This window comes from Monodelphis domestica, chromosome 5 (assembly GCF_027887165.1).
Source record: "Monodelphis domestica isolate mMonDom1 chromosome 5, mMonDom1.pri, whole genome shotgun sequence".
NCBI lineage: Eukaryota > Metazoa > Chordata > Mammalia > Didelphimorphia > Didelphidae > Monodelphis > Monodelphis domestica.
Genome location: NC_077231.1, coordinates 207,486,600 through 207,558,688, shown reverse-complemented (window position 1 = coordinate 207,558,688; position 72,089 = coordinate 207,486,600). Strand labels below are relative to the sequence as shown.

The 72,089-nt window shown below is 40.4% G+C and overlaps 1 protein-coding gene across 1 annotated transcript; it reads left to right on the top strand.

Moving 5' to 3' along the window:
• Positions 1–37,643: 37,643 nt before the first annotated feature.
• Positions 37,644–59,230, top strand: AKR1B1 (aldo-keto reductase family 1 member B). Its single transcript, XM_001373778.5, has 10 exons — positions 37,644–38,217; positions 45,544–45,711; positions 45,922–46,038; positions 47,924–48,001; positions 49,425–49,547; positions 49,939–50,045; positions 51,007–51,088; positions 51,452–51,535; positions 56,019–56,101; positions 58,823–59,230. The coding sequence occupies exons 1-10, from the start codon at positions 38,152–38,154 to the stop codon at positions 58,863–58,865; spliced, it is 951 nt and encodes a 316-aa protein (XP_001373815.4). The 5' UTR covers positions 37,644–38,151; the 3' UTR covers positions 58,866–59,230.
• The last annotated feature ends 12,859 nt before the right edge of the window (positions 59,231–72,089 follow it).

Genomic DNA, 72,089 nt, shown 5'->3' with positions numbered 1-72,089 from the left:
ATCCTTGTTTCACTCCTGATCTTATTGGGAAGGCTTCAAGTTTATCCCCATTGCAGATTATGTTTGCTGATGGTTTTAGGTATATACTGTTTACTATTTTTAGGAAAGGCCCTTCTATGTCTATACTTTCTAGTGTTTTCAATAGGAATGGGTGTTGTATTTTATCAAAGGCTTTTTCTGCGTCTATTGATATAATCATGTGATTCTTGTTGGTTTGCTTGTCGATGTGGTCAATTATGTGGATGGTTTTCCTAATATTGAACCAGACCTGCATCCCTGGTATGAATCCTACATGGTCATAGTGGATAACCCTTGTTGACTTGCTGGAGTCTTTTTGCTAGTATCCTATTTGAGATTTTTGCATCATTATACATTAAGGATATTGGTCTATAGTTTTCTTTCTCTGTTTTTGTCCTGCCTGGTTTTGGAATCAGTACCACATTTGTTGTTGTAGAAGGAATTTGGTAGATCTCCTTTGCTTATTCTGTCAAATAGTTTGTATGACATTGGGATTAGTTGTTCTTTGAATGTCTGATAGAGAAAATAAAATGAATGTTTGATAGAATTCATTTGTGAATCCATCTGGACCTGGGGATTTTTTCTTAGGGAGTTCTTTGATGGCTTGTTCAATTTCTTTTTCTGATATGGGGTTGTTTAGGTAATCTATTTCTTCCTCTGTTATTCTAGGCAATTTATATTTTTGTAAGCATTGTCATCCATATCACCTAGATTGCCATATTTGTTGCCATATAATTGGGCATAATAGTTTTTAATGATTGCCTTAATTTACTCTTCATTAGAGGTGAGGTCTCCCTTTTCATCTTGGATACTGTCAATTTTTCTTCTTTCCTTTTTTTAATTATACTGACCAGTACTTTGTCTATTTTATTTGTTTTTTCAAAGTACCAGATTCTGGTCTTATTTATTAAATCAATAGCTCTTTGACTTTCAATTTTATTAATTTCTCCTTTGATTTTTAGGATCTCTAATTTAGTCTTCATCTGAGGATTTTTAATTTGTTCACTTTTTAGTTTTTTAATTTGCATGCCCAATTCATTGACCTCTGCCCTCCCTAATTTGTTAATATATGAACTCAAGGATATACATTTCCCCATGAGTACTGCTTTGGCTGAATCCTATAGGTTTTGAAAGGATGTCTCATCATTGTCATTTTCTTCAATGAAGTTATTAATTGTTTCTATGATTTGTTCTTTGACTTACTGGTTTTGGAGAATCATATTGTTTAATTTCCAATTAATTTCTTATTTACCTCTCCATGTACCCATATTAATTATCATTTTCATTGCATTGTGATCTGAGAAGGTTGCATTTATTATTTCTGATCTTTTGCACTTGTTTGCAATGCTTTTATGCCCTAATACATAGTCAATTTTTGTGAATGTACCATGTGCTACTGAAAAGAAGGTGTATTCCTTTTTGTCCCTATTTATTTTTCTGCACATGTCTACTAACTCTAATTTTTCCAAGATTTCATTTACTTCTCTTACCTCTTTCTAATTCATTTTTTGGTTTGATCTATCTAGTTCAGATAGAGGAAGGTTCAGGTCTCCCACTAGTATAGTTTTTCTATCTATTTCATTCTTGAGCTCCACTAGTTTCTCCTTGAGAAATTTGGATGCTATGCCATTTGGTGCATCCATGTTGAGTACAGATATTTCCTCATTGTCTATACTGCCTTTTATAAGGATTTAATTACCTTACCTATCACTTTTAAATAGATTTATTTTTACTTTGGATTTGTCAGATATCATGATTGTGACTCCTGCCTTTTTTATCAGTTGATGCCCAATAGATTTGGCTCCATCCTCTTACTTTCACCCTATGCATATCTACCTTCCTCATGTGTGTTTCTTGTAGACAGCATATGGTAGGGTTTTGGATCCTAATCCACTCTGCTATTCACTTGCATTTTATGGGTGAGTTCATTCCATTCACATTCAGAGTTATGATTACTAGCTGTGTATTTCCCAGCATTTTGATTTCTACTCCTGATCCTGCCTTTTCTTCTTTCACGATTTCCTTCTACACCAATGTTTGTTTTTAATCAATCCCCCTAGCTCCCACCCTTATTTTACTTCCCCTTTTACCCCCACCCTTCTTATCCCCTCCTTATTTTCCTTGCAGTCTTTATAAAACTACCCCCCACCCTCTCTCTCCCTTGTACTGCTTCCCTCCCAACCACTCTAATTTGTTACCCTTCTAATCCCCTATAGGGCACAAATCTATTCTCTGCCCCAATGGATTGTATTTTTCTTCCCTCTTTGGGTCAATTTCAATGCACATCAGAGTTGATTATTTCCTATCTCCCTCCTCTTTACCCTTCCAGTGTATTGATGTTCTCCCCCCCTTCCCACCATGAACTTCTTTGTGACATATAAATTTACCCCCTTTTGTTTCTTTTCCCATTTCTTTTAGTATTAACCTTTTTTAGCTCTAGTTGTATATATATATATATATATATATATATATATATGTATATGCATTTATGCATACATATATCTATATACCTATTTATGTCTTCTCCTTTCATCCTAGACTGTTTGTCACTGTTCCCTTCAAGTGTAATTATTCTAGCTGCCTGGGTGATAATAACAATTTTTAAGAGTTACCAATGACCTCTTTTCTTACAGAGATACATATCATTTTAACTTATTGAGACTCTTTAAAAAAATGTTTTTTGTTTACTTTGTTTTTTTCTTTTTTCCCTCTTTTTAAATTACCTTTTGATGATTCTCTTGAATTCTGTGCTTGGGCTTCAAATTTTCTGTTCAGGTCTGGTCTTTTCTTTACAAATTCTTGGAATTCTTCTATTTTGTTGAATGACTATACTTTCCCCTGTAAGAATATAGTCAGTTTTGCTGGGTAGTTGATTCTTGGTTGTAGACCTAGTTCCTTTGCTTTCCAGAATATCATATTCCATGCCTTTCGATCCTTCATTGTGGATGCAGCCAGATCCTGCATTATCCTCACTGTGGTTCTGTGGTATCTGAATGACTTCTTCTTGGCAACTTGTAATATCTTTTCTTTGGTCTGATAGTTCTTGAATTTGGCTATAACATTCCTGGGTCTTGTCAGTTGGGGATTAAGTACAGGAGGTGATCTGTGGATTCTTTCAATCTCCACTTTTCCCTCTTGTTCTAGAATATTGGGGCAGTTTTCTCAGATAATTTCCTGTAGTATTGTGTTCTGGCTTTTTATTTTGTCATGGTCTTCTGGTAGACCAATGATTCTTAAATTGTCTCTCCTTGGACGATTTTCTAAATCCTCTGTTTTGTGATTAAGATGCTTCATATTTTCCTCAAATTTTTCATTCTTTTGGTTTTGTTTTTTAGTGTCCTGCTGCCTTGAGAGGTCACTTAATTCTAGTTGTTGCATTCTGGTTCTTAAAGACTGGATTTCATCCCTGGTTTTTTTGGTCATCCTTCTCCTTCTGCTCTGATTTTATTTGGAGGTCATCTTTCATCCTCTTTGTCTCATCTCTCATCTCCTTTGCCTCATTTTCAAGCTGATTGATTTTGGCTTTCAAGACTCTATTTTCTGTTTCCAGATGACTTATCTTAGTTTTAAATTCTTTCCCCAATTGTCTTCAGCCTCTCTTAATTGTGCTTTGAATTGCATTTTGAGTTCTTCTAAAGCCTGTATCCAATTTGCTAGGATTTCTGTTTTATTGCTTGCCTCCTCCTCTGCCCTTGGTTCGTTGCCTGTACAGAAGCTGTCAATTGTAATTTCTTTCTTCTTTTTCTGTTGTTTGCTCATATTTACCCCTTCTTTGCTCCTCACATTTGTCTGTGCTCTTGCTCCTCTCATTTTTTTGGTTTTGGGGTTTTCTGTCAGTCTCCCCTCTTGGAGCTTTGACAGAGGATCTCTCAGTGCAGTCTGTGGGGGAGGAGTGTTGGAGTTTGAGCTTCCCTGTCCTCTGGAGGCTTTTGATTGGATTAAAGTCCAGCAGTCTGTGGGGGAGGGGTGTTGGAGCTTGGACTTCCCTGAGCTCTGAAGACTTTTGATGGGATTATGTTCAGCTGGGTTGGGCTGGATGTGCTCTGAAGCCAAAACCTCCTGGAAGGCTGGAGCAATATGGAGGGTCTCCACTGCTCTGACCAGGCTGCCAGCCTGTGCTCCCTCTCCAGTTCCTTCCCCACTACCTGTGTTCAATGCTCTGAGCCTGGTACATCCCTGTCCCCAAAATATATCCTCCAGACAAGTGCCTTTGCCTGCCCATAGGTTACAGCTGCTGCTGTAGGCTTAGTGCTCTAGGTGTGGGGGGCGGTGGTCCTGGGACTTTCCTTATGCCTTCCCTTTAAATCCGAGTGTTCTCTAATTGTGGCTTGGGGGGGGAGGGTGTGCCTTTTGGTTTGAGACCAGCAGGAGGGTTCTTTGGCTTTGTCTTATTGTTAGGTTTGATTTTCAGTCCCCTAGGAGCATTCAGTTTGTGATTGGTAAGGAAAGGTTTTCAGAGGTCTGAACTTCTGCTGCTTCTAAGCCACCATCTTGACTCCACCCACCTATAGGGAGTTTTAAGAGATGTAGAGCATGAAGAATTCTGAACAAGAATAAGTGATTGTAACTAAACCCAGATTGCCTGAATGATCATCAAAGAATAACAAATCCATCAAAACAAAACAAAACAAAAAATGCCAAAAAAATTAGTAGGGAAAGGATAAGGTCCTTCACAAGAAAAAACAAAACAAACAAAACTCAAAGAAAACTGACAGATATAAAAAAGATAAACAAAAGAAGAAAAAAAGGAGGCTCCAATATAATGAATCATAGACTAAAAGAAAGCTTTTAAGTGGCACCTAATATAAGAGAAATTGAAAACCCAAAGCTAGGAATTTGAAAAGGAACTGATAAAAGAAATCATCTAGAATACTAAAGGAAAGAGAAAAGAGATGTGAAATCATATTTCTTAAAATCAGGAGGCACAAGATTAAACATATGTATATTATGAACCCCTAGGATACCTGCCAATTCTTCATCTATGATCTTTTCCAATAAAGAATAGGAAATACCAGTAGTCATGCTCTTATAGGGTATTGTGAAGACTAGGGGTGAGGGGTGAATATGACAGAGTCACTGTGCCTGTTGTTATTGATGTTGGGTCATGTGATAACAGAAGCTGGACTTGCCTCTAATTTATAAGTCTCCACTAGTCAATAACCAAAAGGGGGAGGAGGGTCAGACATGAATGAGGAGGAGGAAGGAATTCACTTAATCTTTTTTTCCTCTTTAAAAATAATTTATTTATTTTTACTAATCGATTAATTAAGAATATTTTTCCATGGTTGCATGATTCATGATCCCCCTCCTTCCTTCCCCCCTCCTGGAGCTAACAAGCAGTTCCACTGGGCTATACATGTATCATTGTTCAAAACCTATTTTTTATTATTAATATTTGCAATAATCATTTAAAGCCAAAATTCCTAATCATGTATCAATCAAACCACATGATCGTTATATGTTTTTCTTCTGCATGTCTATTCCCACAATTTCTTCTCTGGATGTGGATAGTGTTCTTTCTCATCAGTCCCTCAGAATTGTCCTGGATCATTGCATTGCTGCTAATAGAGAAGTCCATTACATTTGATTGTGCCATAGTATATCAGTCTCTGTGTACAATGTTCTCCTGGTTCTACTCTTTTCTCTCTGCATCAATTTCTGGAGGTCGTTTAAGTTCACATGGAATTCCTCCAGTTCATTATTCCTTTCAGCACAATAATATTCCATCACCATCAGATACCACAATTTGTTCAGCCATTCCCCAATCGAGCATTTTCAATTTTTTCGCCACTATAAAAAGTGCAGCTATAAATATTTTTGTACACATATTTTTTCCTTATTATCTCTTTGGGCTATAAACCCAGCAGTGGTATGCTTGGATCAAAGGGTAGGTATTCTTTTAAAGCCCTTTGAGTATAATTAATTCCAAATTGCCCTCCAGAATGGATGGATCAGTTTACAACTCCATCAGAAATGCATTAGTAGGGGACAGCTGGGTAGTTCAGTGGATTGAGAGCCATGCCTAGATATGGGAGTTCCTAGGTTCAAATCTGACCTCAGACATTTCCCATCTGTGTGACCCTGGGCAAGTCACTTAACACCCATTGCCTAGCCCTTACCACTCTTCTGCCTTAAAACCAACACACAGTATTGATTTCAAGACAGAAGGTAAGGGTTTTTTAAAAAAAAAGAAAGAAATGCATTAGTATCCCAGTTTTGCCACACCCTCTCTAACATTTATTATTTTCCTTTAATGTCATATTGACCAGTCTGCTAGGTGTGAGGTGGTACCTCAGAGTTGTTTTGATTTGCATTTCTCTAATTATGAGAGATTTAGAATGCTTTTTCATGTGCTTATTGATAGTTTTGATTTCTTTAATTGAAAACTGCGTATTCATGTCCCTTGACTGTTTGTCAACTGGGAAATGGCTTGATTTTTTGTACAATTGCCTCAGCTCCTTATAAGAGTACCTACTCTTTTTTTTTTTGTTCCATCAAAAAATGTTCTTTTTTTTCTTGTTTACACTTGGTTTATTCTTTGATTTAATTGATCCAGGTAAGCTTCACTCATGCATAAATGAGGAAACTGAGTCCAGGAAAAAGAAGACTTTCTTTTTACCCCCAAAGGACACATAGTGGCACTCAAGCCTAGAGCTTAGGTCTTTTGATTCTTATTCAGTACTCTGCATAGTATGCTATTAGGTTAGGCCACCCAGCAAAAATCTTTCCAGGGCCAGGAAAAGATGGATAGTTAGATGTTGATGTTAATGTTGATGATGAAGTTGATAGCATTAATAATGTTGTTGTTGATGTTGATGATGATGTTGTTGATGATGAAGATGATGTTGTTGTTGATGATGATGATGTTAATTGATGATGATGTGGATGGTGATGCTGTTTTTGATGCTATTGTTGATGTTGATGATGTTGTTGATGAACATGTTGATGTTGATGTTGATGATGATGATGATGTTGTTGATGTTGATGCTGTTATTGTTGTTGATGATGATGATGATGAACTTCCCACTGTAATGATTAAAATTTTCTTGGATATTGTTTCCAACCTCTTTCATCCTTCCATTGTATTGGTCTTCTTCCCCTCTGCCCCCACCCTGCTCCCACCCATATGCTTCTTTATGAAATATAAAATTACCCCATTTTATTTCTTTTTCCATTTCTCTTACCCTCTTTCCCCCCTACTTTATATATATATATATATGTACATATATATATATATATAATATTTTTGACAGTTCATTCTATACAGTGAAAGACCTGAAGGCATGGAATATGATATTCCAGAAAGTAAGTGAACTGGGTCTACAACCAAGAATCAACTACCCAGCAAAATTGACTATATTCTTGCAGGGGGAAGTATGATCTTTTAATAAATTAGAAGACTTCCAAACATTCCTAAATAAAAGACCTGACTTAAACAGAAAATCTGATGCCCAAACATAGAACTCAAGAGAATCACCAAAAGGTAATTAAGAAAGGGGAAAAAACTTTTTTTAAGGGACAGAATAAGTTCAAATGATTTGTCTTCTTATAAGAAAAGATGATATTGGTAACTCTTTAAAATTGTTATTATTGTCAGAGTAGCTAGAAGAAGTATACTTAGAGGGCACAGTCACTTAGATAATCTTAAAGAGGATGAAGGAAACTGTGGGATATTCTGGGAGGTATATAGCCAGATTTCTTAATTAACCCTAGTTTTTATGCTAGACACAGAATGTTCTTTTTAAAAATGGAATTTGTACTTTTATGGTCCCATCTCTACAGATATTTAAGCACATCACTAGCCATGCAGGTTTTAACTAGTATACCATGTCCAAAACCTAATTTCATCATTCTATGAGAGAACAGAGTACATTATGTATGAAGACAACTTCTTTTTGATCTCCACCTACTTCTGTCTTAGTGGTTCTTCATAGATTATTAATATTTTTTTTCTTTGAGTTTCAAAGAAAGACAGAAAGAACCATTGGTTAAAACAATTATTTAAAGAGAAGCACAGAATTATGGCTTCCTCTTGCTGATTTAGGGGTAGGTTGGAAGCAGGGGTGGATTCTAGCATCTGTAGTTTATTATTAATCTTTGCTAATGGGGTATTTTTTTTCTTTTAAAATTTTATTGACTTGTTTTTAAGAATACCTAAATTTCCCAGCTGGTCCTTCCTTACTCTCATCTTCAAAAGTTATTTCTTATAATAAAGAGTAAAAAAGAAAGAGAAAAGAAAAAAATCCCAGTCCTAACCAATATGTCATAAATTCAGTCTTCTAGGCAGTGTTCTACATCTACAGTCATTTATATCTTTTCTTAAGGATCAAGCTTAGTCACTATTGTCAAATGGCATTCAACTTGTCATCTTGTTGTTTATATTGTGATCATTTGTATTTATAGTTTTTCTGGTTCTGCTTACTACATTTTTCATCAGTTTACATAAATCTTCCCATGCTTCTCTGCATTCCTAATTAATCAGTCAATAAACATTAAATAAATGCCAGATACTGTGCTAAATGTGCTATTTCTTATAGAATAATAAAATATTACATTCATTATATTCATGCACCATAACTTGTCTATCCTTACCCAAAGTCAGGGACATATACTTCATTTTTTATTGTTTTTATTACCAAAAAAAAAGATATACTTTAAATATTTTGGGTATATAGCACTTTTCTTTTTGTCCTTGGTTTCCTTGAAGCATATGCCTAGAAATGGGATCTCTGGGCAAAGAAGGGCAACCTTTCAATAAAAGAAAATCCATAAACCTAATGCTATATTTATTTCACCTGTAAGTCAATTACTTTCTCCCTGAGTATAAATTTAAGCCTAGGAAATACATTAGTTTATTTAAAAAGAAGTCTTCTTTTAACCTGGATGGAGGCAAACAAGCCTCATTCATCAATTGGACACACTGACCCAGGGAAGAACACTGGCCCAGGAAAATGACTTTAGAAAAGTTCCCTTATTTTATCTCCAGGTAGTTATTTACAGTTTAGGTTGAATCCAACTCCAATGGCCTTGGTAGCCCCCACCTCTTGGAATCAGTTCATTTCAAGCTATCTACTCCTATGAAACACTGATTTTCAAGTTGGATCAAATGTTCTAATGCTAATAAAGCTACTATCAGAGTATAACAAGGGAAGCTCTTCATTTAGCCTTTTTCCTCTCTTTTAAAGTTATTTTTGATGATTTTTGCTTTACATTACATTAATTTCTGAATATGTCCCTCCTCCTCTTCTAAATACCTTCTCTTGTTTCAATTTCTTTTAAACAAAGAAGCACAGCTTTACTTTTCTGCTCTTCTTTAAAGACTAAGAAAAAAGCAATAACATAGTTCAATTCTGTGTGTTTGTTACTTTTATGTTAGAAAATCCTTCTTGATACAAAGTACCTGAGAAGGCTTTGGGAATCAATTCTCATTTCCCTGGTTAAGTGTCTGACCCACAAATAACTTAGAATGTCGTTAAGGGTGGCGACCAGTTCCTCACACAAGCATGTAGGCTGTATAATTCAAGTGCCTACTATGTGTCAGGTATTGTGCCAGACGCTAGGCATAGGAAGACCAAAATCAGACAGTCCTTTGCTTCAGAAAGCTTATATCACATTTGAAGCATGAACAATTCTACTTCCATGTTGATAGAAGTAGAGAGACTTGCATCATATACAGAAAGCTCTCCTATTCTCCTGGGAGATCATTGTCTCACTGCTGCTGCTGCTCAGTTAGTGTTGCCTTCAGTTCAGCTCTCCTCCAACAGATGGGGCCGGTCACACCTGCTCAGCTGCTCTCTGGTCTCCAAAGTTTGTCATCCCTCCATCAGTTGCTGTTCATTCCTTTTCCCTGGGGAGCAATTCACTAACTCACCTTAGAATGACAAAGATATGGGTTCAAGTTCTTTTTCAGATGATTGAATCTCTTCTCCTCCCTCATACAAAGATACATCCATTCTAACAAAGAATAAAGAAGAAAAAAGGAATTAAAAAACTGACCATATAATAATTAATTTATTACATTCTGTGTTTCAACTCCACAATCTTACCCTCTAATCCACACCACTGGGAAGACAGGAGGGAAGTATACTCTCAGATTTTTTCTATGAGGTCAAACTCAGTCATTATAATCACATAGCATTCATTTTTAATTTTCATTGTTGATTTTATCCTTTCCATTTATGTTGTTTACAGGCATGTTTATCAGAGGTGTCAAAACTCAGATATAAACAGAGACTGTTAAGTTATACAGAAGACTCTCTGAGGGCACATATTGACTCAGAAAATTACATGTCAACATTATCTATGTTCTGTGGCATTTTTATTTGTTTTGACAAATATTTCCCAATTTAAAATTAAATTATATTTTAAATTATATAAATTTAAAAATTTTGAATTATTTAAAATTATATAAATATTAAAAATTTTTGTTTAATTATATAAATTTTAAATTCTCCGATTCTTAACAGTTGATGAGGCACTACCTGTTCTGCCCTACACTACTGAATCTGTTAGAGAAAAAAAAAACACCTTAATAAGCTAATTAACCACCCTCAGACCTGGGAATTGGTCCAATCATCTGGAATACAATTTGAAATATGTAAGAAAAGTTAATGAATTTCCATATCCTTTGATCCCACCACTAGGTTTTATATCCCCTAAGGAGGTTATAAGAGCAGCAAGGGCTGTTTGAAGTGTTCAAGGAGAACTGGTACTTCTTCGGTTGTGAGGGTTTACTGAATCCTTTTCAGGATTCCTTATCTACTTTTGGTATTCTCCTCTTACCCAACTCTCACCTGTGGCTCCAAGAAGCTGTAGCATGTACAGTAGCCACCCTCCAGTAAAATCATCTTGGCAAATGGGCTAACCAAGATTGACAATAACCTCAAACCTATCAGTGAATTAGAGGGAAGTCTACCCCAAGCAGAATGGACAAATTAGAATAATTTGTTCCAATGGCCATTAAGGGGGCTGAATCTGGCACTGTGGAACACCTAAAGCTTGGTCAAAACATGAAGATGGGAGGAAGCTGGGTAGCTCAGTGTATTGAGAACCAGGCCTAGAGAACAGGAGGTCCTGGGTTCAAATTTGACCTCAGATACTTCCCAGCTATGTGACCCTGGGCAAGTCACTTAACCCCCACTGCCTAGCCCTTACTACTCTTCTGCCTGTGAACTAATAACACAGTATTGATTCCAAGATGGAAGGTAAGGGTTTAAAAAAAATTAAAAACAACAAAAACATGAAGATGCTAAAATAATTTACTGCCTTTTGGCAATTACCACTTGCCTGACTCTTGACTTGCCATGGGACTTAGATGACTCTGGAAGAGATAGTAAGACTGACAATTTGCCTCACCTAAATCCAATTTATGCTCAAAAGACATCACCAGTGACATCATTTTGGACCTCTTTGATGACAAAAGACAGTAATCAACTACATAGCAGGCACTGTGCTAATGCTGGAGATACAAAAGACAAAAGACAGTCCTTGCACTTAAGGATCTCACAGTTTGATGATTATTGCCAAATGATAAATGTTAAAGCTCACCTCCTTTCTGTTAAAAATCAGTAAATTATAAGAGTGGAAAGTAACTTATGTGCTTGTTATCAATTATAGTTTTGCTGAACTTTCTGGGGGTAATGTAGCTCTTTTGGGAAGAAGTTTGTTTTTTTTTTTCACTGATGCAATAAATTTTATTGTTTACACAATGGTAGGTCATAGACCAAATGTAGACAATATGGACAATGACAGCACATTAAAAAAAAACACAAAGAATTCCAGTGGTTCAACATTTTCAAGTTTAACATTTTTAAAGAAAAAAAGACCAGTAACAAAGAAATGCAAATACTTAGATTGATTTTTTAAAAATTATTTTTACAGATCAATGCAATATATCTTATAAAGAACAGTTTGGGTTGAATGCAATGTTTAATTAAAACCAATATTCAAAAACCAAACCATATTTTTTCTATATCTCTCTTCTCTCTTTAATCTCATATTCAGTAACAAAAGTGAAAGCAATTTTAGTACTAAAAATTAAATTTATCTCTTTTTTAACACATCAGTGAACATAGATATTCCAATGAAGGCCAATTGTATACAGAACTATTCCACATATAGAAAATGGTACTTGACAACACTGTTACAATCAAAAGCAATTGATGTCACAATAGGGAAAAAATGCCATTCTAATTTTAGAAAAAAAAATTGCCTTGGTGAAAATGATTATGTAAATATTCGATTTGATTCACATTATATATATAAATCCTCCTACATAAAAAAGTACATTACTGTCAATGAAGTTTGATGTTCACACTCCATCTGATACCTGTACTTGCAAGATAAATAAGTCAATGTTTGGTGGTGGGAGCTATTGTTTTTCGCATAAATCTCTGATAAAGCAGCTCATTTCTTTTTAGTTTTTTATTTTATTTAATTAGATGATTTAGAATAATTTTCCATGGTTACAAGACTCATGTTTCTTCCCTCCCCTCTCCTGAACCCCCTCCCATATATGACACACAATTCTGCTGGGTTTAACATATGCCATTGATCAAGACCCATTTCCTTATTATTAGTATTTGCACTAGAGTGATCTTTCCCAGTCATAGCCCCACAGACCCATGTGACCAAGTGGTTGTTTTTCTTCTGTGTTTCTTTTGTAATATTTATTGGGAAAGGAAATGGGATTGGAAAAATAGGGGATAATGGGAGGTTTGTATGGGGGGTATGGAGGAGTTAAGGGGAGAGAAGGAATATTGCTTGGAGAGTCAAAGGAGCGAGATGCCCCCTGCTGAGAGGAAACAGCAGGGGTCCGATAAGGACTATTTGTCCTAAAATGACTAAACTGAAGTTCAGCTCCCTCTATGACCAGAAAAGATAGTTCACTTATCTGACTGCAAATTCAAATAACATAAAGTTTAATAACCAGTTGGGATTGGAGTTTTTTCTCAGCTTCAGACCTGAGGCCAGGCCCCAGAGGCTGGCGGAGGGTTTTCCCACTTCCGTCTACTCTATATCAGTCCAGTTTTGTATAATTCAGAATCTTAGCAGTAGACAGAAAACAAACAAGAACAGATCTAACCTTCAGAAGTGACTGGGCCTGAATCTTCTGGCTGAACCCAGAAGAGATGGCACACCACACCAGACTGGGCTGAACAAGCTCCTACTTTCGCCAACACCAGGCAGCAAGTCCCACACGTCAGGAAGGAAGTGCTAGTCACAAGACCCAACTGATACTCCCAGTTGCCCCTTCCCCCACAAACTGTCAGTCTTATTTCCTTTCCACACTTTTCCCACAGTTCTTCCTCTGGATATTGATAGTGTTCTTTCTCATATGTCCCTCCAAATAGTTCTGGATCATTGCATTGCTACTAGTAGAGAAGTCCATTACATTTGAATTTAACACAGTGCATCAGTCTCTGTATAATGTTCTCCTGGTTCTGCTCCTTTCACTCTGCATCAATTCCTGGAGGTCCCTCCAGTTCACATGGAATTCTTCCAGTTTATTATTCCTTTGAGCACAATAGTATTCCATCACCAACAGATACCACAATTTGTTCAGCCATTCCCTAATTGGAAGGCATCCCCTCATTTTCCAATGTTTTGCCACCACAAACTGCGTGGCTATGAATATTCTTGTACAAAATTTTTTTCCCTATGATCTCTTTGGGGTATAAACCCAGCAGTGCTATGACTGGAACAAAGGGCAGACAGTCTTTTGTCACCCTTTGGGCATAGTTCCAAATTGCCCTCCAGAATGCTTGAATCATTTCACAACTCCACCAGCAGTGCATTAATGTCCCAACTTTGCCACATCCCCTCCAGCATTCATTACTTTCCATTGCTGTCATGTTAGCTAATCTGCCAAGTGTGTAGCAATACCTCAGAATTGTTTTGATTTGCATCTCTCTGATTATAAAAGATTTAGAATACTTTTTCATGTACTTATTAATAGTTTTGATTTCTTTATCTGAAAATTGCCTATTTATGTCCCTTGCCCATTTATCAATTGGAGAATAGCTTGACTTTTTTTTTGTACAATTGATTTAGCTCTTTATAAATTTGAGTGATTAGACCTTTGTCAGAGGTTTTTGTTATGAAGATTTTTTTCCCAATTTGTTGCTTCCTTTCTAATTTTGGTTGCATTGGTTTTGTTTGTACAAAGACTTTTTAATTTAATGTAATAAAAATTATTTATTTTACATTTTGTGATTTTTTTCTAACTCTTGAAGGTTTTTTTTTAAAAGAATGACTATTCTACTCTCAAAATATACTATTTATTCCATATTAAGCAGTTACTTAAGACACTGAAGGCTGAAAAAAACACTTCTTTTGGAGTTATTGTTAGTAACCCTAATGAAAGAACCACATATTTCAATAGAATTCAATTAGAAAAGTTGCCAGAGTAATACAATCAGTGCATCCTTTACCTGAAGAGAATTGGGAATGTTGGCTTCTTAATTCTCTGCCCCTAAACCAATGGTCTAGGATTTAAATATTCTCCTGAAGGCCAGTCTTAGAATAAAAGGATGAAAACTTTAAAAACTTCATTATGACTCAGAATGCTGATCAGTAAGGAACAGATGAGGTTATAAAATCTGTTTACATATTCCAAGGATCATATAATACGAGTCCTCTCTTTGGAGTAGCAATAGAAGAGGCAGACTAAAATGGAAAGGGAAGAGATGGCAAAGTAGACTGACAATGTTTTGTTAGCAATGGACTGCAGCATAACATCCTAATAAGTAGTGAGGCACTGAAGACAAAAAAAAACATGGAAAAAGATATACCCCAGAGGGAAAGGAGAAAGAAACTGAGACAAGGTTTGTACCTGTGTCTATACAGAGATCTATAGCAGGAAGGTACCTTAGGGTTTGTTTTACCTCATTCTTCCAAAGGTTACAGTCCAGACTTCCTCTTCATTATCCAGTGGTTTCAGTCATTTCTGAATGTTCATGGCTCCATTTGGAGTTTTCTTGACAAAGATGCTGGAGTGGCTTGCCATTTCCTTTTCCAGCTTATTTTATAGATAAAGAAACTGAGGCAAATAGGTTAAGTGATTTCCACAGTAATTAAGTGTCTGAGACCATGTTTGAACTCATGTCTTTCAGATTCCAAGACAGGCATTTTATTCCCTGCTCCATCTAATTGCCCTTATATTTCTTCTACCATGTCCCTAAGTGAGATATCTATGTGTCTATCCTTCTCCTGCTTTTTATCTTCCTTTTATGGTTCCCCCATTGGAATGTAAACCCCTGGAAGTTAGGAACTAGCTTTCTTCTAGTTGTATTTGGATTCCCAGTGCTTAGTACAGTTCTAGTAGCTTTTAAAATGTCAGTATGATCTATTCCTCTATTTGTAGTCATCACAGAATCTGGGAAGGTGGGGCTTAAAGTCTAGCCTCTGTTGAAGATTGAATTTGGAGATGGCTTTGCCCTGGAACTCACTTTCCCATAAGGAAGCCCTAGTCACTCTTTCCATGTCACAGAATCATCCATTAGAGTACCTTGAATATAGTAGGCACTCAATGAAATGTTGGTTGGAAACCAAGCCTCAGCCCTCTTTGCTTCCCAAAGACCCTGGTAGATAAAAAGTGAGATTTGACTCCATTAAATTTCTAGCATAGGTGAAAGAAGAGAAGGAGAAAGAGGAAGAGAAGAAAAAGAAAGAGGGAGAGATAAAGGAGGAGGAAGAAAAAGAGGAAAAGGAAAAGATCTGTTTTTTTTAAACAACCTAATAGGGTAAATAGGTAAAGGAAAGATAATTTAAGAATCACTGTATTCTCTAAAACCTATGACGTATTAAAAAAAAAAGTCTGGACACTATTCAAGAAGTTGTAAATTAAGATTGACTAGATCTATTAGAACCAGAGGGCAAAGTAAACCTCTTGTTGGAGGTATACTATCCAGTGAAGTAGTAAATGTAGAAAATTTAGATTATTTTACTTTTTAAATATAAAATATTGTTCCTCTTCACAGATTATTATCTTATTCTCTATATCCTTATTCCAGAAACTGGAAATGACTAAATGGCTTTGTCATCTTTATTTGAAATTATATTCTACCTTAATAGGAGCTCTAGGTAGAAACTCTAAGCCAACAACCAAGATTTTTATCTTGAAACTAAGTTGATATAATGTCCTATTTTTGGAGTTTTAATTTTTTTTAACCCTTACCTTTTGTCTTAGATTTAATACTGTATATTGGTTCTAAGACAGAAGAGTGATAATGGGAGTTAAGTGACTTGCCCAAGGTTACACAGCTGGGAAGTGTCTGAGTTCAGATTTGAACCCAGGACCTCCTGTCTATTGGCCTGTCTCTAAATCCACTGAGTTATCCAGTTGCCCCCTATTCTTGGAATTTTTAAATGGTGCAAGCACAGGAGAGGCAAGTCCTTCTTTTCTCCCTCTATTCTATTTCACTTGGTGATCTCAGCAGCTTCAACAGATTTAATTACCATTCTTATGCTGATGATTCTCAAAACTATATTTCCTGCCCCAGTCTCTCTGCTGACCTCCAATCTCACTTCTCCAATTGCCTTTCATATAGTTCAATGTCTAGTAGACATCTTAAACTCACTATATTTGAAACAAAACATATTCTCTTTCCCCTAAACTCTCCTCCCAATTTCCCTTCCCTATTACTATTGTAAGAATTGAAAATGATATTTCTACCCAGATATATATTTTATAAAGTTTATTGGAAGGGGTAGACAATCATTCTCATAAATAACTTGACCTCTTGATTCCTAGCCTGCCAGTCTCTTTCCTCCTTCCCTCCACTAAAGTTATTCAGGAAGGGGAGGGGATGAGCTTCATTGACACACTATAGAGGGAAATATCTTCCCAATTCCCTAAATTCACTATCCAGGAATCATCCTGCATCATAGATTACTATCTCCCCCCAAACCTCCCACCTGTTAAAGGAATTTTCTTAATCTTTCCCTCTGTCTCTTTAAGAGGCAAGAGTGCAGGATTTCTAAGTAGAGGAGAACTGACAGGTGCCAGTTAGCCAGAGATGAAGATTCCATTACCTAGATGAGGAAGTTAAGGAAGGGACAATTGGCAGTTAGAGGGTCTTTTGCCTCTGGACCTTAAAGGAGCAGTAGGTAAGTCTGTCTTAGTCTCTGCTACTGAGAGTTTTGACAACCTACAGTTGGGATAGAGAAATGGATTTAAAGAGTTTGTGGGTGATGGATGTCTGTTTAATTAGGAAGATAGGTAGTTAGTGAATCAATTTTAGGTAGCATAGGTTAGATAGTCCTGGTCAGGCTACTCAAGAAGCACCTGTCCTTGAACAGAGTTAGAGCAGGTTTTTAGAAATTTTAGATAGTATTAGGAATTTAGGTATAATCATAGGGTATTAGAATAATAATCTCTTTCCTCCTTTCTATTTTCCATCTGTACTTCTTCTCAAATTAAACTAAGTGTTTTATCAAACTGCTCTCCTCACTTTTTTCAAACTCCTACCATTTAACCCTTACAAGCCATTTGAAAACTATTGCCCAAGGTATGCTGATTTCACCTTTTAAGATAGTAAAATATATTTAAGATAGTCCAATATGTTCCCTTTCCTCCCTTGGCACCACCACTTTGGTACAGCCTTTATCATCTCATGCCTGGACTATTGCAAAAGGATGCTGGTGGGTCCACCTGTCTCAATACTCTCCCCATTCCAATCTATTCATCCACTGAAGTAAATTTCTTAAAATGAATATTTAGCCATGCCACTCCTCTACCCCTATCCAAGAAATTCCAGTGATTTCTACTGCCTCTACTCAAAAATAAAATGGTCTGGCATTCAAAGTCCTTCATAACCTTATCCTCTGCTACAGTTCCAGGCTTCTTACCTTACTTCCCAACACATACTTCTGAATCTAGTGACACTAGCCTTCTAGCTGCTCTACAATAAAGACACTTCATCTATTGGCTCTAGGGATTCTCTCTGGCTATGCCAAAAGCCTAGAATGCTCTCCCTCCTCCACTCCAATCACTGACCTCCCTGTCCTCCTTTAAGCCCAACTAAAATCTCACCTTTTCCAGGAATCCTACACTAATACCTCTTAATTCTAGTGCTTCTCCTCCCTTAATTCCTGTTTATCTTGTAGATAACTTGCTTTTGTACACATGTTTGCATGTTGTCTCCCCATTCCTCTCTACCACTACTGAGTCAATATGGCTTACAGACTTAATTTAAATTTTCAAGTGCTTCAAGTGACTGTTTAGCCCTGCCCTATGTCTTGCTATCCTCAACAAAGATCTCAACAAAAGGAGGGGTAGGCAGAGCCAAAATGGTGGCTTAGTAGCAGCAAAAGCAGAGACCATTATGAAAATTCTTCTAAATCAATCTAAAAAGCACCTCAAAAAGATAGGAGCCCTGAACAATTTGCAGGGATCCAGGAGAAAAAAACACCATTCATAAGCAAAGGATAAACTATGGGAGTGGAAACACCGAGGAAAAGCAACTGCCTGAATACAGAGGTTGAGGGGACATGACAGAGGAGAGACTCTAAATGAACACTCTAATGCAAATGCTATCAACAAAGCAATGGGTTCAAATCAAGAAAACATCTAATGCCCAGTGGACTTACGCGTCCGCTATGGGGGGTGGGGGGGGAGGAAAAGAAAATGATCTATGTCTTTAACGAATAATGCTTGGAAATGATCAAATAAAATATATTTAAAAAAAAAAAGATAGGAGCCAACAAAAGGGAGTATCCAACCCAGTTTCATAGCCTTCTGGAGAGACTATTTATAGCTTCAGTTTAGAATCAGACAGGTTTTTTGGGGGGGGGAGCAAAGATTAAGAAAAAATTATTTCCAAAAAAAATCCCAATTCAAAATCTTAATTTTCTATGTGTGCCTGTTGTCAGAAGGATCTGAGTTCAAATGTGAACTCAGAAACTTACTGTGTGACCCCAGGCAATTCATTTAATCCTGTTGGCCTCCATTTCTTTGTCTATAAAATGAGTTGGAGAAAGAAATGACAAACAACTCCAGTATCTTTGCTAGGAAAATCCTAAATGGGAATCAAGAAAACTTGGGCACTTGGGCATGACTGAAAAGACTGAACAACAAAACGAAGTTTGGAATATATATGCTAGGGATGAATGAGGTATAACATGTCCTAAGGTATTTTTCTATGATCCTACTTCACCCCAAAGAGAGCTACATTGTCCCCCCAAATTAAGCAAAATTGTAACTGATAGCAAGTGTAAATCTTGAAATTTCTCAGACTTGTGAATGTTAAAAATTTCCACTTTGAGGAATCCTCCATTGGAACAAATTCTCTACTGGAAACATTCCCCATTTTGATGTGAGAACTCGCCAGGATCAGAAATGGGAGGATCTCTACTCCACCCGTACTTAAGATGCTTTAGGGGAGAAAACTCCTTGCTATGGGAGGACCTCTACTCCACCCATACTTAAGACTGCTTTAGGGGAGAAAACTCCTTGCTAAACAATGAAAGTACTTGGACCCATGCTTATAATAAGGCAAGGAGTTCTTTGAGCCATGCCTGTTTTTTAGAATTGATACAATGGGATGCTAGGTACCTAAAAGGGTCGGGCAAGTTTTCTCTTAATGAGATTAGTCGACTCAGCTGTGTTTTCTCTGGTTCAGATTTACTGAGGGGATTAGTCGACACAGCAGCATTTTCTCTGGTTCAGACTTACTGAGGAGGTTAGTCGACTTAGCAGGAATTCAGATGGGCTGTCTTTTAGAAAACATCTATGGTGATTGATAGATGTAAGGACTTAGGGGAGGTGACATAGGAGAAAATAAGAAAAAGCAGAATCTCTTGAGGAGAAAATCCTTTTGGAGGATCTCTGATGAGGATCCTTGGAGGCTTGGAGAGGCTTGGAAATCCTTGGAGATAGATTCCTTGGAGATAGATCCTTGGAGATAGATCCTTTTGGAGGAGGCTTTTGAAGGCTTTGAAGGAGATTCTTTTGGAGATCGCTTGAGAAGGAGCTCTTGGAGGAATTCTCTAAGGAGGTCTCTCAAGGGAGGCTGACTCTGGCTGGAACTCCCTCTGGGGAGACTGTCCCTCTGAATCCCTTACTTGGACAATCTTATGGTGAGTGATAACTGACTGGCTTCTCTCTTAAGGCTTAGGACTGGGTTGGCCAGGCCTGCCCTGGGCCGACCTATTATTTTCTCATTAATTCCTTTTCTCTCTCCTTCTCCTTTTCTTTAATTCCTCATTGTATTATTAATTAAATTCTCTATAAAACCCAGTTGACTTGGGCATATTCATAATTTGGGAATATATTCCCTGGCGACCACCTTATATTTGATTTAAAAACCAAGACACTGTAGTGAAACATATTTTCTGCAGTCAAATTTATTCACCCTCTCTTATATCTATCACAATTTATATCTTCCACCATTTTAAGTCACTACAGTTTACAACATCAACCATTTTAATTATAACAGTTTATGGTTCCCACTCTTTTAACTGTTACAGTTTAAGGCCTTCAACTTATTTTAAATCTTACACAAGCATATGTTACCCTCCACTCTTGTAATTTACTGATTGTTGGCAGAAAGGAGGTGGGCTTTAATGTTCAGATAGGATTGAAATGACTGAATAACACTGTCAGAGAAGACAGAGGGGGCATATTATGAAAGATGTTATGATGGGAGAATGGAGAGGACTTAGTCTGGGTTATTCAAAAGAATAGACCTAGGATTAATGCATATAATTTATAAAGCAGCAGATTTTGGTACAATATAAGTACTTTATTACATTCCAATAATGGAATGAGGCCATCTTTAAAAATATGGTCCCTATTATTAGAAATGTGTGAGAACAAGGTAAACAACCATCTTTCAGAGATTTCAAAGAATGTATTCATAGGATCATAGAACTAGAAAGGACCTCAGAGGCCATCTAATCCAACCTCTTCATTTTAGATAAAGTCCAGGGAAGTTAGGTGATTTGTCAGAGATCATTTAGATAATAAACATAAAAAAGAATTTGAATCCACATCTTCTGACTCTAACATTCTTTCCTCAATGCCACTCTGTTTTACCTGAATAGAAAGATAGTAAATTAGGTTTAATGAACTAGAGGATCCTTTCTAACTAAAATTCTCATATCAAACTGATTTACCAAACATCTGATATATTACTAAGTGGCATACTAAATTCTACTAGTCATCTGGAAAGGTTAAGAGCATTTCAAGTCATGTAGACAAGATGGAGAACTAGTCACTTTCTCTGAACCTTACAACCTATCAAACCTCTCCAAAATAAAATTTAACAGCAAAAAATCCTAAATCCTAAATTATCACTTAGCACCCTCTCCACTCTCCACTCTTCCATCCAACCCTCTCAGGCAGGGCTGCCACAGGCCACAGAACTCAGCTCTGCCCAGCTCTCTCTCTCCCTATGTGCCATAGAAAACCAAAAAGCAGACTCTGTCTGGGAATATGGCATGGAAATGCTTTTGTGCAACAATATTTAACCAGAGAACTGTGAATGGCAGCCACAGGACCTCATGGATTCTTATGAGATCTTTAATCTACTGCAGGATATACCTGAATGGTTTAACAGAGAAATAAGAAATGTAAAAGCAAAACTCTTACTTGAAGAGGAGAAATAATTGGCAAAATAGGAGAATATAAATCCACAACGATAAATTCAATGGTCAAGAAGCTTTTATTAAGCACCTACTAAATGATAGACACGTTGTTAAGTGCTTAAAATACAAATAAGACAAAGAAAGATATTCCTACCCTCAAGGAGCTTATTATCTAGTGGGGGAGGAGAGTCATGCTTTATGAAGACAATATCCAAAAGAAAATTAAAAGTGAGAGAGCATCAAAGTAACAAGCTATATAAGTGGAAATTTTGTATCTTTTTAACTATGTCCCCCAGAATTCCTTTTAGTATTCCCAAAATTCCCTTTAATCTCTCCACCACATTTGCGTGGTCATGTTTGTATATAGTTTGGTGTCTCCGCCCTATTCTCTCCCTTCTCTAGCAGCCAGGCTGAGTTTAGGGAGTAGTTTATTTTTACTTTAGTTATTATTAATAAAACTTTTAAAATATAATATTTAGTTATTGAATATTGATTTTAATCTTTGCATTATGGCTTACCATGAAGAGATAGAATTCTCAAATATTTTTAAAATAGAACAGATAAATTTTTTCAAGCCTGCTTTCCTGCCAGCTGCTTGAGCCAGCTGTTGCTGCTGCCACCAACCAGGAAAGTCTGGGAGTGGTTTCTCTTCCCCTTGTGTTCTCTTGGGAAGAGCTGCTCCACTGCTATCTCTGATTCAAGTCTCTGTGAGTCTCTGTGCAGAAGGTGAGATTCCTCAATCCTTTTGACCATCCCTTTCTCCACCCCACGTGGTTTTTCAAACCTGTTAAAAAGTCAAAAGTGGGCCCAATGGCAAGAATCTCTATTGATTTATCCAGGATTTGAGGGCTGTGAACAATCACATTATAAAGAGATACCCTGTAGTCTCCAATGTAAATACTATTATTTCTTCTATTCCTAGCACAGCTACATACTTTTGAGTAGTAGACTTGTGCTCAGTTTTTTTTTTTCCTATACCTATACATGATGATTCCAGGCATATCTTTGCTTTCACCTGAAAGGGGTTACATGGACCTGAGCTCATTTGCCTCAAGGGTTTGTGAAGAGCCCAACTTTGTTTACATAATTCTTAACTGCTGATACAGATGCCAGTAAATTTAAATTCAGCTGTTTAATCCAATATATGGATGATTTCCTCTTAGCTTCACCAAATGCTGAAGCATGCCAAGAGGATAGCAAGCACCTCCTTTTAGAGCTACATAAGAGAGGCCACAAGGTCTCCAAAGACAAAGTTCAGCAGTATCTCCCCAAAGTACAATATTTAGGTTTCATTTTTACTCCTGGATCCTGTTTAATTTCTCCTAGGCATATTGAAAGTATCCAAAAATTAAGTGCTCCTACCACTAAAAAACAATTGAGGGCAATGCTTGGAGCAACAGGATTTTGTCAGCAGTGGATCCCTTGCTATGGAGAAATCACTAAGCCCTTTGTATCACTCACAAAAAACTCAGTCCCTGAACCACTTAAATTTGAAACAGAACACCTAACATCTCTTTCAAATTTAAAACAGGCTATCCTGTCTGCCCCTGCTCTAGGTATCCCAAATATGATAAACCATTTACCTTCTATGTCAATGAATAGAAAGAGGTAGCTTCAGGTGTTCTAACTCAACTTTTGGGACCTGTTCAATGCCCAGTAGCCTATTATTCAGTCCAGCTGTACCCAGTAGCTTCAAGAGAACCACCATGCCTTAGAGTAGTAGCTGCCACAGCTTTACTGGTAACCAAATCTGCTGATCTAGTATTAGGATACCCTCTGACCATAATGTGCCCACACAAAGTCAAGGCATTGTTATTAAGACACAGGCATTTACTGATCAAAGGATTATGAGATATGAGATAACCCTATTGAATAATTAACATATCATTTTAAAACACTGTGGAATTCTTAATCCTGCAACCTTGCTCCCCAATTTGCCAACTTCCAGAGAACCTTTACATGATTGTACATCTTTAGTGTCCATTGCTGATAAACCTCAAAATGATTTACTGGACGCTCCTTTGGATAAGTTGGATTTAATATTATTTGTAGATGGCTCTTCGTTTAAGAGGGATGGCATGCACTATATAGGAGTTGTGGAAGTTACTGAATTTGATACTCTGTGGTCATCTTCCTTACCCTCAAATGTAAGCACACAAGGTGAAGAACTCATAGATTTGAAACATGCCTATATCATTGCAAAGGATAAAAGAGTCACAATTTACACATTACTCCCATTTGGCATATGTCACACTGTTGGCATGCTATGACTTCAGAGAGGATTTTTAACATCAGCTGGAAAATGTATTGCTAATGCAAACCTCATTACTGAACTCCTTTCTGCCATCCAGTTCCCTTAAGCCATAGCTGTCTTTCATTGCTCTGCACACACAAGGGCACTGACCCTGTCTCCATGGTAAATAATCAAGCAGATATAGTAGCCAAATTAGCAGCCTTAGAAGAACCTGAATTAATTTTGCCACTAATAATTACTGATGATTTAGATCTATCCCTTTCCTATAATTACAAGGAAGTTGGAAAATGGAAGCAAAAATTTAAAGCAAAACACATTAATGGAGGATGGGTGTCATCTGAAGGCAAACCCCTGCTCCTTAGAGTTTTCTATAACCAAATTTGTCACTCCATTCATAAACATGGTCATTTTGGCACCCAGGGCATTGTAGACTCTGTTTAAAGAGTATGGATAGTACCTGGAATAACTAAAATTGCCTCCAAAGTATGTACAGATTGTCCTACCTGCTAGGCCTTTAGTTAACACACCTTTGGTGGACATCCTCTCATTTACACCATTTGAGCACTTACTAATTGATTTTATCTCTATGCCAAAAGCTGGACAGCATAAATTTTGTCTGGTCATAGTCAATCAACTGACCAGGTGGCTTGAAGCATTTCCTACTGCTTGTGACACAGCAGCTTTTGTTGCCAAAGTTCTTTTGAAAGAAATTATTCCTCATTTTGGCCTGCCAGTGGGTATTGATTCAGATAAAGGAATTCATTTTACTGATTTGGTCTTATTGCAAATGTATTTATGTTTGGGGATAACTCCTAAATTTTATATGCCATATCATCCCATTCCCAGAGCTCTGTCCAAGTTGAAAGAATGAATAAAGAACTTAAAACTATGAGTGGCAAATTGTGCATGGAGATTCATTTAAAATGGCCCAAAATTCCACCTTTGGTTTTATTTTATCTCAGAAGCATATCCAGAGGTTATTTACACATCTCACCATTTGAGATGCTATTTGGACATCCACCTATTCAGGCACAACCATTTGCCCCTGCTTATTCCTCATTGTTAAGAGGGGATACAATCATTGCCACATATATCAGACAATTACAAACAAACAAAATTGTGAGAACTCCATGACTCTGAAACTGTTGTTCAGGCAGGCCCCATGGACTTCTTGCTTCATGATTTAAACCCAGGTAAAACGTACTGGGTCAACTGAAACTGCTTATGACAGACCATTCAAAGTCCTACTAACTTCACCAACAGTGATTACAATTGGGGAGAGGGACTCATGGATTCATTGTAGCCATGTAAAATGAGTACCTTCTGTTGATAATGAATAAATGCTTGTACTGATTGTATTTGAGTATTGGTTGTAATAAAACTTCTTTATTGCTGGATTTGTACTATTTTGTTGCACTTTATTTGGTTGATCCTTATATTTGAAAATATATTTGAATTGAAAAATTACCCTTTTAGGGCAACACATATAGTACCTCAAAGAAGAAAATCTGTATTAGTGATCTGTATTGACTTGATGTGCCTTTTTGTAATATTTTGTGCCTTTTCTATTTTTTTAAATTTTCTTGAGTATATTTTTTTATCTACCTCATTTACACTCACATTGTTTTATCTACCTCATTTGCATTCACCCTACAGATCATGGCAAGTTAAAGAAAAAAATGAATCTAATTTTTTTAAACTAGCCTCTATACTTTACTTCTGTGATTATGAAATATACATATTTTTAATATTTTTATTTTCTTCCTACATATGCCATAAAGTATTTGATTTTTTCTCTCTCTCATTTTTTGCCTTTGAAGCACATCACCAATATTGAAAAGATTTTTTTTAACAGTTTTGATTTCTGCAATAGAATAACCTAAGATGTCCATTTGCCTAGCATATAAACGTGTACCCCAAAATCTTTGGACTATGACAACCTGCCACTAGTTATTTAAATATTAAATAAATAAATATTAAATATTTCTATGTCTATATGTCTAGAATATGTCTAATCCAGGGAGAAGCAGACCACAAAGGAACATAGAAGTTGACCTGCAAAGTGCTAAATGAGCACAAAAGGTAAAAGAAACCAAATCAATCCTACAGGGATTGATGACATTCTGAGCAAAAAAGAGTGCAATGACTTGACAATGTGTGAGACTTGAGGTTGCAGTTGTTTAACATGTGTTAAATACTGGACTTCCTTGTACCACCACATGCTATATGAAGTGCATAACATAGATTGTTCTGGCTCCATTATCCCAGGAAGTGCTATTTCCCATTTGTTTTGAGATCTAGTCTCCTTTTTTCTATTTTCTTTCATGATGTGACAACTTACTTTAGTCCAGACTGCTAAACTGGGTTAGTGAGTGATTGTTGTTGCACATTTATGGGACATGGATCGCTAAAAGAACCTGTTGTGATTTGTGAATTTTTTTTCTTTTTTCCTTCTTCCCAGAATGTTTTCATTTTTTTAAATATTCTATATTTCACTCAAAGGTTATTTTTTAATTTCTTTGGATTCTTTGATGTTTTTGATAATTGATTCATATGCCTTATGACTCAACCATATATCAGTGTGTGATTCCTATGTATATCCCTGTATCCTTTTCAGGGGGGAATGTTTTATTATCCACCTCATGGGGGACTATGTTTTTGTTGTGAACTTTGGTTTTTATATGAGCCTAATTTAGAATAAGAGACTACCTCCCAGAATCCAGAAGGCTAACCTTTTGGAGAAGGTGCCACAAAGATGCCTGCAGAGATCACATGCTGCACTAGAAGATCCAGAGTGAACTTTGAGATATGGCGAATTTGAACTTTGGCAGGGTTGAATGCATTTATTTTGAATGTATACTTTTATTCCAAAGGGGACTGTCCCCTAATTGGTTTTTTGTCAGTGCATCTAGCAATCATTGGTTTTATTCTCTTTTCCTTTTATCCACAAATTATTGCAATTTAAAAGTTGGTTATGTTTAAAATGATCCCTTTGGGGAGACTGTTCTCCCAAAAGAATCACAGAAGAGAATATATAAGTGGAAATTTTGTATCTTTTGAACTATGTCCCCCAGAATTCCTTTTAGTATTTCCCAAAGTTCCCTTCAATCTCTCCACCACATTTGTGTGGTCACATTTGTATATAGTTCAGTGTTTCCACCCTGTTCTCTCTCTTCTCTCATGACCTGATTGGGCTTAAGTAGTTTATTTTTTACTTTAGTTATTATTAATAAAACTTTTAAAATATAATACTTAGTTATTAAATATTAATTTTAATCTTCACAAAGCTCAAGGTGTTCATGGACTTGCATCTAAGCAGAGCAACTTGTGGGAAGTGAAAAAAATGTCTGGAAATTCTGAGCCCTCTAAAAAAAGAAGAAACAAAAGAGACACCAACTAATAATTAGTAGTACAAATACCAGAAGTCAGAGAGGAAAAAAGAAAAGTCATCCAAATAAAACATGATATGATACAAGCAAAGTATATTGATTTCAAATAAAAGATGCATAGAGAAGACAAGGTTTATAGGTCTTCCAGAAGAACATGACTCAAAAACATAATGCACAAATAATAAAAGAATACCCCTTGTCAAAAAACTGGAAAATGATAGTATGCCCTTTGACTGGGGAATGGTTGAACAGATTGTGGTATCTGATGGTGATGGAATACTATTGTACTGAAAGGAATAATTGAAAGGAATAATGACCTGGAAGAATTCCATGTGAACTGGAAAGACCTCCAGGAATTTATGCAGAGTGAAAAGAGCAGAACCAGAAGAACGTTTGTACACAGAGACTGATACACTGTGGCACAATCAAATGTAATGAACTTCTCTATTAGCAGCAATGCAATGATTCAGGACAATTCTGAGGACTTATAAGAAAGAATGCTATCCACATCCAGAGAAAGAACTGTGGGAGTAGAAACAAGAAAAATATATGATTGGTCACATGGTTCAATGGGGATATGATTAGGGATGTTGACTTTAAAAGATCACTCTCATTGCAAATATTTATAATATGGAAATAGGTCTTGATCAATGATACATGTAAAACCCAGTAGAATTGCTCATTGGCTCCAGGATAGGGTGGGAGGAGGAGAGGAAAAGAACATGAATCATGGAATCATGGAAAAGTATTATAAATTAGTTAATTAAATTAAAAAAAATTAAAGAATATTGCCCTTCTGAAAACAGAAAACAAAGTGCCAATCAAGAAAACCCACAGATTTCCTGAAGAAAAGAAATTCTAATAACAAAAAAATTTCTCTAAGAAAGCAGATAAAAGTAATTTCAAATGCAAAGAAAATTTCTCTTCTGTAGGAATGGAATGGAATATTATTCAATTATTCCAGGAGGAGTGAAATAATAATATCTCAAAGAGCAAAAGAGCTTAAAATGCACCATAAGGCGACATTCATAGTAAACATGAATCAAACTATGAATGACAAAAGATGGACATTCAATATAAAAGACTTACTTGAGGCACACTGGCTAAGAAAATCAGATCTAAACAAATTATTTTCTTCCTAAGCATGCCAGATAGCAAATGCAAGGAAAAATAAACAAATACAGCAATTTTAAAAGGCACAGATAATGAGACAAATTATCTCAGGAAAAAACTGTTAGGAAGAGAAAGACATCTGTGGTATAAACAACAAAATAACAAAAAAAGACCATTTAAAGATTTCTTTCTAAAAGTACACAGGGAGACAAAGTGAAAGTTAAATAGAAATTTTGTTGCAGTGTAGTAAAGAACTGCACAATGTGGGAAAATTTCTATCATTATCATGATTTTTTAATGGAAGATGCTATTATCCTTTCTATCAACTGCAGAAATAGTTTTTTGTTTTTGTTTTTTAACCCTTATCTTCTGTCTTAGATTCAATACCGTATATTGGTTCTAAGGCGAAGAGTGGTAAAGGATAGGCAATGGGGGTCAAGTGACTTGCCCAGGTCACACAGTTGGGATGTGTCTGAGGCCAAATTTGAACCTAAGACCTCCTGTCTCTAGTCCTGGCTCTTAATCCACTGAGCCACCCAGCTGCCCCCAGAAATAGGTATTTTTAAGAGTGAGGCACAGCAGAAAAAGAGGGTCAGGGGACAACATCTACAAGACAGTGTTTAGAAGAGGGAACTTAAAATAGATTTCTTAGAAGCTTTAATTCACAGAAAGAACAAATAAGTTCTTTGAATCCATGAATCCATGAACCCATGAATCAAAGAATCAATGTCTAGAATAGACAGAAAAGAAAAAGAAATAATGATGAGAACTAGGGAAAGAAATGCTTTTTTTTTTTAAGGAAAAAGCATAGAAAAAATAAAAGCAAAACAAATTGAAAGAGAGTAGAGAGGAAATGTATTTTGCTAAGAGGAGAAAAAGAACTAGACTAGCTAAATAATTAGTAAGTAAAGCAAAACTCCAAAAGTTCAGGATGAGTTTACAAAAGGGAAGGAGTAGGGCTTAAGGGGAAAGGGCAGAGAGCCAGTTGCCTTAAAGCAGACAAAAGCTAAAATAACCCAAAGGATAAGTTACAGAGGAAAGAGAAACAAACAAACAAAAAACATTTTTAGGAGGATTTGTTTTATAGAGAGACTTTCAGTTTTGAAGGACAGATATATCAAGATATTCTAGAAGAATCAATTTGCTTTTGTGCACCTCATGTCATTCATTAAATGTTAATCAAATTTCAGTATTCTTGACCGCATCACATCTTAATTTCGTATAAATGTAAGCTATTCAACTGCAAAGAAGCTGTATTGGCAATATTTTAGCCGAGTCATATTGCCTTGAAAAGGCTGAGGGTTTTAACTTCTCCTGGAACAATTCCTTAATTCATAACCAGAGGAACAATAAATTGTCAATTTAGAAATAGTTCACATTCTGTGTTCAACTTACACAAGCCTTTTCACAGTTCTGCAGAAAGCATATTTGAATGAGTGAGGAAGTAAAGCACAAGCAGCCCAAAATTGGACAGAGTGCCTCAGCTGTGGTCCCTCCCTGCAGGTGTAGGGTGGGATCACTGCATCCATCCTTTGAGCTGGGTGTGTGATCCCAACTAGTGTGAGCTTTCTTAGCAGTTGGCTACACCACTGGTTCCCAATGAGATTTACTAAATCAACCAGCCAGATCTACTTCTTTGGAAACACTGTTCAACCAGTTCTCTCTTATTACAGCATATTATATAATTTTGTAATCTTATATTGTTTTCTATTTTTTCTATAATTCTCCAAAATTATATGTTTTACTCTTAATCTTTTCAGATTTAATTTGTGAGAAGATACTTGATTATTTAAAAACAGCATTCTGGTTTGAAAAGCAGGGGCCTGAGGCCAGCTGGGTGCCTCAGTGGATTGAGATTCAGACCTAGAGATGTCTTGGGTTTAAATCTGACTTCAGACATTTCCTGTCTTTATGACCCTGGGCAAATCACTTAATCCCTGTTGCCTAACCCTTACCACTCTTCAACCTTGGAACCAAAATAGAGTATTGATTCTAAGATGGAAGGTACGGGTTTTAAAAAGAAAAGCAGTGGCCTGAACAACAAATGTGGAGAAAAGCAATTTTAAAATGTTATTTATTTAACCATGTCTATGTATTAAATACCTAATATATTGGCAGTTCCTTGAATCAAAAGATTAGCTGATTTTCTAAACAATAATAAGAATTTATTATCATGGAAGTCATTATAGTTCTATAAGTCAAATATTTGCTTCTGTGATACTATTTTTAAAAACTCCAGATTTCCCAATAAATCTCTTCCTGTGCTTTTGAATCCCACTATGATACTTATATTATCTTTCAGACAAACTGGTTTTATGGACTATTCCACACTATATTCTTTCTTTTCCTTAATTAAAAAATTATTATTTGTTGTTGTTATGTCATACTTATTTCTGAACATATCTTTCCTCTCCTCCTTAAGGAGCTATAATAGTCACACCTATAATTTCACATTGCAAGAAAGAAGGGAAAGTGTTGTGTTTTTTTCAATTCTTTTTCTAGGACATGTTTGGTCATTATATATAACCAGAACTCAAGGTACCTACAATCTTTCCTTAGCAATTTGGAGACATTACTTGTCTCAATCAAGAGTAAGTGTTTTGGGCTTAAAAAAAAAAACCAAAAACAAAACAAAAAAAACCTCTTACCTTCTGTCGTAGAATCAATACTGTGTATTGGTTCTAAAGCAAAAGAGTGGTAAGGACTAGGTAATGAGGGTTAAGTGACTTGCCCAAGGTCACATAGCTAGGAAGTATTTGAGGTCAGATTTGAATGAAGGACCTTCTGTCTTCAGCAGCTACTGTTGAAAAATAAGAGATTAAGTACTGGAGGTGGTAGGAATCCACACCATATCTTCTAGTCAAACTACTGGCCTCTTTTCTGGTTCAGCAGGTGTATTTCTTATTTGTTTACTTTCACTTTCCATTGAGATTTTATTGTATTTACCTACCATAAAATTGTATTGGCCAGTAGAAATGTAACATGGTATATTTCTATTTTATTTAATGCTTACAAATAGACAGTAAGTGAGTGTTCCTTATTTTAGAGAGACAAAATGTTTGGTTCAGACTGAACCTGTGGCCTTGGACCAGCACAGCTGGGCAAAGTCAGGGGCAAAGAATATGGTACTGGATCATTACAAACCAGGCAATGAATCAGAATTCAAAATGACCCTGGAAATAAAAGGCAGAAGCTTTAAGGTGAGGATAAAGATAGCCATGTCCCTCCAAAGGGCAAGAGAGGGATTGACTTGTTAAATATAATTCATCAAGGGATGGGTCAGCTGAACATCATTGACTGTGGAGAATTGAGTAATACTAACTAAATTCCTAAAGGGACTCAAGGGGGGCAGTGTGATGAGAGGTTATGGGGGGGCAGGGATGTCTTTTTTGTTTGTTTTATTATTTTTTATTTAGAATATTTTTCCATGGTTCCATGATTTATGATTCTGCTCCCCCTTCCCTCCCTCCTTCCAGAGCTGACAAGCAGTTCCACTGGGTTAAACATGTATCATTGTTCAAAACCTATTTCCATGTTATTCATATTTGCAGTAGAGTGATCTTGTAACGTCAAAACCCTAATCATATCCATATTGAATGACATGATCAATCATATTTTTTTTTTGTTTTTCTACTCCCACAGTTCTTCCTCTGGATGTGGATAGCGTTCTTTTTCATAAGTCCCTCAGAACTGTTCTAGATCATTGCATTGCTGCTAGTAGAGAAGTCCATTACATGTGATTGTGCCACAGTGTATTAGTCAGAGACTGATGTTCTCCTGGTTCTGCTCCTTTCAGTCTGCATCACTTCCTGGAGGTCGTTCCAGTCTCCATGGAATTCCTCCACTTATTCCTTTGAGCACAATAGTATTCCATCACCAACATATACCACAATTTGTTCAGCCATTCCCCAATTGAAGGGCATCCCCTCATTTTCCAATTTTTGGCCACCACAAAGAGCGCAGCTATGAATATTCTTGTACAAGTCTTTTTCCTTATTATCTCTTTGGGGTACAAGCCCAGCAGTGCTATGGCTGGATCAAAGGGCAGAGAGTCTTTTATCGCCCTTTGGGCATAGTTCCAAATTGCCCTCCAGAATGGCTGGATCAATTCACAACTCCACCAGCAATGAATTAATGTCCTGATTTTGCCACATCCCCTCCAACATTTATCACTTTCCATTGCTGCCATATTGACCAGTCTGCTATGTATAAAATGGTGCCTCATTGTTGTTTTAATTTGCATTTCTCTAATCAGGAGGGATTTAGAACACTTTTTTCATGTGCTTATTGATAGTTTTTATTTCATGGTGTGGAAGAAGATAAGACTTTCACTTATTTATTTATTTTTGTAGGAGATGGAATTTTATTTATTTATTTTTATTTTTTCCATTTGAATAAGTTTATTTAGTCAATTTAGAACATTATTCCTTGGTTACAATAATCACATTATTTCCCTCCTTCCCCTCCACCCACTCTTCCCACAGCAAACACAATTTCACTGGGTATTACTTGTGTCCTTGATCAACCTATTTCTATGTTGTTGTTTACACTAGGATGTTCATTTAGAGTCTACATCCCCAACCAAATCCCTTCTACCCATGTATTCAAGCAGTTGTTTTTCTTCGGTGTTTTTACTCCCAAAATGTTTCCTCTGGATGTGGATAGTGTTTTTTCTCATAGGTTCAGGGACATTGCATTTTCACTAATGGAGAAGTCCATTACATTCAATTGTACCAGTGTATCAGTCTCTGTGTACAATGTTTTCCTGGTTCTGCTCCTCTCACTCTGCATCAATTCCTGGAGGTTGTTCCATTGGGGGGGGGGGGGAGGATGTCTTAAGCCAGGTAAAAAGCAACATAGAGATGTATAGTCCAGAAGGGCTGGAGGTGGGACCATCCCAGTGTAGGAAAAGAATAACTTTATTAATTTAATGAATGCATTTATTTGTTAGTTTATTTAATTAAACAAATACAACACTTGTTAAGAAGCATGGCTTTACTTGAAGAAATGCATCTGGAAAAAATCTATGGGATTTTAGTGGATTTCAAATTCAAAATGATTTAATAATGTGCCAGAACAATCAGTAAAAGCTAATATGATCATATGCAGAGTTGAGAGATAGACTATCCAGGACAAGGGGGAGAGAGGAGGGAGGAAGGAGTTGCTGGTTACTTCCACTGTGTTCTGCTGCCATTAGACCATATCTAGAATATTGTGTTCAGTTCTGAATGCTACATTTTTAAAATGACATTGATAAGGAGGCCAAAAAAAGGCAACAAAAGCTTGTGAAGGACTTAGAGATAACATATGAAAGTCAGCTGAGGGAACTGGGCATATTGGGATTGGAGGAGAAAAATTTTTTTAAACTTTTGGAAGACTATTTTCTTGGAAGAGAGATTAGATTTGTTCTGTATGTCCCTAAAGGGCAGAACTAGGAGGAAAGAGTGGAAGATATACAGAGACTAATATAGTCTAAATTTAACCATTAGAAGTATCCAAAACTGGGGGCAGCTGGGTAGCTCAGTGGATTGAGAGCTAGGCCTAGAGATGGGAGGTCCTAGGTTCAAATTTGACCTCAGACACTTCCCAGCTGTGTGACCCTGGGCAAGTCACTTGACCCCCATTGCCTAGCCCTTACCACTCTTCTACCTTGGAGCCAATACACAGTATTGACTCCAAGATGGAAGGTAATGGTTTTTAAAAAATAATAATAATAAAAAAATAAATAAATAAGAAGTATCCAAAAATGAGATGACTCCCTCAGGAGTCAGTGGTTTCTCATTTCAGTTGGAGATGCTCAAGCAAAGGCCAAAAAAACATTCTGGGAGGTAAATTGTGAAATTTCTAGTTCAAGTTGGCCATATTCTAAATTGGCCTTTGATATCTCTACCAACCTTGAAATTCTTCATTTCTACTTTTAAGAAAAGGTAGACCAGGAAGGAAGACAAGACTAGATAAACACAGTTGAAATGATTTATACTCTAATTAATCCAGCAGTTATTATGGGACCTGTCTTATTCTCTTGAGAAGAAACTTAATTTATGATGGGAAATATGGTCTGAGAATTAAGATGGGTGGTGTGTGCACATCATACATTTTTCCTTCTGGGAAGGTCAACTCAGAAAGATAACTTTGATATATGAATAAATTTAAAAAATACATGATGACGATATCAGTATGGGTATTCTTTCACATGGACAGACAGTAGCCATCCTTTGTGCCTTCTCACTTTGTCTGGTTCTTGTTTTAGGGAGGAAGGGTCTGACTTGGGCTGGCACCCTTGGGGGTTCAGGTTCTGTGCCAGAACAAAACAAAGCAGTAAACAACAGGTTATTCCAGAACTTATCTTGGGTAAGATGGGGGCTCCCCTCATCTCTATGTAGATATATATCTGGTCAGTAGAGTAAGGTGTGATGACTTATGAGGTCTGGGGACATCTACCATGTTTGACAGGTCCTGACTCCACAAGGGTAGGTCTTTTTATGCCCTTATGTGATCAGGAAGCCACCAATATGACCAGAAATTACCAGGAAACTTTAATAAGAAAAGTACAACTAGAGCCTTGAACGATGGGCCAATCAAGTTTCAGGGTTAGTTTTGTGACCTTTCAGAACACAAAATGAAACTAACAATCCATGTTATGAGAAGGAATCCTGGTAGAGAGTGGGACACTAATCTATGTTTTCCCATAGTTTCCCGAACAGATAATCTACCTAACATACTGGAGAATTTCCTCTGCTTCTCTTAATATTTTATGGATAAATGGGCTGTCCATTTGTTATTTTCAGTCTCACTACATGACCAACCCACCTCACTTTTTGACCATACACTTTAAAAAAAATGCCACTTCTGACATGCAAGTCATCATAGGTAATTTGCTAGAGTCTATTTATCACCACTTTGAATCTATTCATTCACCCTTGGGTCATCTTCAATATCCCTTAAGAAATATCCCTTGAGAAAACCCAACTCCATTTATTTGGCAAGTGCATAATAAGAGCAGTCTACCTAGCTACAATTTTATTTCCTATCAAGCAGTTAGACTGCCCTTTTACAATCGACAGTATGTAATTTTGTATTTAATTAAGTTGATCCAATTGTCTTAACTGTTTTAACCTGCTGACCGATGGTAATGGAAACACACCTAACAAACCTTTGCCAATACCCTAATTCTATTTGAGAGGCATGGTATGGGGTGGTGGATAGGGAGCTAACTAAACCCTGAGAGACTTGGGTTCAAGACAGCCTCTTATACACACAGGCTGTCACCCCAGGGTAAAAGTTGTATTGTCACCAAGAAACCCCCCCCCCCAAATTGAAATAATATATTGGACTTAAATTGGAAAGAAAAAATAGTTGGATGATATGTTTTTTACAAAAAACCCAGAAACTCATTTAGGTTTGACAGTGGTCAATTTGCATGTCCTTGTAGTTCCAATGTGCCTGTTCATTTGTCCCACTACTTTTCCATTCCCTTCTTTACTGGCTGTTGTTTTAAAGTTTGCCCTAATCCAAATTTAAGTATTTATAATAGAACTAAAGCTCTTTCAATTTTATACTGATTAAACCAGTACTATAGTATTTATATTCAGACTTTGTGATTCTGAGACTATGTTGATGTAAGAAATACTTCTTTCTGTATATTCTTTCTTCCCTGTGTGACCCAGAGCAAGTCCCTTTACCCCCATTGCCTAGCCCTTGCTGCTCTTCTGTTTTAGAATTAATATGAAGGCAAAAGATAAAGAAGGATCTAAGTAGCTCAATGGATAGAGAGCCAGGCCTGGAGGTGGGAGGTCCTGGATATAAATCTGGCCTCAGACACTTCCTAGCTGTGTGACCCTAGACAAGTCCCTTAACCCCCATTGCCTAGCCCTTGCCCTTCTGTCTTAGAGTGGTTAAACAAGAAAAAAGTATAATATTCAAATATTTTTGACAATGGGGATAAAATGTACCAAGAGAACACATGTGAATAAGAAATCAAGAAACAAAGCGCCCAGAGAATCTGTTGCCCCTTTTTAATCTTCTCTCACATGGCTGCTACCTTTGAAAGTATTTTTCTCATAAAATGGAAAATCACTAGAATGAAGTTTGGGAAAGGAGACTTCCTGGAAGGTTAACTGCAGATCAAGTCCCTGATGTTTCCTAGTTAGAGGGCTGAGTAGAAGGTGAAGGAGAGTCAGGGGCTGAGGAGGATGTTGCTGAAGGGCACACCAGGATTTTCTTTGAAGGTTCACTTCTTATACTGACTTCATTCTGTCTGTGTTAAACCTTCTCCATCTACCAATTAGGACTAATAATGTTTTCACTTATCTGCCTCCTGGGAATCTGCTGGAAAACTCACATTAGAATTTGACTACTATGGAGTTGGGCAAATCACTTTGGTTTTCTGGGGTTCAACTATTTCATATGTAAAATGAAGGGTCAGGTTGGAATATTCCTAACTTTTTGAAAGCCTCTTCTAACTGAAAATGGGAGAAGGAAGGAAGAAGAGAAGAAAAGAGAAGAGGAAGAGAGGATAAGAGGGGGGAAGGAAGGAAAGGAAAGAGGGAGGAAGGAAGGAAGAAAAGGGAGGGAAGAAAGGAAGGAGGGAAAAAGGAAGGGAGGAAGGAAGAAAGTATAGAAGGAAGGAGGAAGGGAAGAAAAGGAAAGAGGGAGGGAAAGAAGAAAGGGAAAAAATTAGTCTTATTTTCCCTTTAGAGATGAGAAAAAAGAGGAATTTAATGCCTCAGAGCAGTAATTTATTAATATATATTATGTTACACAATATCATAATTTTAATATATTATTAGATTGTATATTAATTACATTATAATATATAATATAGAATTATAAATATATTAATACATTATTATCTATAATATAGATAACATAAGTTCTTGTTATGATGGGAATTCTCCGGATTCCATTATAAATGACAGAATTCCATAATCTGAGCTGGAAGGCATATGGGAGGCCATATATTCTCAACCTGAGTATAAACAGGAATCCCTACAGAATCCTTGGAAACTCATCCATCAGCACGTGCCAAGGCGCAAGTATTTAGCTGTTAACTGTGTGGCCATGGACAACATCAGTTTCCTAATCTGTCAAATGGAGGTAAAGATAGGGGTCTAGTCTATCTAATAGGGCTGTGTTGAGAATAAAATGATGAAGCAATATGCAGGGTCCTCCCAAAATCTTGGCTCAGGTTTAAACTTTAATCTCCAGCCTTTCGGAACCCTGTCTGTATAAAGCACGATTAAGCCTCATTTTGCCGATGAAGATCCTGAGGCCGCCAGAGCTGAAGTGACGTCTGCCCAGGGTTGCACACAGAGAAAGGAAGTGGCCCAGTGAGAATCTGAATTCCCTTTCTCTAAGATGCCACAGCCCCACACCATCCAGTGAAGGAAGCAGGCCATAAGGTCCAATGGTAGATTATTTCTTTAAAGTTTAGGGCCACCTACCATTTAAAAATAATTTCGTGGGGCAAAAGGGGAGGGATGCACCCAGGGCAACGACGAGCTGCAATTAGCTCCCGCAGTGCGTGCCTACAAATGCAGACCCCAAAGCCGAAGCTGAGAGAAAAGGCTGCAACAATCTCCAAGGCATGCAGATGAGTTCTCTGCCCTGGCCAATCAGAAGCCGGCTGGTCCCTCCCTGCATCATGCAACCAATGGACAGCGATCCCCGCTTTCTCGGCTGTCCTATTTAAGTAGCGACGGGGACACTAACCAGCACGGTGTCCGATTTGCGGGGTCTACGTTTCTTTCACGTTTCTATCGAGGCCATCTCTTTCAAGGCCGTAACATCATGGCGACCTTCCTCGTGCTGAAGAACCAGGCAAAAATGCCCATCGTGGGCCTGGGAACCTGGAAGGTAAAATGCATGCATATGCTGGCAGGTCCGGTCCTTCCCGATAGGCCTCAGAAAGGGGGTGGGGGGCGGGGGGCGGGGGTCATGTATGCTTCCTGCCCGCGCCGGCGGCCCGGCGGAGCCTGCACTTGGGGCCCTAGCAAGTTTTGCATAAATTGTTCCTGACCCTAGGAGAGACGCTGCAACCACCCAGAGGTGGAGGGGGTCCGAGGGGAAGGGGAAAGGGCATAAGCATTCTGCCGTGATCCAGGCGCTGTCTTGAAAATCGCTTTGCAAAAATCATCCTATTTGATCCTCTTAACTACCTTTTTGAGGCAAGTGCTGCTCTGACGCCGCCTTTTTACAGGGTAGGAAACTGAGGTAGGCAGAAATGTGAAGCAACAGTTTGGTAGGACAAGCGGCAAGGAAATGGCTTACTTTCTGTATAGCGTGGGCTTCAGAGAAAACAAAAATTTAAAAGTGGGGCGCTGGAAACGCCCCCCCCCACTCCGTTTTCAAGGCGTATGCCCCCTAAATACTGAACAAAGTGTACTGATTCTACCATTTTCAACGGGGCCGTCCTTTTAGACTTCCCCAGTGCTTTGGGGGGATAGCCTGGAAAATGGAAAATCCCTGGATTGAAGTTCCAAGGGGAGAGTGGGGATACTTCCTGCGTTGTGTTCTGGCTACTCCAGAGCCCTTCCTTGCTGAACTGAATTCTAGAGCCAGGCGTGAGAAGTTTTCTCGTCCCCTAGAGTGATTTGTCTGGAACCAAAAGTTTATCTTCTTCCCTGAGATTACATTCTGCTCTGACCATGGAGTTAAAAGTCTTCCTCCTGCCTCTCGGGAACCTGACACCCCACCCCCACCCAGGCTAGTTAGATTTTGGCATATTAAAGCCCGGGCTTTATTGGAGCTCTACAATCTTAAAAGTTGCCTTCTTGGAGTTAATGTCTTAATGCTGTCACCCAGAGCTGTAGTCCCCCTCTCCCCGATACTTTTTATCATCTCTTCTTGAGCCGGGAACCCTAGTCCATCAGTTTGAGGGGTATAAATAGCATTTATATAGTGATTTAAGATTTACGTTCTCCCTCTCCCTCTCCCTCTCCCTCTCCCTCTCCCTCTCCCTCTCCCTCTCCCTCTCCCTCTCCCTCTCCCTCTCCCTCTCCCTCTCCCTCTCCCCCTCCCCCTCCCCCTCTCCCCCTCCTTAGCTCCTTCTCTCTCCTCTTTCCCCCTTCTCATTCCCTCCCTCTCTCCTCTGTCTCCCCCCCCTCCTTCTTCCCTCCAATGCACCCCCCCCCCCCCCAGCAATGACTTTCTGGTGGGTTGGATATAAAAATGGAAGTTTGTCTCATAGTCTGATTATCTTTCATCTGGAATTACTTTGTACTAAATTTGCTATTGTAAAAAAAAAGCATAAATGTGCACAAAAAAATAAAAATCACGAACAAGAAATGAATAGTCTATTAGGATTCTTGGCATAAAATATTCTTAAATAAAAAGGCCTAACACTGGGGAAATAGATATTATTTGTACGGTAAGAGAGAGACCTTTAATATCACTTGATTGTTACTTAAAATTAATTGTAGTTAGCATAGAACTTTTTTTTCACCCCTGGAAAATTTGGTCCACTAATTTAATGAAAGGGATGCTCCCTCCTTAAAAGTGATTAAGGATCAAAACCCCATTTTTATAAACCAGAAGAGGGGATTAAAAACATAATTAACAAGTAAACAAATCAGTTTATAAGCAAGATTGAGCTCCTTTAAAATTATTTCCATGGGAAACTAGATGGTTCTATGAATTGAGAGCCAGTTCTAGAGGCCAGAGTTCAAATCTGGCCTCAGACACTTCTTAGCTATGAGACCCTGGACAAGTCACTTAACCCTCATTGCCTAACCATTACCACTCTTCTGCCTTGGAACAAATATAGAGTATTGATTCTAAGACAGAAAGTAAGGGTTTTTAAAAAAATTAAAGGAAAAGAAAATTATTCTCAGGGGGGAGCCCAGTGGATTGATACCCAGGCCTAGAGACCTGAAGTCCTGAGTTCAAATCTAGCCTCAGACACTTCTAGTTGTGTGACCCTGGGCAAGTCACTTAACTCCCATTGCCTAGCCCTTACCACTGAAGATAGTGGTGATAGCAAAAGGCCTGGTGTGGACCAAATAAACCTTTGTGGCTTGGAATGGTTTGGCCAGGAGCCAGGGTAGCCTCCCCACCTCATGCATTTATGTTCTTCGGGCTCATGAGCAGCACTTGATACCCATGAATAATTATTACTCATAAAGGCATCCAGTTAACTTAGAGCTCTACCCCTAGTCTTTGGCACTAAATAATCCATTGCTGTGAGATCAATGAAATTGGGATTGATCTTCTCCCTTTAAGCTGTAAGAATTCTGGAATGGTTATCTTGTGTTTTTTGGTTTGCTGAACTGAACAGATTAAAAACCCTCAGGCCTGAAGATTATCTATGGCTTTAGGATAGAGCTAAACCAATAAAATACAAGCACATTTCTTCTGGCTTAATTTTATTTAAGTTCAACCCTGATTCCCTGGAGGGACAGTCCTGGTGGAAGCCAAGGAGCTCTTACCTCTCCCGGGCCCCCAGGGCTTGACTTTCCTTGGTCTGACTTTAAAAGAAAACCTCAATATTTGAAAGCCAACTTTTTGAAGTTGCTTTGAGCAACTGCTCTCCTTGTCAGTTAGCAAGTCACAAATAACAGTCAGACCAAGGCAGCCTTGATTGATTTATTCTGCAGGAAGAGTGACCCCACGCAGGCAGAGGAGGGTCATGGAAGGCGCTAGGGGAGAACTCTGGAATGGCTTGTAAGCAGTGTCAACCCTTGTGAGTGAGCATTTTCGGTTCCTCATTGGCAAAATAGAAGCAATCCTGCCTGGGTTACTCCTGGCACAGGGTTGTTGTGAAGTCCAAGTGAAATTGTGTGGATGGCGTTTCCTAAATTCTTCTTGTCCTATCCAAATAAAGCTGGGCAACGTTGACCACATACCAGAGTGGGATGCCACAGAAGACGCCTCCAACACAGAAGAGTGTCTCAAGTGGGCCCCCCATGCTGCCTTTATAGAGTGTCCTAGACTTAGGCTACAAATATTGTATGATGTCTTTTTTCTTTAATCTTCTCATTTTACAGCAGTAAACACACTGGTAAGGAATCATGATCCATGATTTTGAATGGATTCAGGGTGCAGAGTACTTTAATATGATGTAAATTTTGGGGGGCCCCAATGTTGGAAAACGATTAACATACAAAATTCAATTTATTCAATCTACAGGAGGGATATATATATATATATACATATATATATATATGTAATTTAATTTAGTATTTTGTTGCTTTGTAGTTTTACAGTTGTGTCCAACTCTTGATGATCCCATTTGGGGTTTTCTTAGCAAAGATACTGGGGTTGTTTGCTGTTTCCTTCTCTTGCTCATTTTATAGAAAAGAAAACTGAGGCCAACATGGCAAAGTGACTTACTCAGAGTCACACACAGATAGTGTCCAAGATTTGAATTGAACTTAGGAAGAGGCGTCTTCCTGATTCCAGGTCCGGCACTCTATTTAGCTACCTTTTATGCTGAGTCTTTTATGAGATGGACTTGCAATAACTTCATATATACCACTTCAAACCCCAGGGCTTCTGCAAAAATCCCTTTCAGCTGAAAAATGCTGTGATTTGTAGGATAGCAATAACGCTGCCTGTGCTGCCTTTTCCAAAGAGTCTCAAGGAGAGCATTTTGTAAACCTTCAGTTGCCCTAGATAGCCAGCATTATAGCTCTTTCCTTATGAAGTTAAGACATTTCCCTATAGCATTGAGAAAGGCATAACCTAAAACAAGGCCAATGAAAATTCTCTTGGAAGGATTGTTGTGTATCATGAGAGCCTCCCCTTCTTCATTTTATGTATTTTCATGAGTTTAAATACTAGGAGGTTTGGTCAGCACAGAAAGAGCTTTAAGTGGGGCAGCTAGGTAGCAGTACAGTGGCTAGAGAGCCAGACCTGGGGTTGGGAGGTCCTGGGTTCAAATGTGGCCTCAGACACTTTCTAGTTATGTGACCTTGGGCGAGTCACTATTAACTTGGCTGATACTAACGGATAGTAACACAGAAGGTAAAGGTTATGAAAGAGAAAGGAAAGAAGGAAGAACCAGCTCATTTGTGAACCCTCAAAGTTCCATTCTCTTTGCATTTGGCTGCTTGACATTAGTGCTGTTTCTTGTGGTAAGGATGCTCATGTCTGGGGAGTGCTGGGATAGTCGCCCTTGGATAGGCCACCTAAACTCCCGTGGGCTTCAGTCCTTATTTGTAAAATGAAAGGGTTGAACTTGCTGGCTCCCAGGGCCCCTTTAACACCATCTTCATAATCCTGTGATCATGGTTTGGATTCTTTTAAATTACCAGCCACAGAAGGGGGAGAAGGGAATAAGATTTTAAAAAATAAAAATAAAACCCTTAACTTTTATCTTAGAATCAAGATTATATATTGGTTCCAAGGCAGAAGAACGGTAAGGGCTAGGCAGTGGGGGTTAAGTGACTTGCCCAGGGTCACACAGCTAGGAAGCATCTAAGGCCAGATTTGAACTCATGAAGAAGAAGAATCTTTCCAACTTCAAGCCTGACACTCCACAGTGCCCCCAGGCTCAGCTTTAAGGGACCTGTCCAGGGCCAGCCCTCATAAAGCCACTGAGATAGGATTGGAATGGTGGTCATAGTGTCTCCTGCTTAGTTTCTTCCTTTTCCTGACTCTTCCTCTCAGGTTTCTCTTGCCCAAGTTGTGTGGGTCCTTGGCTTCTGGTCATGTGATTCTGGTCACGTGATTCCAGTCACGCTTTCTTGGGATTTCACTATGCCACAGGTGTGAAACTCACAGGGAAAGGCTTGGCTCTGGACCCAGGCCTGACCTGGGGGGCTAATCCAAAGGAGCCAGCTCTAGGGAGAGAGGAGGTAGGAGGCCACAGGCAACTCCTAGGTCTTACCTGAGAGGTGGTCCCCTACTGATCTACTAGTTGTTGTTTCTGGGTTCTTTTGAATGTATACCACTACTTGGAAGGCTTTGTGAGACATTTCAGCCGACGTCGGGTCCCAGTCTGGCCTCAGAAACTTCATAGCTGTGTGACCCTGGACAAGTCATCCCCCTCCCTCCCAATTGCCTAGCCCTTGCTGTTCTTCTGCCTTGGAACCAATACTCAATATTTATTCTAAGACAGAAGGTAAAGGGTTTTTCTGTTTTTTTTTTCCTCTTAAAAAAGAATAATACTTTTACTTAATTTACTCTAGGAGTAAAACATTCCTTTGTGTTTAGTTTGTGTTTAATTGACTCTTTAAAAGAAGACCTTTCACCTTCCTGGATGATTGTTCTACTTGGAACAAGGCTAATTAAAAGTGTAAATTCTAATCTGGACTGAAGCATTAGTTTGGATGCCAGATCCTCAGATATTACCACCACTTTCCTTCTCCCCTTACACATCTCCAAGAAAGGCAGCTCTTTAGGCAACCTGTTGGGTTAGTTGATGTTGACAAATATTAATTGAATTAGAAAAAAACATTGATTATGCACCTGCTGAATGTAGGACACTGGTATATTTTAGGGTTGTAGAGAAAATTTGTGTGATTTACTAATAACCCAAAGCCAGGAAGTATCACCAGATCTGGAAAAGGTAGACTTCTGGACCAGATTGTAGAAGATGAAATAGTCAAGTTTTAAACTTGGGTCCAAAAATTCAGCTTCACATATGTAAGAAGAAAGGGAATTTACATAGCTGCCCATCTGAGTCATCTGAGACCTGAGGGCTTTAGACACAGGCAGCATTTAAGAGAGACAGAGTGTTCAGTATTATTGGTGCCATAGGCCTGGAAGCCAAAACATTCAGTTAATTCCGAGTGCCAGGTTGGAGAAGAACATTGAGAAGCTGAGATCTCAGAAAGAGATAGCTAAATGGGTTGGAGAATAATCTGAAAGTCAAAAGCTATATGAAAATCAGTGAAAGGGCGATGGCGTTTGGCTCAGTACCTGTAATTCTAGCCTCTCGCCTTGGGATGAATTGATAGGCCTCTGACTTTCTGTTCAGTTAAGTTTTATAGACATCACGTCCTGAGCAAAGCACTGAAGAAAAAGCATTCGACTGAGGGAGACCTGGCTTTGAACCTCTGACTTGCTATAACTGTCTGTGTGACTTTAGACAAATTGTTAAACCTCTGGTCCTAAATCCCACCTCTGTAAAGTAAAGTGAGTTGGCCTGGGTGGCCTCTAAGGTCCTTTTCAAAGAAATACATTTAGGATCCCTTTTTTCTCTAGTTTGGAGGGATTAAGAACTTAACCTGTGAAATAGGTAAAGATTATTAAATATATAATCAAAAATGGATTATGGGGCCAGAAATGTGGCTTGGTGAATAGAGGAGCCAGGCTTGTAGATGGGAGATCCTGAGCTCAAATCTGATCTTAGTCATTTCCTAGCTGTGTGACCCTGGGTAAGTTACTTAACCCCCATTGCCTAGTCCTTCTGACTTGGAACAGTAGGGTTATTTCTATCCTAACACAGTATTGATTCCAAGATGGAAGGTATGGGTTTGGAGGGGAAAAAATGGCTTCTATGACTTGGAAATAATTGACTTTGGCGATCAGAAGATAAGAACAGTCAAGAAAGTGCTCATAGAAGGGGTGGGAATAGGACATGTGTGTTTTTAACCCCTACTTTCTGTCATACTACGTATTGATTCCAAGGCAGAAGAGCAGTAAGGGCTAGGCCATGGGGGTTAAGTGACTGCCCAGGGTCACACAGCTAAGAAGTATCCAAGGACGGATTTGAACCCAGGACTTCCCGTCCCTAGGGCTGGTTCTCAATCCACTGAGCCACCCAGCTGACCCCTTAGGATGTGTTTTAACCCCTTTGGGCCATATTTTTAGGGCTAGGAGGGGCATCTATTTTCTGCCTCTTCTCTTTTACAAAAGAGGAAATTGAGACCTAGGAAAAAATAGAATGACTTAATCCAGAGCCACACCTATAGTGACACTCCAGGTGTTTTATTTATTTTTTAAATACTCTTCTTTTCCATCTTAGAATCAGTACTGTGGATTAGTTCTAAGGCAGAAGAGTAGTAAGGGCTGGGCAATGAGAGTTAATTGGCCCAAAATCACACAGCAAGAAAGTGTCTGAGGCTAGATTTGAACCTTCAGGCCTGACTCCTCTATCCACCGAGCCACCTGGCTGCCCCTGAAAGGCCAGATTCCAGCCTTGGTCTGTGGACCCTTAACGCCAGGCATCCTCCCTCCATCGCAGCGTAGGGTGGGCTCTTCTCTTCCTGACACTCTGTGTTCCTTTTCCCCCTGTAGTCCCCTCCAGGCAAAGTGGCGAGCGCGGTGAAGGCGGCCATCGACATCGGGTACCGCCACATCGACTGCGCCCACGTCTACCAGAATGAGAATGAAGTGGGGGAGGCCATCCAGGAGAAGCTGAAGGAGAAAGCCGTGAGCCGGGAGGACCTGTTTGTTGTCAGCAAGGTACGGCGTGTGCCCGGCGGCCCGGCGCCTCTTCCCCTCCATTCCTCCGGAATTCTTAGCAGTGGCGGGTGCTTCAGGCAGCGTTGGGGGGGCCTTCCAGAGGGGAGAGATGCGGAAGCGGAAGCGGATGTCATGAGGCACATTTCAGAGAGAGAGAGACGGAGGGGGCTTCGCTTTGGATTCACGGAGGGTCTGTCTTCTCCCTTGTAGCTTTGGTGCACGTACCACGAGAAGAGCTTGGTGAAGTCCGCCTGCCAGAAGACGCTGAGTGACCTGAAGCTGGACTACCTGGACCTCTACCTCATCCACTGGCCTACAGGATTTAAGGTACGCCGGCGCTCTCTGGCACCCCCTTAGAGCAGATGGAGATGTGCGGCGCCGTTTCCAAAGGAGCCTAGAACGAGAATGAGGATCGGGGAGGGCTTGTCGGGCCTGGCCCACTCTTCATTGCCCCACAGCGGGTTTTCTTGCCACAGGCGCCAGAGCAAAGGGCCGTTTCCTTCTCCAGCTCACTTTACAGACAAACTGGGGCAAACAGAATTAAGTGACTCGCTCAGGGTCACACAGCCTGGCTCAGCACTCTATCTGCCGCAGCACCTCACTGCCCGGTGAAGGGAAAGTTGTTTTGAATCCTTATTATAGATCCGGAGGAAATCGAGGAGGGCAGAACCACCGTGTCCGAACTCGTACATATCTTTCTGCCCTTAGACTCCCTGGTCCTCTGGACGCCTCCTTCCTGTGCTTAGAGCATGCGCGTCTTACTACAGGACACGCGTGTGGTGGTTTCGATTGGTTGGGGACCTGGTAGTCAGCGGTGATTAGACCTGAGCCTTGGAAGAAGAGTCCGTATTGGCTTGTGGGGGCCCCAGTTATTTGGGTGTCTTTACCTTTCACAAGCCTTCTGAGCTTCTTTGATTCTTGACTCTTCACCCGAGGCCCAGGAAGCCTTTATTTTCTTAGCCCCAGTGTCTTGTAGGCTTTCATAGATTTCATAGACTGGAAGAAGAAGAATTGGGCAGCTCAGTGGATAGTGTCAGGCTTGAAGTCAGGAAAACTCATCTGCCTGAGTTCAGATCCAGCCTCAGACCCTTATTTGCTATGTGATCCTTGGCAAACCCCTTCAGTATCTTTGTCAAGAAAACTCCAAATGGGCTTACAAAGAGTCAACAACAATAATAATAATAACAATGAACATTTATATGGTGCTAAGCATTTTATAATTATTATCTTATTTAATCCTCACAACCACCTCAGGAGGTATGATCTACACCTATTTTACAGTTGAGGAAACTGAGGCAAACAAGTGAAGGGACCTGCCTGGAGCTATGTGCATCTAGTAAGCGTCAGAGGCTAGATTAGAAGTTGGGTCTTCTGGACTACAGATGTGGCACTTAGGCTAGTCTTTTCGTTTTATGGATGAGGACAACCAAAGCCAGAGAAACCTGCCTAACGTTATACATATAGGCTGTGGTAGGGCTGGGATTTGAACCCAAGTCCTCTGGACCCAGTTAGGTGCTCTTTCTTTTCCATTGTGACATACTTATAATCATATTCACAGTCAAACCCTCATTTCTCCTGCATTTTCGCCTGTCCCCCTTACCCACTTTTTTGTTCCTTTTCTTCCTTCCCCCCCACCCCCATACTCTCTGGAAACCACTAGCTGTGCCTTCTCTAGTTCTTGAAAAAATACAGCAATGACTTCTTCTGTTTTAGATCATGACCAGCCACTGCCCATTCGGTGTATCTATTCCTCCATATTCTGAGGGTGCTTGAGAAGTACTTGCTGATAGGCTGCTTTTCCACGGGGATCATTTTTTCCTGAACCCGTCCTTTTTATCACCTTTTGTTTCCTCTTTGTTCGAGGATGGAAGCCTCCTGACTCCCGACCTTGTGTTCCTACCATATTTCACTACCGTTGTCTGAAATGAGCCACTATTCATTGAAAGGCCTTCGCCGGTCTCTACTTGGTTTTCTCATAAGCTCTGCATTTTTCAGCCCGCATTGTCCCCTAGGCTTACCTCTTGATAAGTTGGCAGGAATCCCACCGTTTTCTTTGGTACAAGTACGTGGATTTGTTCCCAAACTACTTGAAAAAAAGAGATGGCTGCTGAGGTTTGGTGTCGTTTTCTTCGTGTTTCTTTCAGGAAAAGGAAAACCTTCTAAGGAAAAAGTATTACTTTTCATTTATACCAGTGTGTCTTATCTATGACAGGCCGGAACTGACTTTTTCCCACTGGATGACAAGGGCAAAGTGATTCCCAGTAACACCAGCTTTTTGGATACGTGGACGGTAAGACCCATCGCTGTTCTGGGGTGGGACTAGGGAATTGTTTGAGGTTTCTGTCACTCCCATCATCTCATTCATTCTTTCAGCTCTATGTTTGATTGGGCTTTGTATGACTCTCCATTCAGTTTTTTGTTTAGAGTTCTATTTCCTTGGCAGAATCTGGTGTGGCTTCATTCATTCAATAAACATGGAGAGTGTTGCATTAAGTGACAGGGGAGAGGCATCTTTTAGAGAGCTTGCTCTGTGTTCACAGGGGAGAGAAGACACAGAGGGAGCTGTAGTATTCAACATTACATGAGACACAACTTCAGAGGTCCAAAATAGAGTTGTGAGGTGTGGAGAGAGAGATGAGGCTTTGGGGAAGAGGCAGCATTTGAGATGGACTGTAAAGGACAGGAGAATTCACACAGAAGGGATGCTCCAAGGCTACAGCATGGCCAGAAGAATGGCCAAGAAAGAATTCTGGCCAGTGGAATGAGTAGCCTTGACTTGGAGGGGAAGAGACTAGCCGGGGTGACCCGTTGGAAGGCTCTCATGCTTGTTGGGGGGATAGTAAGGAGGACGTGTCCTGGGGTGGTGAAACTGTTCAGTCAGGTAGCCAGTCAGCAGATATTCCTCAAGCACCTACTGTGTACGAGGCATTGTGCTCGGTGTCAGGATGCACAAAAAGGCAAAAGACAGTCCCTGCTCTCAGGGAACTTAATAGGTCTTACTAGGGTGGATGGCATGAAAGCAACTCTACAAACGACACGTTTACAGGATACGGTGGAGACAATCAGCAGAAGGAAGGTCTAGCTGTAAGGGGAGTTGGGAAAAGGGATTGATGAGGCCGGACTGGGTATCTAAGACCATGGGAGGAAGGCAGTCCAGGGCAAAAAACATAAACAGCAAGAGTGGTCAATTAGGAAGTCTAAAAATGATATGTAACATTTGTCAATTAAATAATTATCAGGAACTTGGACAGAATAGTTTCAGAAGAGAAATAGAGAGAGAAACTAGTTTGCATAGATGCTGAGGAGAAAGTAGGTATTAGTTATACACAACATTAATGAAAGGAGGGAAGACTTTTTTAGCAGTGGGTAGACACAAGCTTCCTCCTAGGAGATTAGGAATGAGTGATGATGCATGAAGGACATCAGAATAATTATTAGAGGTCTTGGGAGGAGGCAAGAGGGAAATGAGATGCATTCTCCAAGCCATTCTCCTCAGCCATGGTTCCCTAAATCTTCTCATCTCTGATCAAGCCTCCTATTGCCTCCCCTCTCCAACCCTCAGTCATTCTTTGCTGTGTCATTCTTTACTGGAAAAAAATGAAGCCATTTGCTGAGTCCTCCCCATATCAGGCCATTCGGGCATCTTCCTTTACTTTCTCTTCCTTCACTTGAGAAGAAGCGCGTTAGTCATTCCCAGACCTTTCTCTTCTCAGGCCATGGAAGACTTAGTGGACACAGGACTAGTGAAAGCCATTGGGCTTTCCAACTTCAACCACCTCCAGATTGAGAGCATCTTGAACAAGCCAGGGCTGAAGCATGCGCCAGCAGTTAACCAGGTAAATTATCCAGAGAAGATGTTGCCTTTGACCTGTAGTTTTGGACCCAAGAACCTGACATTTTGCCGCCAGAAAATGGGTTTCATGGTATCTCCTGAATTCTGTCGTAGGACCCCAGGGCTGGTAGGAGAAGAGATCTGGAGGTTAGTGCCGCTAGATTCCAAAGACCAAATTCATTTTGGTAAACCTTGGAAAATGAGGGAACCTTAAGCAGTCTTTTGACTCTGTGGCAGTGATATCTGAACTAAAGAAATGGTCCCTGATGAGGAGAATTCTCCTTAGAAAAGCTTTCATAAACTTGGCCTGATTCAAGATGGTTGAGAGGGAGGTCAAGCTTTGCCTTGAGGTTCACTTGTTACCACTCCATCGACAACCCTCTCTTGATTTCTAGGTCGAGTGCCATCCGTATCTCACCCAGGAAAAGCTGATCGAGTATTGCCAGTCCAAAGGCATTGTAGTGACAGCCTACAGTCCCCTGGGGTCTCCGGATCGACCATGGTAAGAAATCCGGAGGAGCCAGAATCTTCTGTGTTCTCCCAAGGGATGAAAGCAAAGAGAAGGAATGTTCATTCCTAAGGGACATGCTTGTGGGAGCTACAGGGCAGGCCCATCCAGTTGGAGCCCTTTGTTGCCTTTATTGAGGGATGGAAGGGAAGAGTCTGGATTTAGTACAAAGAAGTGCAATATTATATAATAGTAGACAGAGGACCAGCAAGAAGAAAAGAATGCTGGTATTGGAAGCAGAAAGCCCCATTCGAATCCTGGATCTTCTGTCTCCGGCGACTTTAACTTCTCTGGGTTTGTTAACTCCCAGGTTTGTGAAATTTGTGAAAATCAGAAAACTCTAGGTGCAAGGCTCTGTTTTAGATACGGTGCCATCACGGGCATCACTGTGAGTCTTAGACACATTGCTCATCTCTGTTGTGGGGAGGGCCTGACACTAATGAAATAACAGTTTACCAATCTCCACATGCTCCCCCCTAAAAACACAAAAAAACAAACAAACAAACGAAGACCTGCTAAGGAGTGGCCAGTTTCAAAATTTCACAAACCTGGGACCCAGAGAAGTTAAAGTCGCTGGAGACTGAAGATCTAGGATTCGAATTGGGCCTTCTGCTGCCTATACCAGCATTCTTTTCTTCCTGCTATACCCTTGTCAAAAGATTTTTTGCTCTTTTGGGAAAGCTTTAGCTCAGTAGCCCAACATTTGGCAAATTTGTGCATAGGTCTAAGGGTTCAAATCCCATCTTGACTCACAAAATATACCTTGGAGAGGTTGGGAGGGATGTTGGGGAGAGGGTGGAAGGAATCCTTTTTCTATTCCCTGTCTCCAAATGGAGCAAATAATAGTCACTTGGCTTATTGGGTTTCTGAGACATGAAATTTTAAAGTTGAAATGGATTAAAAAAAAATAAAATGTAAATGAGTGCTTTTTTCATACATATCTTCATATTCTTAGGGCCAAGCCTGAGGACCCTTCTCTCTTGAATGATGCCAGGATCCAGGCCATTGCACAAAAGCACAACAAAACCACTGCACAGGTACCAGGGAGTTGGCTGCTGCTCACAGGCCTTCCCTCTTCAGTCCTTTGTGTCATTTTTGCTTGTCCCAGGAAGAATCTTGAGTCCAACAGAGTGCAAACTGAAGGTTCTGACCCAGATCCCTTTCCTGCTCTTCTTTCTCCCTTCCCTGACCCATCAAATACTGCCACCTTAATAAGCTCCACTCCACACTTGTAATGCAAATGGCAGGAGAGAGAGTGCTTTTATTATTGTGTCATCTGTCTTGGAAAAGAAGGGGACCTGGCCTAAAGTTGGTGGTCCCAGAGAAATCAGGAGAAAATGGCCTCCCTTTCTCTCTCTCTCTCTCTCTCTCTCTCTCTCTCTCTCTCTCTCTTTCTGCAGGTTCTGATCAGGTTCCACATCCAGAGAAAAGTGGTTGTGATCCCTAAGTCTGTCACCCCATCACGGATTGCTGAGAACTTTCAGGTAAGATACTGCGGGCCTTGGCTTCCCTTTGGTGTTTTAAAAGAAAGAAGGAAAAGAAAAAAGAGAATGTATGCCCAAAGGAAGGCTTGGACCTTTGGTATGGAGAGGGGGGAAGAGAGAGGAGAACTCCCCTTCCACAAAGCGAGGTACAGGGGAGACAGCAGATGCAACAGGTTGGCTCAGAGAGAGGAGAGGGGGTATCGAAGATTTTCCCCCTTCTGCCTTCCCTCCTTAGCTGGCCAGCTCCACTGTTTTTCCCTTAGATGAAGGGTTTTTAGCCTTTTTTGTATCATGCAGGTGGATCCCTTCTCAGAAAATGAACAATAATAAATATTACATATAAGTATAAAATATTAAACAATAATAACTTTAAGTACTTTAAATAGTAGAATGGCAAAGGATTGTAATTATGTTGTCATTAAAATATGTTGGGGGACATCTAGGTGGCTCAGTGGATAAAGGCCCAGGCCTGGAGACGGGTGTCCTGATTAAAATCTGGCCTCGAATGCTTCCTGGCTATGTGACTGACCCTGGGCAAGTCCCTTAACTCCCATTTCCTAGAGCCACTTAGCTGCCCCCATATAGAAAGATGCACATCCAAAAGCAGCTCAGCCCCCAGGTTAGGAATCTCTGCTGCCACCAGGAACTCCAAAGGCAGTAGCTTAGACAAGTAAATGTAAGAGGCTCGCAGTGAAGAGCTCGTAGAGGACCTCCCCGTCCAGGGTCCGGCCGCTCCCTGTTGGACGGATCAGGACCTTCTTTAGATCCCTGCCATCCTGCCTCTCCCTGTGCCTACAACTATGCCCGAGCCTCCCCCATTCTAAAATTATTCCTTGGCCCTACGATACCGTCGAGCTGCCCCCCCCCCCCCCCCAGGCTCTCCCTTCGCCCCTGTTCACGGCTAAATGTCTAAATGTCTTCGTCGCCTGCTCTCGGGCCCTCTGAAATCTGTCACTCACGATGAACCATTCATTTCGTTACTCTAATGCAGTCTTTAAAAGAAGAGTTAGGAATAGGTTTTTTCCCTCTCTCACAGACCAAAAAGCAAAGGAGGGGGTTGGGAGGCAACTCGGTACAAATAATCAACACTTTAACCGAGTGTGGCAGTGAATGCAGCGTTACACCCTCTCTGCATTCTCTATGGAAGATCTGGGGCCGCGAGCGGGGTACAGTTGGGGTTACCAATCAGGAAAGGCTTCCTAGAGGAGGTGGCATGGCAGCTGGATTCTAAAGGATGAGTAGGCACCGCGTGGGCAGGGAGAGCATTCCTGGCATAGAGGAGCATCGGAGGAGCCTGGCCGAGGTGGGAGGGAGGAATCCGCTGTGTCTGGAGGTGCAGAGCCCACGGCGGGCACATAATGGCTCCTTGTAGACGGCGCTGGGCAGGGAAGAGAGTCCTGAGCCTCGGAGGGAGCTCAGTGGAAAGTACCAGTCTGTGGAGCGATTGGAAGCTCTCTCGGGGGTGCTGCCCGTGCCAGGAGCCTCACGTTGGCCAGTCCTGGGAAGGCTCTGAGGATGGTTTGGGCACTGGCGGAAAAAGTACCGCGCTTCCAGCCTGTGTGTTCTCGGCTAAGCGGGCCTCCTAGGACAGCCGGGCCCTGGCCCGTATCCGCTAGGCCTCCAGTTCCGTAAACACCCCAAAGCGGCCTTCGTATCCGGGCAGACACGAGCCAGGCTCTGGTTTTCCGTGGCGCTGGTTCTCTCCCGCCTTGTCCCAGAGGGCCACCCAGAAGAGTCAGAATTGATGGTCCCCGATGGCCGCCGGCCTGGGCTCACTGAGGGGAGAGGCAGGACAAGAGCGGAGGCGAGGAGGACTGGGTGCGAGAGCTTCCGATTTAGGATCTCGGCCTACGTTTCTCGGGGACTTGGAGGCCTGGACGAGGGCCTCCAGGCCTCTGCCCAGCGTGAAGGAGAAGGAAGGGGAAGCTTCCTGTGGAGTTTACTTAAGGTTCAGGCCCAGACGCAAATGACTCGTGCAGACAAGCGCTCCAGAACAGGCTTATTTTGGCCTCCATCTGCTGCGTTTTGTGTCTGGAGGCATTGGGGAAAGCCTCTGGAAGAGGGATGCTCGGCGTGGGCTCTAGAAAATGGAGAGGCATTCAGAAGGGAGGAGGAATGTACTCTAGGCTTTGGGAGCAGTTCTGTGAGCAAAGGTAGAGGGAGGAAAGGATGGGACCGTGGCTGGGCCTACCATCATCCAGGTTGGCCCAACCAGAGGGTGAGAGACAGCCTGCAACATTCTCGAGGGCTGCCTCAGCCCGATTAAAATGTGATTGGAAGGGGGACACATGGGTGGCTCAGCGGATGGAGAGCCAGGCCCAGAAACAGGAGGTCCTGGGTTCCAGTGTGGCCTCAGACACTTCCCAGCTGTATGACCCTGGGCAAGTCACTTAACCCCCACTGAATAACCCTTAATGCTCTTCTGTCCTCTAACCAGCCCATAGTATTGATTCTAAGGCGGAAGGTCAGGGTTTAAGGAACGTTGTACATGGAAACGTACTGGGTCATCTTCTAGAGGCCTTTAACAACAGCCACTGAATTTTCCAGGCGCCGAGCCTGGGAGCTTTAACCAGTTTCCTTTTAACTCAGAGGGGAAGCTGAACTCCTACAAGTCAGAAATACTCCTTGTTTGAGTTTATCCTCCAGGTTAGACGGTGGACCAAACTCCCTGGCGTGTCTGCCCGCATCCCTCAAGGATGACATTTCCCTGAGCCAGGCGGCGGACTGGGACTAGCAGGAGAATTGCACTTCTCAACTCAGCTGAGACAAAGAAATGGGGCTTGAGCGGTCCTGTGGAATGGGCAGGAGGACAGCCTGGGACCGCTTACAGAGTGGAATCCACTGGAAAATGATTCAGGATCAATCAGCTTAATTGGTTCAGGTGTAAACAAAGGCAGGCTGAGATGGTGCTCCAAACTTTAGCAATGGATTAATAAAGTGGGAATCTGCCGGTAAAATGGGTCAGTAGCTACCTGGGTAACACCAGAGACCCCGAGGAGGGAGGGTGGGAGGGTGAGGTATCTCCTAGCGGGTAACGGGATGGCAGAATCGTCTGGAGCTTCATAGATGTCTTGTTCCAAATGGCCAGAAAGTAAAAGCCTTCTGGGCTCCGGCTGATGGTACCACAGCTTGGGCCTCCTCTTTTAAGCCACACGCAAAGCGTGGGATTTGGATCACCGGACAAAGCCAAGACAGTCCTGAGTAGTCTTCAACAGTTAAGATTAAACTTGATCGTACCCCAGATCGGATGTTACGAGGGTGGAAATAAAAGTTACAACATCAGATTTGTGAGACAAGTGACCCGAGTAAAATTTGTTGGGCACCTGAGTAAATAATTTATTTTTTATAAAATCATTTTTATTTTATTTCATGAATTTTATTTTATTTAATAAATAATACTATTTATAAAATAAAAAATTATTTTAATTATTAGATAAATGTGAAATATTGGGTACCTGAGTAAAATTTATAGTGAAGGAGGGGATATTAAATCTAGCTTGACCTAGCCTTAAAAATTGGATGTAAATTTTCAATCTTACAGGATATTTTTAATAAAAAAAAAACCAAGTTTTTAATAAAAACAAAATAGAAGAATCTAAAAACCATAAATAATGTTCCAATGTGGATCTCTCTAGGGATCCATATGTACGGTGTCGTGTTTTCCATTTGAATTTGACACCCTGGCCTAGTCATAAAGAGAGAAGCGTATTTTGAGAGAGTAAGAAAAAAAAATTGTAATACTAGATTTGTGAGAGGTCGTAAGTGCATGATGAGCAATTGTACTTTCCTTAGGAATCAGTAGAGAGCCACGGAAGAGGCTTGAGCTGAGACGTTGATGTGAGAGGCAAGTTGGAAAAAAGAGCCGAGAATAAACATGGAAAAGTGGGCTTTTGAACCGTGGTGATGCTGATGATGGAAAAAGAGCATTTCACTAGAACCCCAAATCAGCAGGGACCTTAACTACGACTAGTTTTGTCTGTAGGTAGATTTTTTAGGTTAAAAGCTGCAGCCTATAGAGATTTTTTGAGCCGTGGGGGAATTTGGAGGGGACACAGTGAAATTGGTTTTTCCTCGTATTTTGTTAAAATGTACAGCTGGCCATGGCGGTGCGCACTTGTAATCCCTGTTAGAAGGTAGAGGCTGGTAGATGGCTTGAGCTCCGGAATTCTGAGCTGCCCCAACTCCAGCGCCAGCATGGTGGGATCCTCATAGAGAAGGGGGCCACCGAGCTGACCAAGCCGGCTGGGGTCTGAAAATGGAACTGTTCAGTGGTTCTGTGCGCCCCACGCAGTGAGGTCCGGTCAAGCAGTGGCTTTTATACCTCCAGACCAGGCTAGAGAGGGAGACCCAGGGAACGTGGGACCCACATTTGCTTGTAAAACGTATTTATGTTGCAGCTTTTTAAAGGGAGCAAAATGTTTGATTTCAGTCAGGATTTTGTGTCGAAAACTCCTTGGAAACACGCTCTCTCTTTTCTCTATAGGTGTTTGACTTTGAGCTGTCTGACGAAGAGATGGCAACTATACTCAGCTTCAACCGCGACTGGAGAGTCTGTTCCTTGGCCAAGTAGGTCTTCCTGCCTCAGGCATGATTGGAACCAGGGAGGAGTCCCCCTGACCTAAGCTAGAGCCCAGGGAATGTCTGAAATGAGCCCCAAGGTTCTGCAAGAGCTGAACATTCTAAGCAAGGGCTTGTAACCTAACTCCCCCCCATAGAGCTAGGACTGTGCTAGGAAATAGAATAGCTTCAGGCTGTGGCAAGATCTACATGATCCTTTGAAGGCTGAATGTTAAGTTCATTTCTGCCCAGTGTACCCCTCGCCCCCTGTGGGAAATGGGGCATATTTTATGTGAAATAATTCAAGAAATTGGCTATATGAGGTACACCCTAAGAGGTGTTCCTTGTGTCTTCTCAACAAGGCCATCTCGTCTGGTTCCATCATTTTATAGTCAAAGAATCTGAGGCCTTAGAAGGGTCAGACAGGTAGTCAACATTAGAGGTAGCTTTTGAACCCAGATCCTCTGACTCCAGAAATGGTGCTCTTTCCATTGTACTTTGTCTCCTATTAAATGTCTCATTACCATCTAATTTCAGGATCTCGTGGGAGATATGAAACATAATGACCCCTAGATGGGCCTTCAGTCTTGCATTTTGAGGAAAAATAGCTAGTGGCTTGGTGCATGGTAATAGCAGTTTTGTAGCTAGGTAACCCTAGGCAAGTCACTTAAGCCTGTTTGCCTCAGTTTCCTCAGCTATAAAATGAGAATAATAATAGCACCTTGAAGGGTTGAGTAAGGGTAAGTGGAAAAAAAATTTGATAGAACTTAGCTTACTGTCTGGTACCTAACCCTTTTAAGTCTTTTAAACTCTTCTACCTCTACCCTAATGTAGATATTCCCCAAAGTTTAGTCCTTAGCTCTTGGCTTTTTGGTCTCTGTTCCCTCTCCCTCAGACATATCCCTTAGTCCCATGGCTTCAATAACCCCTTTTTGTGTAGGAGATGCTCATCAGTGTCTTTTAATGCCACTTTTTGAGAGATTTCAGCCTTTCCAAGTGTTGTCTACATCTGTCTGCCCCGACACAGTCCCCCTTCTTCCTATTTTGCCAATTTCTTGGTTCATGCTAGCACCAGACACCCTGACTTGAAACTTTGGGGTGATCTTTGACTCCTGAATATCTATTTTGTGTATAATATCTACATGGACAAGAACCAAAGATACAGATGTGTATATTTGTGTAGAGATAAGTATACCTATTAATATATTTGTTAAAATATTGTATTACAGGTCATTTAGTCATCTATAATAAGTATATTTGTGTTTATATGGAGAAGCATAAATTATCACACACACACACACACATATAACTAGGCACATTTCCTGAGAGTTTGTGCTTCTAAGATATCTCTTCCTTCTCATTCTTCTGCCACCTAAGGGTTAAAGTTCCTTTACCATGTCATACCTCCCATGAACTCCCCCAGTATTTGAATAACTGTACTTTAATGTAATTGTTTTGTTTCGTTTCATAATCCCATGTCTGGCATTTTATGCATTATTAAAAGATCATTCTGAAAAAGGGGGTCCCTGGTGCAAAAACTAGTCCCTGTAACTAGACTCTGTGCCTCCAGCTTCTCCATCTTTCCTCACCTTGTTGTCTTTTCTCCCTCCCCACTCCCGACTCATCTCTCCTAGAACACTATGGTCCTGGTACTTTATGGTACTCTGGGAGCCACAAAAGATTTTTGAGTAGAGAAAATAATTTGATCAGTCAATCTATAAGAATTTTAAAAGTACTTATTGTGTGTTAGACACTTAGAGTGATAGAAAGCCTTGATAAATGCAGTGTTTTTAGAAAGGCTCCAGGTTTTTTGGTACTTGGTCCCAACTTCTTTTTTCCTTTTTTTTTGTGGGAGTGGGAGGGAGTAGTTCTCCCCACTGTGAAATTTTTGCTCTCCCTAAAAAGATCACTCACTGCCCCCCTTCCTCATCCCCAACATACCTCGGGCTTTCATAGCATCCGCACTCTGACTTCTGAATAACTCCTATTTAAGTAGCACTTTTTATCTTCAGGGCTTTATAATAAGAGCTTCCATTTATATCAAAGGTTGTGCTCTTTAAAATGCTTTCTTTGCAGTAGCCTTGAGAGGAAAGTAGTAAGAGTATCTTTATGCACTTTTTTCAGATAAGGAAACTGGTTAAGTGATATACACACACACACACACACACACACATAGAGACACACACACACACACCCCTTAGGATCCTGAATCTAAATCCAGTGATTTTTTTTTTCCATTGAAATCAGATTCTACTCTGAACTCCTTTAACATCTGCCTGTATTGTTGTTCATGGCATATTGTGACATTGCTAATGTTTACCTTATTAAGTGTGTGTTCTCATCTCCCCACAACCGGGCCCTGAATCCTCACGGGGTCTAGTACAGCACTGGGGCACTTACTAGGTACCCAGGCCCTATGGACTGATTTGGCCTAGTACATCACAGCCTTCAAAGGGCCAGCCTTTATAGCTCATCCCCTGGACCATCTATTCAGACCTTAATATCTTTTTTTAAGCCCTTATCTTCCATCTAAGAGTCAATACTAAGGATGGGCTCTAAGGCAGAAGTGAAGGTAAGGACGAGACAATGTGACTTGCCCAGGGTCACCTTAATATCTTTTTTGTCTGTTATCATGTTAAAAAGTAAATATCCAGCCATTCTTCTGTCTTTATTATGCTGAAGTAATTTCTCTAGGTTGAAAGCAAATTTGTCTCTTCTCCTCCTGTGTAGTGCCGATTCTCACAAAGATTACCCCTTTGGTGTCCCATTTTGAGATTCTGGATAGCTGCCGCCTAGTGTCCAGATGACCAGCTCCCGTCGCTTCCAGCCGTGCTATTTGATCTTGACAGAGTATATTCTTCTACAATGCATTGGTCAGCCCTGGACTCTGCTTCCAAGAGCTCCGAAGGTCAGCGTTGGATCTTGGCTTCCCTGAGTGACTCCAAGCTTTGTGTACCCTCTCCTGCCCCCCGAAGAATGGTACAGAACGACTGCCCTCTCCCCAGATGGGCCCCCCTGCAAACAAGAATTATTCCACCGGCAAATGGTTTTCTTTTCTTTAGTAACAAGTAGATTTCATCTGCTTGAAGTTATAAAAACCTAACTTCTTGCTTTGAATAAAACAAAAACAAAAACTTCCATGTTCTGTCCTTACTGCAGTTGATTTCTGTAGCGAGCTGCCCAGCCTTTGGAGTCCTGGGCCTGGTTCAGCTGGAACACATGTATTAAATATTTACCCAGCGACATGCAATTGAAATGAAAATAGGAACTTTCATGGTGGGATAATGGGCAAGACATGGGAGCATGGTGGCTCTCACCACATGGTACCTCCAGACCTTTTATCACATCAAATGGCAAATTGATGAATTAATATTTCAACCAGTAGGGAAAAAGTCACTAATGTGCATCAGGCAGCTTGATATTAAGCTCAGATTGAAGGTCATGTGACCAGAAGCACCTGGTATGGGGGCGGGGCTTCCAGCCTCTCTGAAAGTCAGGGTTGGTCTTGTTTTAAGCATTTGAAATGAAAGCTCTTCAGAAGGGGTCAGGACACAGTGGAAGGGAGAATCCTTGCTCAGATGGGGCTCTGCTTTCAACGTTAGTGCTAGAAGGGCTATACCGGGGAGCCCCTTCACCAAATGACCCCTAGACAAGGCAAACAAGTCCCTACTGAACACACATGGTCAGGAAGGGCTTCGGAGAGCTGTAGGCCTTGGGGCCCCCCTTCTTTGAAGGCAGTCCTGCTGGCCGGAGCACAGGATTCTGCCCAGCCTTTAAAGCCCCGACACCCCTCTAAGCTGGGGCAGGGCATGGCACTGGGCCTTCTCCCCTTTTATTCCTCCCCTCTTTAGTTGTAAATATTTCCCATGATTCCTTCTCACCTTTCTGCAGGACAGGAATTGCATTCCCTAAAGGCGGAAGTTACCAGCTTCATGGGACTTGGGCCTCATTACTCTGTCCTGGAAAGGGCTTCCCTGAGTCCTGAAGAAAAGGCATGCCACTTTTGGCTAGCGATTCATAACCTGCTTATCACCGCACCGCAGCTCCTCCCTTCATAAGGAAGTTTTTCTCCACATTGTAAATCTTGAAATCTCTCAGACTTGTGAATGTTAAAAATTTCCCCATCAGGGAATTCTTAATTGGAACAAATTCCCTACTGAGAAACATTCCCCATTTTGATGTGAGAACTCGCCAGGATCAGAAATGGGAGGACCTCTACTCTAACCGTACTTAAGACTGCTTTAGGGGAGGAAAACTCCTTGCTATGGGAGGACCCCTACTCTACCCGTACTTAAGGCTGCTTTAGGAGAGAAAACTCCTTGCTAAACAATGAAAGTACTTGGACCCATGTTTATAATAAGGCAAGGAGTTCTTTGAGCCAGGCCTGTTTTTAGAATTAATACAATGGGATGCTAGGTACCTAAAAGGGTCAGGCAAGTTTTCTCTTGATGAGATTAGTTGACTCAGCTGTGTTTTCTCTGTTAAGACTTACTGAGGAGATTGGTCGACACAGCAGCATTTTTTCTGATTCAGACTTACTGAGGAGATTGGTCAACTTAGCAGGAATTTAGATGGGCAGTCCTTTGGAAAGCATCTACAGTGATTGGTAGATGTAGGGACTTAGGGGAGGTGACATGGGAGAAAAACCCCTATATAAGAAAAAGCAGAATCTCTTGAGGAGATATCCTTTTGGAGGAATTCCTTTTGGAGGATCTCTGATGAGGACCGCTTGGGAAGAATCTCTTGAGAGAGGCTCTGGAGAAGGGAAGCTCTTGGAGGACAATCTCTAAGGAGGTCTCGCTGGAGCTCCTCTAAGGGGACTCTGTCCCTCTGGAGGCTCTGGAGAGAGGCCCTTTGGAACAGTCTCTGGCTGGAAGGCTCTCTGGTGAAGTCAGCTGAGATGGAGCTGGCCTGGTGTCACTAGAATCCTTGTTTAGGCAGACCTTGTGGTCAGTGTTAAAAGACTGACTGACTGATTCTCTCCCTTAAGACTCAGATCTAGGCCATATTGGCTTGAGGCCCTTCATAATTATTCCTTTCCTACTCTTTCTCTAATTCTTCATTATATTATTAATTAAAAATCTCTATAAAACCCAGTTGACTTGGGTATTTGAATAATTGGTAATATTTCCCTGGTGACCACCTTATATTTGATTTTAAAACCAAGACACTGTAGTGAAACATATTTTCTGCGGTCAAATTTACTCACCCTCTCTTATATCTATCACAATTTATATCTTCCATCATTTTAACTCACTACAGTTTATGGGTTTCACTATTTTAAATCTCACAACATTAACTCTAAAAATACACCAAACTGCTCTCATTGAGAGAGCTGGGACCCAGGGTACAGGGCCCAGAGTCAGGGAGACCGGAATTCAAACCTGGCCTCATCCTTCCTAGCTGTGTGTCCCTGGGCAAATCACTTAACATTTTTTTCATCTCAGTTTCCTCATTCTTAAAATGAGCTAGAGAAGGAAATGGACAACGGCTCTGGTGTCTTTGCCAAGAAAATTTCCAATGGGGTCATGAAGAGCCGGACACAGCCCGGATGAGTAAGTCACAACATGGTTGGCATTTACATATAGTGCCTTAAGGCTTGTCAGGCTCTTCACAACAAGTCTGTGAGGTAGGTGTTGATGTTCCCAGAGGACAGTTGGGCACAAAGAGATTGGGACATTCCCCCAGGGGGGTTAGTCAGATCTCTAAGGGTCCCCTGTGGCCTTAAGAATTTATAAATTCCACCCAATGTTTCCCCCTTGGGGTCCTGCCACCAGAATCTTCAGCCAGTCAGTGAAATGAGGATACAGCAGTTTTCCCACTAAGCCTGGCTATTCTCCCCACCAAAAATTGACTGAAGCAGCATGTAGATAGGAGACAGAAAACATTCTAAAGTACAAAGAGGGATGGGAGGGGGGACAGGTGAACAAACAAGGGGTGCAGAGGAGGTTGGCAGCTCCCTGAAATCATTTGAGGGGGCCTGTGGTATCTAAAAAACAACCACCCACTGCAAGTACATATTCTCTTAGTTAAATCGTGGTCCACCACTGACACCTTAGTTTGAATTAGTTTATCATTCAGCTTCCTAGTAATTTAATCCATTAAAAAGATCACTTATTGAAAGCTGAAAAGAACCAGAGGTCATTTAGTCCTTGGGTTCTTAAAAATCTATTTTGATAACTATTTCAATGTAATTGGTTTCCTGTATAATACTAGATCTTTTCTACAACTTAAAACGTTTTCCTGAGATAGTATCTGTGGATTTCTCCAGACTACCTCAGGAGTCCATGACACAAAACAGATTCTCATCACAATAAAAATTGTGATGAGAAAACAGAGGATTACCTAAGTCAAGTGACTTCTCCAAGGTCACACAAATGAGCAGACCAAATGGCCATCAGAATATCAACCCTTATTCTTCTACTCAAAATCCACCACTTTTTCAGTCAGACACTTATCAAGCACCTACCATGTGTCAGTCAAAGAAAGGCAAGAGTCCCTGATTTCAGTAGCTTATGTTTTTTTTTGTTTGTTTGTTTTAAAACTCTTACCTTCCATCTTGGAGTCAATACTGTGTATTGGCTCCAAGCAGAAGAGTGGTAAGGGCTAGGCAATGGGGGTCAAGTGACTTGCCCAGGGTCACACAGCTGGGAAGTGTCTGAGGTCAGATTTGAACCTAGGACCTCCTATCTCTAGCCCTGGCTCTCAATCCACTGAGCTACCCAGCTGCCCCACTCATGATTTTAATGGGGGAGAAAACTTAAAAAAAAATTCTGTACAAACAATATACGTTTGTATCCATCAGCATCCATCAAAGGTACTTAACAGAGGGAAGGCATTAACACCTTGGGAAAAGCTTGTAGAAGGAATTTTAGGGAAGACTCAAAGGAAGTCAGGAAAGGCAGGAAGAAGAGATTTGGAGAGAATTTCAGGCATGGTGGACAGAGTGGAAGTGTATGGAGTCAGGAGCTTAGAGAGTCTTGTGTGCAGAACAGAGGGTGGCCAAATTTGCTGGATCAGAAAGTACATGTGGATGGATCAAGAGTAAAAAGCCTAGAAAGGTAGGAAACCTGCTTCTGAAGGGCTTTAAATGCCAAAGAGGCTTGTATAGGATGCCACAGATGATGGGGAGCCACTGGAGAATTTCATGTAGAGAAGTGACAGTCAGATTTTGTTTTAGAAACATCAATTTGACCACTGGGTGGAAAGTGAACTGGATACTTGAGGCAGGGAGATCGACCAAAAGGTAGTTCCCATAGACCAGGTGTGAGGATCACAACAAGTGATGGTAGTGGCAAGGGAGGGAAAGGGAAGTATATGAGAGATATTACAAAGGCGAAATCTACAACATCTGGCACCATCTTGGATATAAGAGAGAAGACAGAATGAAGATACCTGGTTAACAAGCCTGGATGACTGGGAAGTTGGTGATGACTGGAAGAGAAAGTAATGCTTTGCAAACCTGCCTCATTTAAATCCAATTTAAGAGCAAGTCAAGATTTGCTGTGACACCTGTGGTGTCATTGGTCCTCATTGAAAATGGAATACAAGAAGCAACCTTCAATGGTAATAGGAAAGTTAGGGGGAGGAGAAAGCTGGGGGGAGAAAGATTTTTCCAGTCTTGGACATGTTGAGTTTAAGATACATCCAGTTCTAGATGCCCAATGGGCAGATGCAGATATGAGACTGGAGGTGTGAATTTTAAATTTCCTCCCTCTAAAAAATATAATAACTTTTAATAGAGAAACTAATTTAACTGTTACAGAGGTTAGGACAAAGTTATGATTGGGTAAGTAGATCTGAAAATCTTTAGCTTAGAGATAATCATTGACTCCCTGAGAATGAATGAGCTTACCCAGTGAAATAGGATAGAGGGGGAAGAGAGCCCGGAACTGACTCCTGAGGGAGACCCACAATTACTGGGAGTGAAGCTGAATGAAGATCAAACAAAGGAGACTGAGAAAGAATAATCAGACAAGTAAAAGGAGAACCCTGAGAAAGCAGTGTCACAAACACCAAGAAAGATTATCAATGAGAAGAGGATGGCCAAGGGTGTCCAAAGCTACAGGGAAGGCTACAGGAAGGATGAGGACTGTGAAAAGGCAATTAAATCATTGATAACTAGAAAAAGTCTTTTCACTCCAGTGATGAGAATGGAAGCCAGACTTCAGAGAATTAAGACAAGAGGAAGATGAAAAGAAATGTTGGCTCTAATTATGGTTAACTTTCAAAGAACTTGGCCACAAAAAGGAGAAGATAAAGACAAAAGCTAGTGGGGCTAGAGGAATCAGATGAGGTTTTTTTGAGGATGGAGAACCATAGGCATGTTTATATTAAGTAGGAAGCAGTTAATAGACAGCTAGAGATTGAAGGTTTAAAAAAAAAAGAGGTAGGAATGATAGAGGGAACCGTCTTCTAGAGAAGATGGGGTGGAATGGGTCCACTTGTGTTTGCAGAGGTTGGCTTTGGAAAGAAGGGCTGCCTCTTTGTGTGATACTAAATGAAGGAGGAAATAGTGGAAGAAGGCTTCTGAGGGATGTGAAATGAAGAGAAATAGGTACGGGGAGGGGGGTATCTTTGCAAATGGCCTCATTTTTTTTTTCAATATGAAATAGGACAAAAAGGTGGAGAGAAGAGCTATGGAAGGTTTCAGAAGGGTTTAAATTTGCTGCCCCTATCCTAGAATCTAGTATTCTGTTAGATCAGTTTATAGGATATAATCCACCTTTCCAGAAAGTTCACATTCCTTCTCTATAGTCAGGCCAAACTGGTCTACTTACTGTTCCCCTTAGGCAACATTCTTCCTTCCATGGGAGAATTTTTCTTCCTATATTTCATTACATTGAATGCCAACTTCCTTCATGGCTCAATTCTTGGGCCATATCCTAACAGATATATCTCCCTCTGGCTTTATTTATTATTACTTTTCTCCCTTCCTGAAACTGGTCACGTACAGAATATTCCAAAAATAGTTCAGTTTTAAACTATTAAAGCTTAAAGTGATGGCAGTGTCAAAGGAGAGAAGGGAGAGAGTTCATGAAGGTAGTATCTCTTTAAGTAGTTTTAAATTGTTATATGGCTTTGATTTACTCATCTGTGTATGGATTGCATCCACCTAGGAGAATGCAAAAAGTCTGGCAAAGTTCGACATAGGATGTGTAAGTTTGGATGAGAGAGAAAAAGAGAGGAACTATGTGCTGCCAGTCAATCCCAAGCTGATTCCTTCTCAGATGCTTAATAAAGGGTTGGTAAGGGGACTGTGTTGAGCACTAGCAATACAGAGAAAATGCAAACAGTCCTTGCCTCAAGGAACTGATGATATTTTAATGGGATGTCCAGATAAGGCAAACCCAAGTAGAGTTCCACAGAGGGGAAAGTTAGCAGGTAGGTAGCAGGATATTTGGGTGGAGGAAGGAAACAAAAAGAAGGATATTAAAAAATGACAAATTTCCACATCTACTGTCTTGATTGAAATTTGACAAAGAGGTAAACTAAGGCAAAGGGCATGTGATAGAGGCAGCAGGGTGACTCAGTGGGTTGAGAGCCAGGTCTAGAGACAAGAGGTCTAGGGTTCAAATCTGGCCTCAGATACTTCTTAGCTGTGTGACCGTGAGCAAGTCACTTAACCCCTGTTGCCTAGCCCTTACCACTCTTCTGCCTTGGAACCAATACATAGTATTGATTCTAAGATGGAAGCTAAAACTTAAAAAAAAATAATACTTAGTTTTTATTCTAAATCAGAAGGTAAGTGTTTAAAAATAAATTATTAAAGGACATTCAACCTGATAATAAAAGGATAGGTCTAGTTGCTGTCCCTCTGGCCAAGGGATCCTGAATCAAGAGTACAAAACATTTTATAAGGAAAAAACAAAGCACAGAAATCATCTAATTGGCCAGCATTGCGGAGATGAAAGACCACTATTGGCTGCATTGGAGCAAGCCAACAGAGCCCGCACTTGTCATGAGGACCATCTCAATCTCTAAAGAATGTCTTCGTAAATATCGGTCCAGCCAGCATCCTGAGGTCCCTGATGAGGGTAGACTGTCAGGAGCTTGGGGGGGGGGGGGACAAGGGTCTCAGGATGCCACAGACTTAACTGGTGACTGGGGGAAGGAGATAAGACCACTTTAATTGTTAAAGATGAGACAAGATCGGGGTGTCCTAGCCTCTCAGGGATACCCCCAAACCTCACAGGAAATCCTGAGACCACGCTTTATGAGAGAATTGAGAACAGAATTTTTCTGTAACTGGTAGTGCTAGTGCTAGCTTCTCTGTTCAGAGAAGGAGAGGTAGATTAGCTCACATAAGCTTCTCTGCTCAAACCTCAGAGAAGACACTTTAGGTTTGGAAGAACGGTTGTTAGAGTAAAAAGTCAAATTATAGGGCAGCTAGGTGACACGGTGGCTAGTGCTGGACCCGAAACCAGGAAGACTCAGCTTCCTGAGTTCAAATTTGGTTTCAGACACTAGATGTGAGACCCTGAAGGACTCATTTCACCCTGTTTGCCTCAGTCTCCTCATCTGTAAAATGAGCTGGAGGAGGAAATGGAAACCCCTCCAGGATCTTTGCCAAGAAAACCTCAAGGAGTTGGACACGACTGAAATGACATGAATAACAACAAAAAAAAATCCAATAAAAATATAGGATCAAAAATTAATTCCCTCACCACGATTGGTTTTGCTGAGAGCAGTCTCAGCTGTTTGACACTTACAGACCTCCTAGTCAGCATGAATTTTATAACCACAGGGAACTTTAGGTCATTTGGTCCAGAGCCTTCAACATGCAGAAGTGTAATCTCTGGCCAAAAAGAGGTTAGGTGACCAGCCCAAAGTCACCGGGTGGCCCAGTCAGGACTAGAATTCACATGTCCCAGCTTCCAACTTGGTTGCTCTTCCTGGCAGACCTATTCACATTTTCTCCTAAATCTTTAAATGGAACTTTTTGGAGACCCAAATCTAAATTCGCCCGTGGGTTTGGCTGAGTTATTCAGGAGGTGCCAAGTTGCACATTTGATGCTTCCTATTTCCACCCCCGCAACTTAATTCAATTCTGTAAGCTTTTATTAAGCATCTCCTTCTGAATCGCAGAGAATATGCTGTGGGGGACCCAAAAGGACAATAATCCTCCACTAGCAAAACACAAGCTGGTTGTTTGGAGCTCAGAAGGCATTTCCTCAAAGGGAAAAAATGTCTAAATGGTGGTTGTGTTCTCATTGTGGTCCATAAGAACCCATTTTGCTCATCGCATTCCTGAAAGATTATATTAATAGTACACCTAAGCATTCCATTCTGTGACATAATTGATAGATGGCAGGATAAAACGTTGGTTTAAATCCTACCTCTAACACTTAATGTCTGTGCATCCAGGGGCAAGTTAATCTCACCAAATCTCAGTTTCTCTATCTGTAAAATGGGGATCATAATTCTTGGCAATGAAGAGTCCTGAATGTATTCATGACATTCAGAGGTCCTGGGTTTAAATCCTGTGACTTGTGACCCTGTGATATGACAAATCATGTAATCTTTCTAGGCATGTTTCTTCATTTGTAAAATGAAAGAATTGGTCTATATTATTTCTTAGTTTCTTTCCAAATCTAATCTTTCCTAGTATTTAAAAACAAAACAAAACAAAACAGGGGCAGCAAGGTAGCTCAGTGGATAGAGAGCCAGGCTTGGAGACAGGAGGTCCTGGGTTCAAATATGGCTTCAGACACTTCCTAGCTGTGTGACCCTGGGCAAGTCACTTAATAATTGCCTACTCCTTACCGGGGTGTATGGGGTGCTCAGGGAGGGGTAATATCTCTGGTATGGAGGGCTTGTTGTGCCCTCCTAGGGCAGCTCTCCAGCCACTGACCCTCACCTGACACCCAGCTCTCACTTGTGGCTCCCAGTAGCTACTAGCATGCGGCAGCGGCCACACCCCGGGCAACGTCTTCGACAGGCCGGCTAAACCTTGTGAGGGTAGCCATTGGGTCGACGTCGACCCCTGGTGAACCAGGGCTTTGCTCACCCAGCATGTGAAGACTGCTTCGGCTGAACAGACAGAAGAAACCAACAAGAAGTTTCAACGGCTGAGATGGCGATGCAGCAAGGCACTGTGGAGTGCTTAGGGCGTGTTGGAGCACAAAAGACAACACGGCCATCCAATGCAGCTGAGGAAGTCTCCAGGTGTAACAACTTTTCATACCAATGGACCCAGGCTTCCAACGCCAAGAGAGTGGGACTGTCTCTGTGCATCGGCTTTTCCACTTAAATCTTCATGCACAGGTGTCTTTGTGCACAAAAACACACAAAGACAATCGTCATCCTCGGTTCGAGAGACAACCAACAATCCTTACCACTCTTCTACCTTGGAATCAATACACAATATTGATTCTAAGACAGAAGGGAGGGTTTTTTTAAGTCATTTTTCTAACATATTTATACTACAGGTAAGGAAACTGAAGACCAGGGGAGGTTAGTGTCTTGTTCAAAGTCACACATATTATAAGTGACAAAGGCAGGATTCGAATCAAGATTCTTCCTATGATCTTTCTTCTTGTACCACATAATTACCTCTCATCATCTCAAAATGAATATTATCTAAAATCAAACTTATTGTCTTCCCTCAAAAATCCGAGTCTCTTCAAGACTTTAGAGCAGAAAATACATCAACATTTTTTTATTTTAATAACAAATTTCCACATACATTTTCCAAAGTGATATGATCCAGATTGGCTCCCTCCTTTTTTCCCTCCCCACTCCTGGAGCTGACAAGCAATTCAATCTGGGTTATACATGTATTCAGAAAATGCATTTTTATCCATGGCACTAGACTTCTCTTGGTTGTCAGGATAGAAGCCAGAGGGCCATTACTGACTCATTTCCCTTTCTTACATGAGCATCCACCAACTCCTATCGATTTTTCCTCTCCTGCACCCATCCCCAGCTTTTATTCTCACAACTAGTCTACAATTTGAGGGACCCTTTACGTCACATATTTATACCTAAAGACACTAAAATAACCTCCTGCTAGAATTCTCTGCTTTCCTTTGAGCCCATCTTCTACAGTGCTGTCTGAGTGATCTTCCCAAAGTGTCTTTTTGCATCTATCCCTCCACTTTTCAAAAACCCTGTGGTACTCCTCATGGTCCATGATGGTGGTTGCTAAGCAACAGGATGAGGGCTATGAAAGCACAATTTGGTCTTGGACAGTTGGGGAAGGGATGGGGAAGGAGGCAATTTCCTCTCTTCTCTCCCAGTTGGGGTTTCTGATGATCCTATTGTAACAATAATAATAATAATAATAATAATGGTGCTTTAAGTTCACAAACTGTTTTACATTTGTTTCCCCTTTTATTCTTGCTATAATCCCATGAGATAGGTGTTAATATTATTCAATTATATTCTTGGCTTCAATCGAACCAAGATACCTATAGGAAACAAAATGGCACCAGAAAATGAATGCTGGACCTGAAGTCAGGAAATGTCATTGTACATTCATTTCAGTAGTGTCTGACTCTTAGTGATGCCATTTTGGGGACTTGGGGGAAATATATGGGAGGTTTGCCATTTCCTTCTCTAGTTCATTTCACAGATAAGAAAACTGGGGCAAAAAGTGTTAAAAGACTCGCCTAAGTTCACAGGGCTATATTTGAACTTGGGTCTTCCTGACTAGACCCAGACTAACTCAAACCCCAGTTTGGACACTTAATGCCTCTATGGTCATAATCTCACTAGGCTTCAGTTTCCTTATTTGTAAATTTGTGATAATGATACACATAGCATTTATCTCATAATGTTAGTGTAAAGAACAAATGAAATTATGTACGTCAAGTGCTTTGTAAATCTAAAGCACGATGAAAAATGTCACCTATTATTAGCATTGGAGGAGAATTTATGGTTTGACATGGAAAAAATCCCTTAAGCTGAGAAAGCCTTCCCCAAAGCCTGGGATTACAATCACTGCGTCTGCCTTTCAATTCTTGTAGAGCTTATTGTCTAATCCCTCATTTAGCTCACGTACAGAGAAGCTACTGAGAGGTGGAGCTGCCAAAAAACGGAGACAATTTTTTGAGGGGAAGTTAATACATTGAATCGAAGTATCAGGATCCCCAAAGATTTCAGCAGGTTATAATAATGAACCAAATCTAATAAGATGGAATTTAATAGGGCTAAAAATAGTCTTCTACCTGAGCCTAAAAACTCATCTCCACAAGTATAAGATATGCGAGGTTTTCAGGTGAAGAAAGATCCTGGTGTTTCAGGAGTCTGAAATATGAGCCAACAACGGGACAAAGAAGCCCAAAATATCATGATCTTGTTGTGGTTGTTCAACTAGACTCTGTGGACCCTACCATAAAAAACTATGAGGTTTTCTTGATAAGGATATTTCCTTTTAGATTAAGCAACTTGCTCAGGATCACACATTTAATAAATATCTAAGGCCAGATTTGAACTCAGATCTTTCTAGCTCTAGGCACAGCACTCTGTCCACTGAGCCATCTAGCTACCCCATTATAATCTTAGGCATAATTAATAATCACTAGTACTTATATAGGGCTTTAAGGTTCTATCCTCATAACAATCCTGGGAGATAAGTGCTATTATTATCTCTATTTGATAGGAAAAAAAAATAAGTCTGAAAGAGGTAAAGTAATTTGTCCAGGGTCTCACAGCTAGTAGCCTTTGAGGCAGGATTTGAACCCAAGTCTTCCCAGTCATTTTGTTGCCTACCTGCCTATGATGTAAAAAATGACAATATAATGTCCTTTGGCTTGTTCAGACGATGGCTCCGAATATTGCGTTTGGTTCCAGATGCCAGATTTCTCCGAGGTACCTTGACAGACTAGGACTTAATTAGAGGAAGGTGATCCCTGAAGTAAGAGGACAGAAAACCACATCTTTCAGGACTCTGAGACAGGTCCTAAGACAGCAAGATTTTCAGAGCCTTTCTTTATTAATAATAATGTTAAGAAAAAATAAATATGATAGTATTAAACTAGAGAAAGACTAAAGGTTTGTTGTGTAAAGGAATAACTAGACTTTTTTTCTGCTTAGTTTCAAGTGAGACTAAATAAGCCTCTGTTGCATTCCCTTATTGGATAGATAAACATAAGGAGGAAAGTCCCAACAGTCTAAGATAGCCCCACAAGGAATGGGATCCTTAGGAGGTGGGGAAGATCACTCCTGATCAATCTTCAAGTGGAGGCTGGATGACCGTTTTTCTATACTGTAGAGGATACAGAAGTTTACAGATTGCACTTGACTTCCCTCAAAGTCCCTTCTGAAGCCATTGAAATTCGGTTCTTGTGCTGTGGAGAGTTCCCCAGATAGCACTCCAGGAAGGAAAAGCTTCCTTAAACCAAGGTACTCGGAGAGGAGACTTCATTTGGAGTAGAAAAACAAGAGCTCCTGTTTGTAGAGTTCTTTCTGCTTATAAGAGCTTCTCATGTAGATGATCTCATTGGAATTTCATGTAGTTCTGAGTCCCCCTAATACTTGACTGCCCCCCAAAACTACCTCAGGTCCAAAGGACTTAGTGAGCATGGATCAACGGCCACCAAAATAATAGTCTGTGAGACATCTCCCACGTTTGTTTTACTAAGCCAATCAGAAGACACATTCTTTAAAAACACAAGATATTCCCATGTGCCACTGCAGCAACTTTGCCCGGGCTTCTCGTTAGTCCTTCCTTCCAGGAGAAGCAGGCTTATTTTTTCATAGGCACATGAAGGAAAAAGAAGGCAGAAGGAACCAGGTGAGCTGCATCATACTGAAAGGGAATGATAATCCTCTGGGGCAAGTCTGCTAACCCTCAGGTTACTCAGAGAAAGGACACAGGCCAGCAAACTCTATTTGCCAACCCAAAGAGGGTGATTAACCTCATAGCATAGCTCTCAGGTTCTATTTATTAGCAAGGGAAGAAGGTCCAGAAAGTGATTAAAAAAATTTTTTTAAACCCTTGTCTTCCATCTTAGAATCAATACTGTGAATTGGTTCTAAGGCAGAAGAGTGG

Excerpts from the sequence above, each read along its gene's own strand:
- AKR1B1 (XM_001373778.5), top strand. The coding sequence starts at position 38,152 with ATGGCGACCTTCCTCGTGCTGAAGAACCAGGCAAAAATGCCCATCGTG. Across the intron at positions 38,218-45,543 it reads TGGGCCTGGGAACCTGGAAG|TCCCCTCCAGGCAAAGTGGC; the intron begins GTAAAATGCATG and ends TTCCCCCTGTAG. Across the intron at positions 51,536-56,018 it reads GGATTGCTGAGAACTTTCAG|GTGTTTGACTTTGAGCTGTC; the intron begins GTAAGATACTGC and ends TTTTCTCTATAG.